The sequence below is a fragment of the Stegostoma tigrinum genome, chromosome 14 (genome assembly GCF_030684315.1).
Source record: "Stegostoma tigrinum isolate sSteTig4 chromosome 14, sSteTig4.hap1, whole genome shotgun sequence".
Taxonomy (NCBI): Eukaryota; Metazoa; Chordata; class Chondrichthyes; order Orectolobiformes; family Stegostomatidae; genus Stegostoma; species Stegostoma tigrinum.
This window is the reverse complement of record NC_081367.1, coordinates 60143462-60215550: the sequence shown is the minus strand read 5'-3', so window position 1 is coordinate 60215550 and position 72089 is coordinate 60143462. Positions and strand designations below refer to the sequence as shown.

The following is a 72089-nucleotide window of genomic DNA, read 5'->3' as shown; positions in this document are numbered from 1 at the left end:
TTTGCTTATTTGCATTTTTGCTCCGAAATGTTATCTCATTTTACTGAAACCGGAGAATAACACAAAGAAAAACATGATGCGCAAAGGCTCTTCACTGTAATTTTAAGCTTCCTGTATTTATATCTGCAAACCTTTCAGTCTGGAGTTGTTGCTCCAAAGTTAACATTTCCTGCTGATTAAACAATTCGCGGGTCTTTCAAATTTGTTCTTGTTCCCAATAAATGGTACAACAATGTAATTCGATGTTGTGTCAAACTTCTACTTATTTGTGAAGACATTTTCGTAGCCTAAGGTTAAAATTTTGACACTGATGTCTTATATTGGCAAATTAATTCCGAGCACACATTGCACTTTCATTAAGTTGACTTTTGTATCCTTCCGTATTGGTTTTCGTTTAGCTCTTTGACTGGAGGAATTTTCCTCCGTAAAATGGAAGTAACTGTGAATGCTGGAAACCAGAAGAGAAGGGAGAAACTGATGGACGATCTCACAGTATTCATGGGGACAAATTCGAATTTACCTTTCAGGTCCAATGACCCTTCTTCAGAACTGCTGGTAACTCAGAAAATGCCTTACGTTTGTAGTGCATTATGCGGAGGAGGCATACAGGCTGAATAGCAAGCGGAGGGAGTGCCAAATGTGAGAAAAAAGAAACAGTTGTACAGACAAGGGAGCTGATAAAGACCAGCTTGCGAGAATTCATGGGAAATTAGTGGCTAATAATGGATGTGTTCCAGAGCAAACCACGTGATAACATGGCCTGGTATTTGGAATTTGGAGGGCAGGACATAGGACGAGTTTCCCAATGCCTTAAAGTAGTTGAACTCGATATTGTGTCCTTTGGGTCATATTGCAGAGAAGCACAAAAAGAGACGTTGTTGTTCCACCTTACGTTGAGCTGCACTGAAGCACTGCAGCAAGCATAAGACAGAGATCTTGGCTGTGGACCAAGGTGGTGAGTTGAAGAAGCCGACAACTATAGAGAACATAGGTGTTCTGTGAAGCCGACATCCAGTCTCGGCTTCGTTTCCTCAGTGTAGAAGAGACCACATTTTGAGCAGTGAATGCAGGAGGCTGCATTAAGTGAATTGCAGGTAACGTTCTGCTTCACCTGAAAGTTGTGCTTGGACCCTTATGTGCTAAATAGGAAGTAAATGGGCAGGTATGACACCTTTTGCGGTTGCACAGGAAGGTGGCATGGGAGTGTGAGGAGTTGTTGGTGCCAATGTAGGATGAAACCAATGCACCCTCCCCCCCTCACCTGTGAGCATGTTCCTTGTAGATTATTGACAGAGAAAGCGAGGTTATTATTTGTGAAGACAATTTTGTCACCTAAGTTTAACATTACTGGTGCCGACATTTTATGTTCGGGTAAATTTGAATTCCGCACACGTGCTGCACTTTCATGAAGTTGGTCTTTGTAATATTTTGTATTGGATTTTGTTTAGCTCCTTGACGAGGGGAAATTTCAATTGAAAAAGGCTAGTGATTTCACCCCACTGGGAATGGTTCTTAACGACGTTTGAATTTTCTTCTTACTTTGCTCATTTACAATTTGTAGATACACATTTTGAGAAGATTTGTAGCTCAGGGTGAGGTTCTGGATGTGAGTTTGCTCGCTGAGCTGGAATGTTCGTTTTCAGACGTTTCGTCACCATTCTAGGTAACATCATCAGTGAGCCTCCGACGAAGCGCTGGTGTTATGTCCCGCTTTCTACTTATCTAGTTAGGTTTCCTTGGGTTGGTTATGTCATTTCCTGCGTTGGTGCTGTCAGTTTCTGTTCTTTTTCTCAGGGGATGGTAGATTGGCTTCAAATCAATGTGTTTGTTGATGGAGTTCCGGTTGGAATGCCATGCTTCTCGGAATTCTCGTGCGTGTCTCTGTTTGGCTTGTCCTAGGATGGATGTGTTGCTTTCTGCCAGTTTGTCCATTCTGCCAGATTGGACATTCAGGGAGAAACTGAGAAACGAATTTGTAAGGGTATTTCAGTTATCTCTAAGAATAATAGGGTGGCCATTGCAGACGATTTCCATACTTTCCAAACACTACATTGGACAAACTGGCAGAAAGCTAGCCACCAGAATACATGAACATCAACAAGTCACAAAATGACATGACCCACTATCACTCGTATCCTTACATACAGATGAGGAAGGACACCACTTTGATTGGGACAACACATCCATCCTAGGACAAGCCAAACAGAGACACGCACGAGAATTCCTAGAAGCATGGCATTCCAACCAGAACTCCATCAACAAACACATTGATTTGGAGCCAGTCTACCATCCCCTGCGAAAAAGAACAGGAAATGACATCACCAACGCAGGAAATGACATCACCAACCCAAGGAAACCTAACCAGATAAATAGAAAGCGGGACACAACACCAGCGCTTCGTCGGAGGCTCACTGATGATGTTACCTAGAATGGTGACGAAACGTCTGAAAACGAACCTTCCATCTCAGCGAGCAAACTCACATCCAGATGCACATTCTCTGCATACAATGGCATCCATATGTTTCTTTTCTTTGTTCATTCATGGGACGAGGGCATTGGTGGCTTTGCACAATTTAATGGCCATCACAGACGGCCGTTCAGTGTCAACTACTTTGCTCTGGGTCTGGAGTCACAAGTAGGCCAGTCCTGGTCCATTTGGTAGTTTCCTTCCCGAAACTATATTAGTGAAACAGATGGATTTTTTTTTCTGACAATCAACACTGGATTCACGGTCATCATTAGGTTCTCAATTCCAGATTTTTTTTATTGATTTCAAATTCCACCACCGACCATGGAGGGATTTGAACCTGGGTCCACAGAACATTATCTGGGTCTTTGGATTAGTAGCCCATAGATAATACCACTTGGCTATTGACTAGGTGGTGCGTTATGTTTTGTGCAAGGGACCAAGGGAGACAGTGAGAAAATGTGAAAAGCTATCAATCTGAGACTCCTGTACTTCGGAAAAAGAGCATGTCCAACGGTCATGGCAGTTAGGAATAAAGCAGAACGTGAATTAAATTACACTGCACTTATTTCAATACAAGAGGAGTAACAAGTTCTGCAGATGAGTTCCGGAAGTGGCTGGGAACATGGGACTGGGATATCAAAAGATGGTAATAGAGGTGTGACTCACGGATAGACAGGACATGACGGGCAGATTAATGCTCCAGAGTACAGATGCTATCGGAGGGGTAGAACGTGGATGGGGGACAAGAGAAGAGGGTGTGTGGCATTTTTCATTTGGAAGAACATTGCAGCTGTATTTAGGGAGGATATTCCTGTGAATATGTCCAGGGAAATCATTTGAGAACAACTGAGAACTAACAAAGAGTTAATCAGGTCATTGGGATTGGACATTCAGGGAGAAACTGAGAAACGAATTTGTAAGGATATTTCAGTTATCTCTAAGAATAATAGGGTGGCCATTGCAGACGATTTCCATACTTTCCAAACATAACCTGGGACTGCCATAGTTTGAAGGGCTTGGGTGGAGAGGAATTTGTTGTGTGTGTACAAGAAAATGTTATAATTCTGTACGTGGATGTACCGATGAGGGAAGTTGCAAAACTCGATCTTCTGTTGGAGAATAAGGCAGGGCAGGTGACTAAGGTAACAGTTGCTGAGCACTCTGGGCCCAGTGACCATATTTCTATCAGCTTCATTGAAGAATTGAATCCAAACCGATTCGACAAGCACATTAAGGACAAAATAGTAACTAGGGAGACAATTAGGGCAATTAAATAGGCCATAGCTACCCCTCCAGATCTACAGCCTTGTGATTGGCTCTTAAGTGCCCTCTGTGCAATTGTGGATGGGCCATAATTGGCAACCTAGCCAGTAATGTTCACATCCCGTGAATGAATACAAAGAAATTTCATGAACGAAGCTGACTTGTGAAGCCACGTGAGACGTGGAAGGTAATAACGAGAATTTTGCATCAGCATTTAGTGTGGAGAAGGATGTGAAAGATAGGGAAGCTGGGGAAGTAAACGGTGGCAGTTTGAAAAATGTTCATATTTCACAGGAGGAGGTGTTGGACATCTAAAAACACATAAAGGTGGATTAATACCCGAGACTAGAACTCTAGTGGGAAGCCAGAGAAGTGACTGCAGGGCCCCTTGCTGAGATACTTGTGTCATCAATAACCACAATGAGGTGCTGGAAGACTGAAGTTTGGTACCATGATGCCACTATTTAAGAAAGAACATCAGGGCAAGCCAGAGAACTATAGTCTGGTGAACTTGACATCAGTGGTGGGCACGATTTTGGAGGGAATCGTGAGGGACAGAATTTACATGTCTTTGGAATTGGTGAGCCTGATCAGGGATAGTCAACATTGGCTTTGTGCGTGGGAAATTGTGTCACTCACTTGACTGAGTTTTTTGAAGAAGGAACAAAAAGAATTTATGAGGTAAGAGCGGTGAATGCACCTTTCATGGATTTCAGTGTGGTGTTCAACAATGTTCCTCACTGGAGACTAGCTAGCGGGGTTTTATCACATAGACTACAGGGAGAGGTAGCCACTTGGATAAGGAAAGTGTTCGAAGGAAGTTGACAGAAGGCGGGGGTAGAGTGTTGCTTTTCAGACTGGAGGCCAGTGCTCACTGAGTGCCACGAGGATGACTGATGTGTCCAGTGCCCAAAATGGAGATGTGGTGGAGAGTGAATAAAGTTACCTCAGGCCAAAACGGGGAGTAGAGCTGGATGAGCACATTAGGCCAGACAGCATCAGGGGAGCAGGAAAGCTGATGTTTCGGGTTTGGATCCTTCTTCAGAAAAAGGGCACAGATCCAAAATGTCAAATTTCCTGCTCCGCTGATGCTGCCTGGCCTGCTGCATTTATCCAGCTCCACACTTTGTTTTCTCAGACTTCAGCGTCCGCAGTTCCTTCTATCTCAGAGTACAACAGAATCTTGTTCACATGGCTGATGGACTGAGCAGTGGCAGATTAAATTTAACTTTGATAAATGTAAGGCACTACATTTTGGAAAGGGAAATCAGGGCAGGACTTATACACTTAATAGTAATGTCCTGGGGACTGTTGCTTTAAAAAACGACCTTGGAGACCAGGTACATAGTTCATTTGAAACTAGGTTCCGAGGTAGATGGGACAGTTTAAAAAGCTGTTGGTGTACAATCCTTTGTTCGACCGAGTACGGGAGTTGGGAGGTCATGTGCGATTGTACAGGATATTGGTGTCACCACTTTTAGAATACTGCGTTCAATTCTAGTCTCCTTGTGATAGGAAAGATGTTGTGAAACTAGAAAGCATTCAAAACAGATTTACAAGGATGTTGCCAGGGTTGGAGGGTTTGAGCTTTCAGGAGAGGCTGAATATGCTCGGGTTATTTTCCCTGGACCATTAGTGGCCAAAGGGATACACCATAGATGATCAAAAAAAATGAGGTGGATGGAGCAGGTGAATATACAAGGTCACGTCCCATGGATGAGGAAGCCCAAAACTAGATATCATGAGTTTAAGGGGAGAGTGGAAAGATTTAAAGTAACCTAAAGGACAACCTTTCACTCAGATGGTGCTGAATGTATGGAATGAGTTGCCAGTGGAGATGGTGGACGATGGTGCAATTACAGCATTTCAAAGGCATCTGGATGTGTATGATTAGGAAGGGTTTAGAGGGATATGGGCCAAATGCTGGAAAATGGGACTAGATTTATTCAGAATATCTGTTAATCATTGCTGAATTGGTGCTAATGTTGCTATGACGCTAATACTGCAATTTCTTGCTGATTAAACAATTTATATACAATTTCGATGGATTTGTGTTTTTGCTGTCATGATTAAAAAATATAATCTATTTTGTTTAATCTTTCTTGTTATTTGTGAAGACTATTTTCTAGTCTACATTTAAGCACATTGGCACAGATGTGTTATTTTCGTGTGGATATGAATTCCATCAACATATTGTACTTTTACTATGTTCGCTTTTCTACCCATTAGTACCACTTAGCTCTTTAGCTGGGGTAATTTTCTTCTCAATCTGCTTATTTACGATTTGTAGATTCATATTATTTGCATAGAATGGAGTCCATTATTCAATAATAACAAATCAAAGAACTGCAAGGGCTGGAGAGCTGAAGCAAAAACAGAACGTGGTGCATAAACTTAGCAGGTCTGGAAGCACGCAGGGGAAGAGGCCAGAGTTAATATTTTAAGTCCAATGACGCTTCATGAGAATTGACATTAGCCAGGCAAACTTGATATTTGTGCCAAAGCCAAATTCGAGAGAAGTGACTAGATACGTGAAGACAGAGCAAATAGATAGATATTAACCTAGATAGTTAAAAAAAAACATAACGTACAGGAACCAGAGAAGACTGAATTAGAGATAAGAAGAGCTAAGCATGAGGAATTTGGTGAGCTATGCTGAATACAGTGCATATTATGTCATAATTTGTTGAGAAGTAGGAGTGAATGGTCAAATATGCCAAAGCAACCCATGCCATAGCAGGCTTGAAGGTAGGAGACAGAGAGTGTTGGCAGAAGTCTGTCTTTTCGACTGGAGGCATGTGACCAACTGTTCGTCACGTGGATCAGCGCCAGGTCAACAGCTTTTTGTCATTGATACAACTGTTTGTAGTGAATATAGGAGGCTCGGTTAACAAGATTGGAGATGACACAAAGTAGTTTGTGTAGTGGAGAGGGAAGTTGATTACGTCAAACACAAGTGGATCTTGATCAGATGGAACAATTGGTCGAGGAGTGGTAGACAAGAGTTCAATTCAGATAAATACAAAGTGCTTGATTTTGTTAAGTGTAACCACGGCAGGACTTATACAGTTGATGGCGTGGCCCTAAGAAGTGTTGCTAAGGAACCAGACCAATGGTGTGGGTGCATTGCTCCTTGAAAGTAGAGTTGCAGATATACACAGTAGTGAAGAAAATATTTTGTCATACTTGCCAGTACATGGATTAGAGGGATTGGATGTCATCTTGCATCTGTATAGGACATTTTTGAGGCCGCTTTTAGAATACTGTGTATATCTGGTACACCTTTTTCAAGGCATGCAGACACGATTTACAGGGATATTTCCAGAGCTACAGGGTTTTAGCAATAGAGAGAGGCTGAATTGGCTGCAGCTTTTCCCCCTGGATCGTCAGAGGTTGAGGAGTAACCTGAGAGTTAATTATCAAGTCATGAGGTGCGTAGATAGGGTGAATAATTGAGGACTTCCTTTGGGGTGAGGGAGTCCAAAACTAGAGAGTATAGGTTTAAGATAACAGGGAAGCAATTTAAAAGGGAACTGAGCGTGCAATTTTTTTTACATGCAGAGGCTTGTGCATGTACAGAATGAGCTACCAGAGGAGGCCATGGAGGCTGTTACAAATAGAACATTTAAATATCATCTAGATGGGCATATAAATAGGAAGGGTTTGTAGGGAAATGGGCCAAACGATGCCAAATGGGACTAGATTTATTCAGGATATCTGATCAGCATGGACAAATCTGACCAAAGTTTCTGTTTCCAGCTGTACAGTTCAATGACTCGAATGCTAAAAATCCTTGCTGATTAGAAAATTTACAGTCACTTTTGAAGCGTTTGTGGTTTTGATGTCATAAGTAAAGGAAAAGTTCGACTTGGTTTAAGATGTCTTGTTATCTGAGAAGACTATTTTGTCGTCTCTATTTCAATGCATTGGCACAGACGAATTATGTTGGTGCATGCCGTACTTTTATTAAGTTAACCTTTCTAACTGTTCGTATTGACATTCCCTTAGCTCTTTGGCTGGGGTAGTTTTCTTCTCAGTCTGTTCATTTACAATTTGTAGATAAATATTTTCTACATAGAATGAAGTCCATTAATCTAAAATAAAACAAAGAACTGCGGTCGCTGCAGAACTGAAGAAAAAAAAAACTGGAAGTGGTGAATAGCCAAGGTCTTTTCCCTAGGGTTTTGAAGCCCAAATCTCAAGGTCAAATGTTTAAGGTAGCTGGGGAGAGATTGGAAAATGATATGAGGTGTAATTGTTTTCTCACTGATGTTGGTGGCTGTGTGGACAGAACTGCCAGTAGAAGTAGGAGAGGCAGATACAAATTTAACATTTAAAAGGCAGTTGGATGGGTGAATGAAAATAAGGATTTCAGAGGGATGCATGGTAAATGCTGTACAATAAGAATGATCAGATTGGGATGTCTGGTCAGTGCGGACGAGTTGGACGGAAAGGTCTTTTTACATGGCGTATAACTCCATGACTCCAAGGATCATGGATGTGGTGTGGAGTGGAAGGAATTAATCAGGTTCTAATGTTACTAAACCCGATGACAAGTGTCAGAAGCTGCAGGGTTCCATAGAGGAAGTGATATTTTTAAGTTCTTGTTCAGTAGGTAAGAAAAACAATCAACAGGTAACCTGAATTAAGCGACTACCCAGTGAAGAGAGAAATGAACTGTAAAATAGAAGAAGAGAGATTGCACAGGCTAAATTTGATTTCCTCAATACACTGGCCACTCATAGGGGATATGATGGAGACGGAAAAATTTTGAGGAGTACAGATCGGGTAGATGGGAAGATGCGTTCTCGTCGATGGAGAAATCAATGCCCAACGACAGATTGAGAGTAAGAGACAGAAGGCTTAGAGGATAATAAAATCTGAGGCTGGATGAACACAGCAGGCCCAGCAGCATCTCAGGAGCACAAAAGCTGACGTTTCGGGCCTAGACCCTTCATCAGAGGGTCTAGGCTTAGAGGAGATGTGAGGAAAAGCTTCTGTACTCAGGTGACCTGGAACTCATTACCTGTAAGCGTGGTGGTGGTAGAAATTGTCAGAATATTGAAAACAAATCCACATGTGCCCTTGCAGTACTGTGGCTATGGATCCTGTGTTGGTTAATGTGTGAGAATAATTGGTGTTTGTTTTTGACCAGAACGGATACAATGTGTTGAATAGTCAAAGTCTATGCGTAAGAGTTCTCTGTTTCTATTCATTTCTTCTCATCTCAGGCAATGAATTTATGGAAGTCTTCAACACACAGCGTCATAGATGTTGATCGTCATGAATATTCGTGTATATGAGATAGATTTTTATTTAATCAAGAAATCAAGAGTTTCAGGGGAAAAGGAAGGAAATTGGATGATGATCAAATGAACCATGATCAGACTCGATGGGTTGAATTCTCCACTTTTGCTATAGTTTGTGCAATGATCATTACCAGGTGTAAGACTGACTACAGTCCTTTTGTCTGAATGGAAACTGTTAACTGACTTGGGGATTTAAAGATATTTTCCGTTAATTTCGATGCCACCACTGCCAATACCAAGGACATACCTGCCGATGCCATTCCGCCCGACACCTCTCTGCTCACCGCCAACACCGAGACCACTCCACCCACCCCGATATCACTCCGTCCACCGCCGATGCCCAAGCCCATCTGCCCACAACCAATGCCACTCTGCCCACCGCCTCAATAGCCAGTAGCTCCAGAGGATACACTAGCACCCAGCACTGCTGTATCTTCATCATCGCCCCAAGACCTCCCGCTCTCTGAGGATGAATGGTCAGCCCTCAATAAAGGACTCACCGTTATTCCCTTCCACCCAAACATCAATGAATGCCGCTCATGCGTGGACATCAAACAGTTTTTTTCTGCTGTCTCTGCCTCTGCACTTACTTCTTCAATTGTGAGCCTATTCCTCCCTCTACTGATCCCTTCTCTCACCCCCAACACTTCTCATCCTTCTGGACAACACTCCAAGACATCCTACACTCCCTGGACCACTTCATCTCCAACTTCCTTGCAGAGGTCAATCGCCTCAACTTTTCCAACCCTCTCACCCACTCCAACTCCTCCCCAACAGAATGTGCAGCCCTGCACTCCTTCTGCTCAAATCCCAACCTCGCCATAAAACTCACGGACATGGGAGACACAGTTGTATGATGCTGCATTGAACTCTACCTCACGTGAACTCCCATCCTCAACCTCCAACTTCATTGTTCCCCAACCCCGTACCACACGTTTCTACCTCCTTCCCAAAGTCCACAAACGCATCTGCCCTGGTCGCCCAATTCTCTCTGCCTGCTCCTACGCCAATGAACTTATCTCCATTTATCTGGATTCCGTTTTCTCTTGACTGGTTCAGGAACTTCCGAAAAACACCCACACCCTCCACCTACGCCAAAACTTCCTGGTACTCAACACCTCATCTTCACCGTGGGCGTCCAATCCCTATAAACTAGCATTACCCATGCTGTTATGTGGAGGAGTTTCTTTAAAACCGATCAGGGCAAGAATAGTTTCCTCCAAACGACAGGAAATGCAGTGAACAAGTATTATTCCAAACACAGTCTGCCAAAACATGCGCGGACATCTGGACGGTTTCTCAAAGAAGGTTAGTGAGTACAGGATAACAAAAACAAGTCTTTTCAGCGCAAAAAGAAAGAGAAATCTTAGCTCCAAATTGTTGGTTCGAACGACAGGAGTTTCCCCATTTTAGAAGAATACAGCAACTGGACTCAGTGAAATGTATATTCCCACCAAAGCAAGTGCCACTAAGATGGAGCCTCGAAACTCTTCATAAGAATAAATTCACCCTCTGTGGGAACACAACGTTGTTTCTTTTTTGCTGATTGGACCAATATTGCGAAGGACACTTCACGCAATCGGTGGAATCTGAAAGAATGAATGAATCTATTTGTAATACGACAGCGATTTTGCTCAGAAAAGTGTGGGCACTATGTCTGGACATACCTGTTGCTAATCTCACCATCAGCACACACTGCGCTCTCAAAACAACATATTGCTGACCATTCCCATGACCTTTATTGTTCCGGAGGACAAACTTCTGAGCAAAAGGCACGTGGAATCTAAAACAAAGTGAAAGATATTTGCATCGTCCAAATATTGGATTCATAGTGTGGCACACATGGAGGCTTTCGTATTTTGTCATCAGCAGAAGCATGTTGTAATGTCTGGAACCTGACTCTGCCACAGTGTCTGGTAAGTTTTCCCCTTCAAATATTCAGCCAATTGTATTTTGAATATTGGCTCTTTGATGCCTTCCTTCCACCCATTCAAGCAATGCATTGCAGATGATGACAGTTCTCTGGGTATTATATGTTGCATTTGAAGCATTAGTCCTCTGAGTGACCAACCCTCTGCCACTGGAATCTGAATGTCCCTAATTTTCCATTTTCCACACCTATTCCAGTGTGTCGGTGGTCAATTATTAGGACATTGGACCTCGAGCATCCATGCACCTCTCGCAATTCAATAATAGTGGAACGCATCATATGTGCTCTCAAGTATTTTCAGATATCTTCAGTCCAGCAGGGCTAATTGGTGAACCAAAACCCCCAGCCTCTCCCCAGACAATAGGTCCCGACGATTCTAGATGTCAGCTCAGCCAGCCGTCCCTCATGGCTTGGTGAACAGGCTGAGCTTAGTGGACACCACAAAAACTCCAAATTTTCCAGTGCAGGTAGGGCAATTCTTTAAAATTAGCCACATATGTCCGGCCCGTCAAACGAGACAACTTCATTCCACTGCTCTCAACAGGTGCTGTTAGACCAGCGGACATTTTCCAGCAATTTCAGTTTGTGTTTCTAACTTACAGCATCCAGAGTTCTTTTCGTTTCGATGACAATTTCACTCTTTGTCCAAACAAATACCATCGCTAGTTCATACTCCGCAGTCAGCAAAATCATGATATCAGTAGTGCTGTCAAACACTACTCGTTCAACAGTACCACACAACTGAGAAGTTCAGGATGCGAATTATCATAAAGTTTATTGTCCGGTGTACTTAACAACAGGGATACAGGGTTACAGTGAAAAGAGTATCATGTCGCCATTCCAGGCGCCATCTCTTTTTCAGAGGTACCGATGTACAAAATCTTTCAACCAGATAAAAAATATCAGGAAATATAATTAAACGTTCAACATAAACATCCTTCCTAGCACAGAGTAGAAAAATAACTAAATATTGATTTAACGTTACTTCCTCCCTAAGCGCGTCGCCGTGCTGGTGTCATTCTTCCTGCAGGGCTTCAATATCCTCCCTGCTGGGCCCAAACTCCCTGACGCCGCCCCAGATGCTGAGACTCCTTGGGCTGTCTGCTTTCGCCACAGCTGAAGATTACATGAGGCCTAGGGCTGCCTGCGTTTTTCACTGCTGCAGATGCCCGGGGGACTTCTTGGGGTGCTTCGATAGGTTTTCTGACTGCATTATGTTCGCTTTCTGCCTCTTCCCCTCGCTGACTCCTTCCCTTCCGAATTGGGCTCGCGATCGCTCTACCTCCCGCAATTTCTCAAAGTGCCAAAAAGACTGGAACTGGACAACCTCAATGTGATGGTCGTCTTTGCAGAAGAACGGTTATCAACGTTTTCTCTGCAGTAGTTACGAACAAATCGTTTCTTGCCAATGACTCACATGGACCATTCGAAAATGAAATAATGCTGCAAAGACAAATGTTATTTTAATAGATACATAAGATACATTGCTGAAAGAGATGAAGTTATGCGTAATGAAATATGGATCTTTTTGTTATTGCTTTTAAATCACTAACATTGGGCAAAGTATTAATAATATTATACTGCCTGTTAACATTATTATGAGTGCTGAGGCAGGTTAGTACTTTCAAGTGAATCAATGGAACAAATAACTGAATAATGCTGCTTTAATGAACACTACATTTGACTTACTGAATATTCTTATTACATTTGTAGGAAAGCGGCGAGAAATATGACATGAGAACAAAGGGACAACCTTCATATCCAACACATCATTCTCTGCCACTTCCGCCAACAATAATCCGACACCACAGCCAAACATATGTTTCCGTCTTCACCCCTACTGACCCTTCATAGGGATCTTTCTCTTCTTGCTCCCTCTTCCGCTTCACTGCCCACTGCCGCACCACCCCGGCACCTTTCCCTACAACCACAGGAATTGTTACACCGGCCCCTACGCGTCCCCCTCACCTCCATTCAAGGCACTAAAAAACCTTCCACAGTAGACAGGGGTTCGCCTGCACATCTTTACACGTGGTCTACTGTTTCCATCACCCGATGTGCAACATCGAGGAACTGACCGTACTAAATTACCCCGTGGAGAGCAGGCATGTGCAGACCCGGTGGGTTCACCATGGGCAATGCACCGTGGACTCAATGGACTGAACGGTTTGCTTCCGAACAAAAGGGAGCCTATGATTCTCACTTCAATACAGAGCTTTACTGAACATATTGCAAAAGTATCAGCGCAGGCAAACGGAGCATTTCTAATTAATATCCACGTCGCATACATTCAATGTACCTTCGATGCATTGTATATGCCAATTCGAGATTTCTTTGGAAGTTGTTGCCGAGTACATTACCATTTTAACACTGCAGGGACAACAGAAACCTTCGTCCACAGTTCAATGTTGTTACTAGCATCCATTCTTCTCTTCAAAACTAGCACAGAAAATGCGAGAGGAGCTCAGCAGGTCTCGCAGTCTCTGTGGACAGAGAAACAGAGCCAACGTTTCAAGTGTTATTGGATTCTGCTTGAGAGCTCATTATGTACCGCCCTCGTTTGTGATGAAAAATTCAGTCAATTTTGTCGAATAATTTAAATAGTTAAGAAGTAATTATCTCATTCAAATATCAGAACATAATCGTGTTAAAGACAAAGACCAAACCGTTTAAATATTGCAACTGATGATTATCCACTGAATTCGAACTGGATGTGCAGTTACGTGAAATCAGGATTTTTTTATCACTTGCTGATCCTTCCGAACATAGGCAGGTTATGTGGATTGCTAAATTCCGTTATAGTGTCTCGGAATATGCAGGTTAGGTGCGCTAGCCATGGTAAATGAAGCGTTAAAAGACATACAGTGCGGTGCAATTTTTCGGTCTCGGTGTGCTGCTCTTCAGACACGTCAAGTGGTCTCGTTCCGCACGGTCTGGATCCTACGATTCTGTGATTGTTTGGGGACGCCATGCTAAGGCGACAGACCATCGTGCCGGGCCGAAAGACAACCACAACAGACCTGGATGACGCTTCTCTGGGTCCGCTCTGAGACTGAGAGTCCGAAAGCATGTTAAAGCCAGGAGGCTGCCTGTGTTGAGTCCAGGATTTCTGGGCATTGCCAAGAAGGTAGAAGACAGAAAAAAAACACAAAGGTTGGAACTTAAAAGAAAATGGACGGAGCAGACGAGCCCCAGCTGAATCCTCCGCCGCCATCTTGGATTCTGCTGGTTTCGCCCGTTGGCTGAGGTAATTGTCTCTTCTGTCTGCTCATTTATGACATGTCGATGCATATTCTTCGCATAGTTGGGAGCCCATTGTTCTCATATCAAACAAATAACTTCGGATGACTGACATCTGAACACAAACAGAAATTCTGAACAATGTCAGCAAGTTCGGCAACATTCTTTGAAGAACATACTGAATTAACGTTTCGAGTCTGGTGACTCTTGATCAGAAATATTAGTGGGTAGGAAAAACTGGAATTTATGTCAAAGCCAAAGTGGGAGAGAAGTGAGTGCGCAAGCGCACATCCAACAGAGACCGACGAAAATTTGAATGAGGGTGGACATCAATGAGGCAATAGATCGTACGCCAGGAGAGAAGAGCTGAATACGAGGCAAGAGGTAAATTAGAAATTGTTTGGGTTGTGCTGAATCCAACCCAGAATGCGCAATAAGTCAGAAGAAGCTCAGCAGATCTGACAACACCTGTGAAAAAAAGTCAGACTTAACTTTTCCTGTCTGGTGAGTCCTCCTTACCTCTGAGCTTTCCCAACAACTTCTGTTTTTGTTCCTGATTTACAGCATCTGAAGTTCTTTCAGTTTTTACCAGGATTTTGCCGTGTTTGGGAGGTTTGAGCTTTGAAGAAACGGTGCTCAGGCTGAGACTCACTTTTTGCTGGAGGGTAGGAAGTTGAGAGGCGACCTGATAGAAGTTTATACAATAATGAGAAGCATAGATAAAGGCAAGGGCTGTTGTCTTTTACCAAAGATGGGATACTCAAGGCTGGGCCAGATTTTTAGCCGAGAATATAAATATTTAAAACCGAGATTGGGGTAAGCATTTTACACAGGCATGGTTCACAACTGTAATGAAGTTCCATAGGAAGTGGTGAATGTAGTTGCACTTGCAATGTTTAAAAAACATTTGAATAAGTATGGGAATAGTAAAGGTTTTGAGGGGTCTGGGGCATGAGAGGGCAGTTGAAACTAGTTTAGTTTGGATTTATGTTTGGCATGCACTGGCTGTACCAAAGAGCATGTTTCGTGCTGTATGACTCGATGACTCGATGAGATAGACGGGTGTTTACTTATGACAGAATCAAGGGTTTTGTGGAAACATGCAGGAATCGAGTTGAGAATTATCAGATCAGTCATGATCTAATTGGTTGGCAGATTCGATGTGATAAATGGCCTCCTTTTGTTATGGACCTATTAATGACCATTAGCCAGATTAATCCTTCTTACAATCTTGTTTTCTATTTTGGAAAAGCTTGACTAATTCTGAGTTTTTAAGTTCATTTGTTGTTATTTCACGTGAATTATATCTGCAACAGTAACATCCTTTTACTTATAATTGCCGATAAGAATGAATGTGCCAGGCAGGCAAGTTGATTGTGCAGTGTCTCCGAGATTTGATCCATTTAATCAGGTGTCAGGTGATTAATTCGCTGTGAAGCGCCGTGGGATGCCCTCAGGTTGTTACGGATGCTACATAACTCCACGTTTTTCTTTATTCCATTTAAACCAGTGTTAGCTTCCTTGCAAGAAAGCGATGAGCTTGTTTCAGATATTCCTGTTGCTATCTGTCTTGCCTACATGGGAATCACTTGGAATGGTCTGCAGACCTCGAGCAAAAGAGGTCTTGCCGAATTTGTCTGAAGGTGGTGATATTATTCTGGGCGGCATATTTTCGGCACATTTAGATGTGAAACATGATGTTCCATCATTTGCTATTAAGCCAAATGACATCCAATGCGAAAGGTAGGCCAGTGCAGTAAACGATTATAAGATCCTGATTTCACGTAACCGTACATCCGGTTTAATATTCTGGACTCGGCGTAATCATCAACTGAAACATTAAAACAATTTTGTGTTTGTTCTGAACAACATTGTGAATAATGTTCGTTCTTAGTTCTCTAAATAATGCGACAAAGACCAATTCCAATTTAATATTGCATGCGACGAAAGGACAAAATCAGTTCTCAAGAGTCATGTTTGAGTCGAAAGGTTTATTCAGTTTCTCTCTCTACAGATGCTGCCAGAGATATTGGGTTCTACTGGCAATATCTATATTTGTGGTTGTTTAAGGGGAACTGGTTACGTGTAATGACACGGAGTTGTTGACGAACTAGTTCTAAAACATTGTAAAAACTGGACAAAATCTTCTGAAGGAGTCCAAAAATGCGACATGATGCGTGCGATCATACATATTTCATGGATATGCATTTAAAATACACTGTGTTTGCCAGTGGTAATTTTATTGGATCACTTAAACAGTGTTCTGCGTTTAGCTGCGCATAATGTCAGCATAATATTTGGCAAAAATGTATTAAGTTGCCGAAAAACCGTGTGCAGGTACTCCTGACATTAATTTCCGGTGTACACCGTGTGGCAATTTGAAGCCTTGTGTTCTTTATAATGCGCCAATACTCTTTTCGAGATAAATGACGAGATGGCGATATTACTGAAGTACATTGGGACTAAACACAAAAACAATGATCCCACAAATTTATAAACTATTTTCGCAAGACAGTTGTGCCCCATTTCTCGATATATTACACTTTGAATCTCCTTCTCTTTCAGTTTTATTTGTCAGCTAATAATGGTCTTGATAAGTGTGAGTATGCAACAAAACACCCAACAGGTGAGGATTCGTTGTGGAATCTAGCCGCTTGGAGTGAAGCAGAGAAGTAACAATAAGCAACACCCGAGGTAACAGTGATCGTACACTTTATGCTAATACATAATGATAATGAAGGCTGACATATATACGAAGGAAGTCAGGAGATAGGTTTAGGGAAATTTGATTTTACGGTGTGAATCATGATGTTTCATCAGTTGCCATGAGTCCAACAGACTCGTATTGTGTAAGATAGGGCTGTGCAATAAACGCTAAGGAATCCCGATTTCACATCACCATACGTCGGGAACAATCTTGTGAGCTTAGAACTTGTGCAAGTTAACTGGGCAATCATTGACGATGTGGAACAGACTATGTAGGACGCCAGGGGAAAAAGGTAAAACGATCCTGAAAGTGCAGAAAAATACATTCTGTTAAAACGAAGGAATGAATAGAATACTGATCACACTGCTGGGCTATAAATTTATATAAGGGCACGTGCGTTCTAGGAAAGAGGCTAAAGTTAACGACACAGAAGGAATGATTAGAATGCATGATCAGAGAGATTAAGACGAGATGAGGAAGAAAACTCTGAAGGACAAATAGGAAGATAAAGAAGAGCTAAGAAATCAAATTATCCAAGAAGCATTCTAAAACCTCGAAAATATTTTGCAGGTACCTCAATAAATGAGAAGGCTTTGCTGGGAAAAGAATTTCCCCTAAAGATAGAGAGACATACTAGCTTGAATTGTTCTCGAGCAGGGAGCTAGACCAAGCAGGCATACATTTACAGAATGAGACGAGCAATGCGACATATGCAGTTGAAATTTACAAGGATCTAAAAGATACATTGAATTCCAGTTTGATTGCAGCCACATACTTTAAAGGCATGAGGGGGCGACATAGCAAAGAGCTTTCCGCGAAACATTTCACCTCAAACAGAAACAAACATATACATTGGTAGAGGGCCAGTGAGTGGTTCATGTAAGCCATTTAACGGGGAAAGGAAATGACAAAACCAGTCAGCCGAACACGAGGGACAGGAAATGAAACAGAAACTTGACGTAAGTGGAAACTGAAACATGTAGAAATCAGAAATATACTATCAAAACGCTGGACCTGATTTCCGAAAGATAAAAGTTGCTCTCCAGTTGTTTTGATTTGTTGCGAAGGAAATAGAAGAAAAGTGCATGCACCTTTTGTGGACTTTGAAAACCTGTCGATCAGGTGCGTCAAAATAGACGAAGGAATATGATCAGACAATATGGATCTCAGGCAAGCGCCATAATGGATTGCATATTATTTTCAAGTCAGAAAACAAAGATTCAGAAAGAAGACATGTTATTCAGAGTGGGAAAAATATTTCCATTCGTATCCGCCCGGGGATCAACACAGTTTGCATGAACGAGATCGTTATTGTTTGGAAGCAGGCCATTCGGCACATACAGCCGACACTATGAAAAGTTCGGAAAGTCAGGATATTGAAAGAAGGTCTCGTTTTACGCTGAACAGAGAGGCCACCAAGTTATCAATATTTCTATTATATGCAACTCCCAGTGAGGAGCGCAGTGAAGGCATGCAAAGCTGAACATTTTACAACTGTTCCATTAACTTTTTGACTTTGATGCGGTCTTCGAATTTCCTCTCCGTGCATTCAATAATATTGGAAGGAATTGGCGAGGGTCAGTAGCGAGACATAGATGTCTCGGATGTCAGTTCCGGTTGAGGTCATTGGAAGACATTTGAGGCTAAGGGCCCGTCGCGCGGTTTATGGTCTTCTGGCAGCTAATATTTTTAACTGCTTACATAATAGAAGTTTCTAACAATGTTTTAAGCTTGTTTTAAGTTTTCGTAGTTGTTGACGTCTGTTTTCAAATGTTTTCTGGCGTTTTACGTCTTTCCAGGTATTTTGTGCGCCGCTTGATATTTTCAGACACTCTCAAGGGTATATTCGTCCATTGATTTAATTTAAGCTCCCCCGATCCCTCATTCGGTGACAAGGGCAAAGCAAGGTCGTGTAACGATGAGCAACACTTGATTTAGGACAGGGTGATGGGAAGTGGTTCGGGCATTGAGTAAATTGGGATTTGATAGATAATGGGATGCTGGATGTTCGTAATGCTGATGTCCTGGTTCTCAGTGCATGCTAGAATATAGAAAAGCATCAGTGTATCAGACGTGTACCGCGCTTAATGAGTGCAGAATGCTTGGGAAACAAGAGGTGTAGGTCTGCAGGTGCTGTTGCCAACAGCTTACTGTAGGATCCAGCATGAGTTTGGGGTGCGAGGATGCTTGGACGCTCCGGCTGGTATCCAGGCTGTTAAGCATTTGAAAAACGCCTCAGAAGTCACTTCACTTGATGAAGGAAGTTGCATTTTCAAATAAACTTGTCCAAATTACAACCTGGAGTAGTGTGACTTCGGACTTTGCTCACCCCAGTCCAATACCGGCACATCCACAATACTTGAAAAACTGACATCCATCAAAACATGCAGCAGGACATGTTGCGGACAATCCACCCAGTTTTGCTGACTGTTGTGATCTGTCCGGATCATGATCTTAGGCGCCCAAGGAGGTCTTTTTGCCAAACCGTCAAATCCAGGGCTAGTTGGTTGGCCGAAATTTGCATTGCCATGGCTGATCTAAATTGGGTTGGGCGTCTCAACGGGGCTGGAAGATCTGTGTGAATGAGATCTGCATAATTGGATGGTGAAATAAACATGCATATTATTTCCTTTCGCATCTACCCACAGCTTTGACATGACGAAGTATCGTCTGATGCAGACCATGATATTTGCTATTGAAGAAATAAACCGGAGTAAAACTCTACTTCCGAATATCACTCTGGGTTATGAGATCTACGACGACTGTTCGACGTCAGCGATAGCATTGAAAGCAGCGCTGGCTTTGGTTAATGGAAAGCAAGAACGAATTGAATATCCTGAATGTAAAGGTTCTTCCAACGTTGCAGCTATTATTGGTTGTGATATATCCACGTCCTCCATTGCAGCCGCAACGACAATTGGACAGTTCAGAATCCCAATGGTAATGTGACAAATAGATGACTTTTTTTTATTCAACACCGCTATAAAAATAGGATACAATTTAAGGGTGACAAATGTCATTTTGGTCCATCAGGTTGGCACCGACAGTTCGAAGTGCATCCCACCATATTCTGGAAATACCGCACTACAGTAACATTCCACATAGCTCTCACAGAACACAGAACATAGAACAATACAGCGCAGAACAGGCCCTTCGGCCCTCGATGTTGCGCCGACCTGCGAACTAATCTAAGCCCCTCCCCGTACACTATTCCATCATCATCCAAATGCTGTTCACAATGGTGCAATTTTACATAGCCATTCCACCTTTTGGGCATATCTCTGGCCAGTGGGACAAATCATCACTTTAATATTGCACTTATATGTAAAAAAAAATCATTCGTCCTGAACATCCTGGAATAAAACATTTTTCAATGATTCCATAAATGCTGAATGTTTTCACACAGTTATTATTTTCTCTGCAGGTTAGCTACTTCTCCACTTGCTCCTGTCTGAGCGACAAGCAGGAGTATCCCACTTTCTTTAGAACGATACCAAGCGACAAATATCAGTCCAAACTTCTTGCTGAACTTGTGAAAACGTTTGGCTGGAATTGGATTGGGACTATTAGAAGCAACACAGATTATGGGAATTTTGGAATGAGAACATTTATCGAAGAGGCCCAAAAACATGGGATTTGCATCGCGTACTCTGAATCGTTTTACAGAACCGATCCCACTGAGAAAATCAGGAAAATTGTTCACGTAATGAAAGAGGCAACGACAAACGTTGTGATTGGATTTCTGCATGGCGGAGACATGCGAGTGTTAATTAAAGAGATTTTGCGCCAAAATATAACGGGAATACAATGGATTGGAAGTGAAGGTTGGGTGACAGAAGATATTTTCTCACCTGAAGAAAGAGGAAGGTTTCTTATTGGGGCCATCGGTCCATCAACCCGTAGAACGGAAATAGACGGCCTCAGAGATTATCTTGTGAAAATCCACCCTTCCAGGTTTCCTGACAGCATATTTGTGAAGAAGTTTTGGGAAACTGTATTCTCGTGCACTTTAACAAACGGCAACAGGACCATGACTGGAAGTTCTGCAAGTAATGTGCAGCCATGCACAGGTAATGAACATTTGGATGGTTTAGAAAATGCCTACCTTCCAGCGATAATGGACGGAAGTTCCTACCACGTTTATAAAGCGGTATATGCCGTCGCCCATGCACTTGACGATATGCTGTCCTGTGAAGAAGGCAATGGCCCGTTTATGAATAATACTTGTGCTCATATTTTAAGCTTTGAGCCCTGGCAGGTAGGAAGATATTTTACTTTGTTTCAGACAAATCCCGATGACGCGATAAAACGTCGGCATGAATGATATGTTTGTTGCACTTCTCTCCCTTGTAACAACCAATCTCCTGAAGAATAATTCAATATTTTCCCCAGAGAATGAGTAAAAAAGTATACTAAATTGATGAGTATGTATCAAAATAAAAATTGAATACACAAAATATTGGTAATTTACTCACAGTAGTCAGTCAGATATTAGGCCCCAAACAACATTTCTTTTGAAAGACCGCCAAGGCCTGAAGCTCTTCAGCCACATTGTATGATCAGTGAAGTGCTTAGAAACTTGCGGCTCTGTTGTGAAATATGAAATACAAAAGCAAAATGGTATCCACTAATCTGCCACAAATAACAATGTGACAAATGCTCGTAGTTTCGATGTTAGTTTTTTTTGTGAGGTAGAAAGTGGCGAGTTTTCTGTTTTCAGCATCCCACAGGTGCCGCATTCTCAGTGGCATGTTTCATTTGAAAAATGTCACTTTGAGAGCTCAGCACACATTGAGAACTGCACCGTGGTGTCAGGTAGTCAAATATTTGTCATGGAAAAATTCTCCATATTTTCTCAATCAGCGCCATTCCGTCAAAAATCCCATTTTAAACGGAAATCAAGAGGAGAATTTGCAATAATGCAAGATGGATCCCCAAACTCTACTTATTACTTTCCAGATGCTGATTTGTGATATAGGCATTTCTAACATGTGAATGTTCATAAGTTTCAATTAATTTTAATGCATGTCTCCCAATGACAGCCTAATATTTACCCGCCTTGCATTGTTCTCCTGTAGTTGCTACATTACCTACAGTCGGTAAATTTCACTGCTAAGAATGGAGAAATCGTGCATTTTGACGCAAGTGGAGATCCAGTCGCAACGTATGAATTAGTAAATTTACAAATGAATTTGGAAGGATCAATTGAAATTGTAAATATTGGATATTATGAAAGTTCAGCACCAGAGGGTCAAGAACTTGTCCTGAACATCGGAGATATTATTTGGAGCTCCAGAGGAAAGCAGGTATGATGCTGACGATGCGTTGAGAAACTATGGTCAACAATGACATTTCAACCCAAAAAAGGAAAGCTAACACATGTGGTTTTATGAATCGTTAGATTCTGGACGTCCCTCTTAAGACCATTATTTATTGTCCTTGCTTTCAGCGCTTGTTTTATACACAACTAACGAATTTTCTCGGTCACTTCCTTCCATTTTAGCCTCTCTTCACCTGTCAAAGCATTACATTTTGTTGCTCCTTCGCACTGCCACTGTCTGTGCTGTTCAACAGCTGGAAATTGCTGTTTGCATTGTCGTTGTAATTGCATTTTTATTCAAAGCAGCCGGCATGAAATTGATTCATTAGTTTTTGAAGTCATAGATTTTTAATTCTGCAGTGAGTTTGAGTATTTTTGTTTGCATTGTTTGTGTATGTTCGGAAAATTAGGCATAAAGTCGAAAGGCTTGTCGGCTCAAAATGTCAGCTTTGTTTTATCTTTGTTGATGCTGCCTGACCCGCTGACTTTATCCAGCAATTCCTGTATTTGTCTGTTATAGCTAATTGGCAGGTTTTTCTTTCGAGCGCTGAGCTGTTGTAGGATTTTAAGATGACGAAAGGTCTTGATTGAATAGATTGATTGAAAGTACAAGTTGATGCAATCATAAATGTGGTTATCTCATCATTCAAAACTTGCGGAGTACCCCCAAAAATGTTTTTGAGACCTGTGTTACAGGTGGATTTAATTGGAACATGCAGAAACTCCCAAGAGAGTAATTATTTGACATTTAATCGACTCATTATGCATCTCGGGTGTTGGAATAAGTTTTCATGGATTATCATAAGAAGCAAGGAGCAGTCTGTTTCTCTGCTGTCGATTCTAGATCATTTAGATGAATAGCATCACATGACTGCAAGCTTGTGATGTTATTTCTGATGGCAACACTCCTCTGCAGCTAGAACATCGTTGCTCTTGGTGGGATTATTCCAGCTGCAGACAGAATTCATTCAGTGAACCGTGCAAAGCGTTCTGAGCCAACAGATGAAAATTACTATGATTAGATTGAAGAAAAGAAATCCATACGTTCAATGAATATATACGAAATTTTCACCGAAGCGTCTCAACTTGATGTTATCGAGACTCCCCACCCCCGACCACTACCACCATCAACATGCAACAACACGCTCTATTCATATTAGCAATATATTTTACTGCATGCAAACCGGGCTTATGCGACAAATTCCTCACCCACGATCTCCCAAACAATCTTTAAAATAAATATTCTTTTTTGTCGATAACTGTGTCGACATAGATGTGCACACTCGAAGCGAAACACTGATGATATCAAATATCTCATTTCTCATTTCTTTGTTCAATTTCACACAGTCGTAGAAAGAAAATCTAGATAGTCAAATGCCTAATTTATTAAGCGATTTTGATGTTCAATGCATTCCTTGTAAGTGGTACATGCCTCTGAACTAATGCTGATTTTACCTGGCACAGCAACATTGTCAATATTTTGTGTCGAATTGTCAACTTTATAAAAAGTCAATAAGGAAGTACATATTTTATTCCACATTACTTAATTGGTTTACAAACAATGTATTTGTTAATTAAAAAGGCAGTTGTGATTTTGCATAGTTAATTTTGCAATAATCACTATGTGGCTTTGATGAGAAAAGAATTTTTTTCCGAATTACTGCTGAGGTAAAATTGGTGAACCTTCTTTTACAAATACCTCGATCATCTGGTGCTGGTCCATTTCTTGTGCGGATGGCAGAAAGTTGAAGACCATTCGGTTCAATTTGAATTAAATTATAGCAATAAATCCTCAAATCAAAGCTATGTGTGACTAGAAGGGCAACTTGAAGCTCTCTGTGTTCTCTTCAGTTATCATTTTATGCTCGCATACTGTCCAGGTCTTCGTGCATGTGAGTGAGACTTCTGCATTGCCCAAGAAACAGTAAATTGAGAACCAAAGGCAACAGTTTCATTCAGTTGCGATATATTGATGAGCCAGTAGTATTTAACAGCATTCTGGATATTACGATCTTACTGACTCCTGAGTGATATTTATTTGGATTAGAACTGGAAATGCCATGTCTGGAGTTTCTGCTCTATCCAATGCACTCGGGCACTTTTTGATATCATTTGGGATGGATTGCTGTGTTGCTGAAGTCTCACGTCTGTAGTAGTGGGTATCGAAAGATCAGGTGGTGTTGGACTACTTGTTAGCTGTCTTGGGCTAAAGGCGTTTGAAAACATTTGAGAGCGTAATGGCTCCGTTCCATTATCATTGCAGACGAGTAGGTTATAGACCTTGTTTGAAATGCATTCTGCACCACAATCACAAACGATGAGATGTGGCAAATAGAGAATTATGGACACACATATTCCAGTGGAAGAAAATTGACCAAGCATACAACTAAAGTCTCAAATGCAACAGAAAATAGACAGAGAATTGACATGATTGAGAATGGACTGCCTGGAAGGAGCAACGCACGGGGCAGTCAAAATTCAAAAGGCGATTGGTGCAATATTAGAAACGAAAACGATCACAGTAGCAGAGCAGAATACCCAGCCATAGGGTATCACTCAAGCAATGACAAAATGCTAACAAATCTGTGTGTTTCGCTCTGAGTCAATAATATAAACAGCACATTCATCATTACCTTTGTTGCAGATTCCACGTGCCCTTTGTTCTGAACCTTGCGCTCCCGGGACAAGAAAGGTCAGCAGGAAAGGTCAGCCAACTTGTTGTTTCGACTGCGCAGAGTGCGCCGATGGTGAGATCAGCAACGTCACAGGTACACGCAAAAACGGAGTCGAATACCATGTCAGTTTGTTGCAAGAATGAGTCTTGTATTTTAAAAAAAACCTTCATCGTTTCAGATTCTACCGATTGCGTGAAGTGTCCTTTGGAATACTGGTCCAATCAGCAAAAAGATCGATGCATTCCCAAAAAGATTGAATTTCTTTCTTTCCAAGAGGTTCTCGGCTGCGTCTTAGTGGCCCTTGCTTTATTGGGAGTGTGCCTTGCACTGGGTGCAGCTGCTGTCTTTTTCCACTTTCGGGGAACTCCTATCGTTCGAGCGAACAATTCGGAGCTGAGTTTCCTACTTCTCTTTGCGCTAACGCTTTGCTTCCTGTGCTCACTCACCTTCATTGGGAAACCGACCGGATGGTCCTGTATGTTGCGGCGGACTGCGTTTGGAATTGTGTTTGTTCTGTGTATTTCCTGTATTTTGGGGAAAACTATTCTTGTCGTGATCGCTTTTAAAGCAACTCTTCCCAACAACAACATGATGAACTGGTTTGGCCCGATGCAGCAACGGTTAGGAGTGTTTAGCCTCACATTTCTTCAAGGTTTAATTTGCACGATCTGGCTCATTGTATCACCTCCCCATCCAATGAAAAACATGACGTATTATAGAAACATTATAATTTTGGAATGTGATATGGGTTCTTTAAAAGCCTTTTATTTTGTGTCCAGCTATATTGGTACACTCTCTACTGTTTGTTTCCTGCTAGCTTTCCTTGCTCGGAAACTTCCAGACAATTTTAATGATGCGAAGTATATAACTTTCAGTATGTTGATCTTCTGTGCTGTTTGGATCACTTTTATTCCGGCTTATGTCAGCTCTCCTGGAAAGTACACGGTGGCCGTCGAAGTGTTCGCTATTTGGGCGTCAAGCTTTGGTTTGCTTATTTGCATTTTTGCTCCGAAATGTTATCTCATTTTACTGAAACCGGAGAATAACACAAAGAAAAACATGATGGGCAAAGGCTCTTCACTGTAGTTTTAAGCTTCCTGCATTTATACCTGCAAACCTTTCAGTCTGGAGTTGTTGCTCCAAAGTTGACATTTCCTGCTGATTAAACAATTCGCGGGTCTTTCAAATTTGTTCTTGTTCTAATAAATGGTACAACAATGTAATTCGATGTTGTGCCAAGCGTCTACTTATTTGTGAAGTCGTGTTCGTCACCTAAGTTTAAAATATTGACACTGATGTCTTATGTTGGCATGCAAATTAATTGCGTGCACACACTGCACTTTAATTATGTGAACTTTTGTATCCTTCCGTATTCGTTTTCGATTAGCTGTTTGACTGGAGCAATTTTCCTCCTAAAAATGCATGTAATTGTGAATTCTGGAAACCAGAATCAAAGGGAGAAAATGAGGAAAGATCTCACAGTATTCGTGGGGAGAAATTCGAATTTATTTTTCAGGTTCAAGGTCCCTTCTTCAGAACTGCTGGTAACTCTGAAAATGCCTTACTTTTGTAGTGTATAAAGTGGAGGAGTTGATAAGAACTGAATAGCAGGCGGAGATAGAGCCAATTGAGAGGAAAACAAAAACAGTAGAACAGACACGGGATTGGATAACGACCAGTTTGGGAGAATGAACAGCTATTTCTGGGGACAATTAGTGGCTAATAATGGGTTGTGTGCAAAACCAAACCACGTGATAACATGGTCTGGTATTTGGAATTTGGAGGGCAGTACATAGGAGAAAGTTCCCAAAGTCTTAAAGTTGTTGAACTCGATTTTGAGTCCTTAAGGTCATATTGCTCGCAAGCACAATAAAAAAGAGAGGTTGTTCTTCCATCTTATGTTGAGCTGCACTGAAGCACTGCAGCGAACATGAAACAGAAATGTTGGCTGGGGACGAAGGCAGTGAGTTTAAGAAGCCGGCAACTCTGGAGAACATAGGTGTTCTGTGAAGCCGTCATCCAGTATCGGCTTCGTTTCCTCAGTGTAGGGGAGACCACATTTTGAGGAGTGGATGCAGGAGACTACATTGAGTGAATTGCAGATAATGTGCTGCTTCACCTGCAAGTTGTGTTTGGACCCTTATGTGCTAACAAAAAATTAAATGGGCAGGCATGAAACCTGTTGCGGTTACACTGGAAGGTGGCATAGGGGTGTGAGGATGTGTTGGTGCTGATGTCGAATGACACCAGCGCACCCCCTACATGCCCCCCAATCCCCCGCCCCACTCGGCACTGTCCTTGCAGATTATTGACAGAGAAAGCGAGGTTACTATTTGCGAAGGCAATTTTGTAGCCAAAGTTCAAAATTACAGGCGCCCACATTTTATATTGGTGTGAATTTGAATTCTGTGCAAGTGCTGCACTTTCATTAATTTGGTCGTTGTAACGTTTTGGATTTATTTTTGTATATCACTTTAACGAGGGAAAATTTCAGAGTCAACTACATTGCTCTGAGTCTGGAGTCACAAGTAGGTCAGTCCAGGTAAGGATGGCGGTTTCCTTCCCTCAACAAAATCAGTGAACCCGATGGGTTTTTCTGACAATCAACACTGGATTCATGGTCATCATTGGATTCTTAATTACAGAATTTTTTTGGTGAATTCAAATTCCACGACTTAGTGGCGCGATTCAAACTGGGTGCCCGAATGTTATCTGGGTCTCTGGATTAACACTTGGCTATTGAATCAGGGGTGGGTTGTAGTTCATGCATGGGACCAACGGAGACAGTGAAATAATGTGAAAATATATCAATCTGAGTCTGGTGGAGTTTGGAAAAAGAGCAAGTCCAACAGTCATGGCAGTCAGGAAGAAAGCAGAAAGCGAGTTAAATTACACTGCACTTACTTCAATGCAAGAGGAGTAACAGGTCAGGCAGATGGACTCCGGAAGTGACTGGGAACATGGGACTGGAATATCAAACGCGACTACAGAGACGTGGCTCACGGATGGACGGGACAGGTTGTGCAGATTAATGCTCCAGAGTGCAGATACTATAGGAGAGGTAGAAAGTGGGTGGGGGACAGGAGAGGAGGGGTTGTGACGTTTTAGGTTTGGAATAAGAGTAAAGCTGCATTTAGGAAGTATATTGCTGGGAATAAGTCCAGGGAAATTGTTTGAGAGGAACTGAAAAATAACAAAGTGTTAATCAACTTATTGGGATTGTGCACTCAGGGAAAAATTGGGAAACAAATTTGTAAGGATATTTCAGTTATCTGTGAGAATAATAGGTTGGCCATAGTAGGCGATTTCCAGACTTTCCAAACATAACCTGGGACTGCCGTAGTATTAAGCGTTTGGATGGAGACGAATTTGTTAAGTGTGTACAAGAAAATGTTATACAACTGCACGTGAAAGTACCTGTGAGGGAAGTTGCAAAACCTGATCTTCTCTTACGGAATAAGGCAAGGCAGGTGGCTGAAGTACCAGTTGGGGCGCACTATGGGCCTAGTGACCATAATTCTATTAGTTTCAAAATAATGATGAAGAAAAGAAGTCTGAATTTAAACTTAAAATTCTAAATCGGAGGAATGTCAATTTTGACGGTATTCGTCAAGACTTTCAAAAGTTGATTAGTGGTGTATGTTTAGAGGTAAAGGGATGGCTGGAAAATGTGAAGCCTTCAATAATGAAATTGTCAGGTTCGTTTTCGGAGACCCTCACGTACCTGCTGCAATAACAAGACGCTGACCTGTTTAGAAAAACACAACCCCTTTTATTACCAAGCAAGTACAAGCTGTGGAGAATCTCTGTACCTAACCGGGCACAGAGTGCAGAGTCTCGCAAGCAATTCTTCCCGAGCAGCGGACAGTCCCCGCTTTTTATACTTTACAAAAGACATGATACAGAAAACGATTTCACCATTTACAATGGCATGATACATAAAACAATTACTACAACAGACAAAAACAGGATACCAAACAATTATTACATCAACAACATAAAAGACCAGGATATAGTATCGATTGCTAGTGAAGTAGCTTCTAAAGGCAGGAGGCGATTTCGAGTTGTTATCGGGACAGATTGTGATTTCAAGTTGCCAGTGTGTCTGGCTAGAACAAAGTCAGTGCCCTGGCCCCTTTGTCAGCGACAGAAGTTACATGCTTTAGAGGTCTCACACCTTTATAAATGTTCCCCACCTAACCCTATTTGAAACAGTTTAATTCTAATTTTATTCAGTCAGGAAGCTTAAGACAGTGTCTGCATACCGATGTGTGAGAAGATAAGGAGTTACAAAAGTTTTATACTGAATTCCTATCTGGGCAGGAAGCTTCAGGGCAGTGCCTGCATACCTATGTGTAGGTAGATAAAAGACTTTAATTGATAGAGTATAGGAATCAATGGGATGTTATCGCATTAACATCTCAAAATGACGAGAGCTCAGGGTGAAGACCATGTTGCAGGTGGAGGGAAAGCTGTATGACTAAGAAATTGATGCTTCGTTCAAGAATAAGAATGAAACATACGTCAAGTATAAACATCATGGATCAACTGAATCGATAGAAGAGCATAAAAGCAGTAGAAGTTTACTATGGATTGAATTGAAGAGGGCACTAAGGGTATGAGATATCGTTGTCAAATAGGAATAATTGAATCCAGACAGATTCTACAAGTACATTAAGGACGAAATAGTAACTAGAGAGACAGTAGGGCACTTAAATAGGCCATTGTTACCCCTCCAACCCACAGTCTTGTGATTGAATCTTAACTGCCCTCTGTGCAGTTGTGGATGGGCATTAAATGGGATCCCAGCCAGTAATGTTCACATTTCCATGAATGAATACAAAGAAAGTTCCTGAACGAAGCCGATTTGTGAAGCCACACGAGAAGTGTACTAACGAGTATTTTGCATCAGTGTTTAGTGTGGAGAAGGATGTGAAAGATAAGGAAGGTGGGGAAGTAAACATCGACAGCTTGAAAAATGTCCAGAATTTGGAGGAGGACGTGTTGCATATCTTAAAACGCATAAAGGTGGATTATTACCCGAGACTAGAACTCTTGTGGGAAGCCAGGGAAGTGACTGCAGGGCCCCTTGCTGAGATATTTGTGTCATCAATAACCACAGCAAGGTGCTGGAAGACTGAAGGTTGGCTAAAATGATACCTCTCTTAAAGAAAGGTCATCAGGGTAAGCCAGAGAACTATAGCCCAGTGAAGTTGACATCAGTGGTGGTCACGATTTTGGATAGAATCCTGAGGGACAGGATTTGCATGTCTTTGGAAATGGTAAGCCTGATCAGGGATAGACAACACTGGCTTCATATGTAGGAAATCGTGTCACTCGACTGAGTTTTTTTTGAAGAAAGGCCAAGAAGAACTTATGAGGCAAGAGCAGGAAACGTGGCGTATATGGACTTCAGTGTGGTGTTTGACATTATTCCTCTCTGGAGACTGGTTAGCAAGGCTTGGTCACATAGACTAAAGGGAGAGCTAGCCACTCAGGTAAAGAAAGTGCTCTAAGGTTGTTGATAGAAGGTGGGCATGCAGTGTTGCTTTTCAGACTGGAGGCCAGCGCCCACTGATGTGTCACAAGGATGACTAATGTGTCCACTGCTTTTCGTCATTTATATAAATACTTTGGATGCAAAATCAGGAGGTGCATTGAATAAATTTGCAGATGGGGAAAAGATGTGGTGAAGCGTGAGGAAGGTTACTTCAGAGCACAACGGGGTGTAGAGCTGGATGAACACAGCAGGCCAAACAGCATCAGGGGAGCAGGAAAGCTGATGTTTCGGGTTTGGATCCTTCTTCAGAAAAGGGCCCAGACACGAAACGTCAGCTTTCCTGCTCCGCTGATGCTGCCTGGCCTGCTGCATTCATCCAGTTCTACACTTTGTTTTCTCAGACTCCAGCATCGGCAGTTCCTTCTATCTCAGAGTACAATGGAATCTTGTTCACATGGCTGATGGACTGAGCAGTGGCACATTAGGTTTAACTTTGATATATATAAGGCACTACATTTTGGAAAGGTAAATCAGGGCAGGATTATGCACTAAATAGTAATTTCCTGGGGACTGTCGCTTTAAAAAGAGACCTTGGAACCCAGGTTCATAGTCCTTTGAAACTAAGTTCTGAGGTAGACAGGACAGTTAAAAAAAGCTGTTGGTGTACAATCCTTTGGTGGACCGAGTACAGGAGTTGGGAGGTCATGTGCGATTGTACAGGATTTTGGTTACACCACTTTTAGAATACTGTGTTCAATTCTCGTCTCCTGGCGATAGGAAAGATGTTGTGAAACTAGAAACCACTCAAAAAAGATTTACAAGAATGTTGCCAGAGTTGGAGGGTTTGAGCTCTCAGGATGAGATGTTAATGTGATAACATCCTATTGATTTCTATGCTTCTATAAAATAAAGTCTTTTATCTGCATTTGATTCCTATCCAGACACTTTAATTTATAGAAGTAAACTCTTATCTGCCTACACATAGGTATGCAGGCACTGCCCTGAAGCTTCCTGCCCAGATAGGAATTCAGTGTAAAGCTTTTGTAACTCCTTATCTTCTCACACGTCGGTATGCAGACACTGTCTTAAGCTTCCTGGCTAAATTAAAATTAGAATCAAACTGTTTCAAATAGGGTTAGGTGGGGAAAATTTGTAAAGGTGTGAAACCTCTGAAACATGTAACTTCTGTCGCTGACAAAGGGGCCAGGGCACTGACTTTGTTCTAGCCAGACACACTGGCAACTTGAAATCACAATCCGTCCCGGACCACAACTCAAAATCGCCTCCTGCCATTAGCAGCTACTTCACTAGCAATCGATACTATATCCTGGTCTTTTACGTTGTTGATGTAATAATTGTTTGGTATCCTGTTTTTGTCTGTTGTAGTAATTGTTTTATGTATCATGCCATTGTAAATGGTGAAATCGTTTTCTGTATCATGTATTTTGTAAAGTATAAAACGCGGGGACTGTCCGCTGCTCGGGGAGAATTGCTTGCGAGACTCTGCACTCTGTGCCCGATTAGGTACAGTGATTCTCCACAGCTTGTACTTGCTTGGTAATAAAAGGGGTTGTGTTTTTCTAAACAGGTCAGCGCCTTGTTAGTGCAGCAAGTCCATGCGGGTCTCCTAAAACGAACCTGACAAGGAGAGGCTGAATATGCGCGGGCTATTTTCCCAGGACCATTAGTGGCCAAAGGGATACCTTACAGAGGATCAAAAAAGTATGAGGTGGACGGTTGGGCTGAATATACAAGGTCGCGTCCCATGGATGAGGAAGCCCAAAACTAGATGGCATGGGTTTAAGGTGAGAGCAGAAAGATTTGAAATAACCTAAAGGGCAACATTTCACTCGGGGGTGCTGAATGTATGGAATGAGATGCCAGTGGAGATGTGGAAGATGGTGCAATTACAGCATTTCACAGGCATGTGGATGTGTGAATAGGAAGGGTTTAGAGGGATATGGGCCAAATGTTGGAAAATGGGACTAGATTTATTCAGAATATCTGTTCATCACAGCTGAATTGGTCCTAAGTGTCTGTCTCCATTCTATACAGCTGCCTGTCGCTATGACGATAATACTGATATTTCTTGCTGATTTAACAATTTATATACAATTTTGATGGATTTGTGTTTTTGCTGTCATGAGTAAAAAACATAATCTGTTTTGTTTAATGTTTCTTGTTATTTGTGAAGACTGTTTTGTCGCCTACATTTAAATACATTGGCACAGATGTGTTATTTTGGTGTGGATATGACTTCCATCAACATATTGTACTTTAACTATGTTAGCCTTTCTACCCGTTAGTGTTGGTTTTCATTTAACTCTTTAGCTGGGGTAATTTTCTTCTCAATCTGTTTATTTACTATTTGTAGATTTATATTATTTGCATGGAATGGAGTCCATTATTCTACAATAATAAAGCAACGAACTGCAAGTACTGGAGAACTGAAGCAAAAACAGAACGTGCTGCATAAACTTAGCAGGTCTGGAAGCACGTAGGGGAAGAGGCCAGAGTTAATATTTTAAGTCCAATGACGCTTCATGAGAATTAATATTATCCAGGAAAACTTTATATTTGTGCCATAGCCAAATTAGAGAGAAGTGACTAGATACGTGAAGACAGCGCAAATACACAGATAGATATGAACATAGATAGTAAAAAAAAAACATAACGTACAGGAACCAGAGAGAAAAATGACTGAATAAGAGGTAAGAAGAGCAAAGCATGAGGAATTTGGTGAGCTATGCTGAATACAGTGCATATTATGTCTTAATTTGTTGAGAAGTGGGAGTGAATGGTCAAATGTGCCAAAGCAACCCATGCCGTAGCAGGCTTGAAGGTAGGAGACAGAGAGTGTTGGCAGAAGTCTGCTTTTCCGACTGGAGGCATGTGACCAACTGTTTGTCACAGGGATCAGCGCCAGGTCAACCGCTTTTTGTCATTAATACAACTGTTTTATAGTGAATATAGGAGGCTCGGTTAACAAGATTGGAGATGACACAAAGTAGTTTGTGTAGTGGAGAGAGAAGCTGATTACGTCAAAGCACAGGTGGATCTTTATCAGATGGGTCAGTGAGCCAAGGAGTAGTAGACAGAGTTCAATTCAGATAAATACAAAGTGCTTTTTTTTGTTAAGTGAAACCACAGCAGGACTTACACAGTTAATGGTGTGGCCCTAAGAAGTGTTGCTAAGGTAGGGGAGCATTGCTCCTTCAAAGTAGAGTTGCAGGTATACAAAGTAGTGAAAAATATACCAAAGTTGCCACTACATTGATTAGAGGGGGTGGATGTTCGATTTACAGAGATATTTCCAGGGCTACAGGGTTTTAGCAATACAGAGAGGCTGAATTGGCTGCAGCTATTTTCCCTGGATTGTCAGAAGGTGAGGAGTAACCTGGGAGGTGCTTATAAAATCATGCTGGGCATGTATAGACTGAATGGTCGATGTCTTTTTTTAATCTGGTGAGGGATTCTGAAACTAGAGGATAAAGTTTTAAGGTAACAGGGAAACGATTGAAATGGGAACTGAGTGTGCAACTTTTGCACGCAGAGGCAAGAGCATGTCTCGAATGAGCTGCCAGAAGAGGCCTTGGAGGTTGTTACAATTTAGAACATTTCAAATTCATCTATGGGCATATAAATAGGAAGGGTTTAAAGGCCAAAAGATGCCAAATGGGACTAAATTTATTCAGGATATCTGGTCAGCATGGACAAATGTGACAAAAGGGTTTGTTTCCATGTTGTACAGTTCTATGACACGAATGCTAAAGTTCCTTGCAGATTATAAAATTTACAGTCCCTTTTGTAACATTTGTTGTTTTGTTGTCGCACGGAAAGGGAAAATTCGACTTGGTTTCACAGGCCTTGTTATCTGCGAAGACTATTTTGTCGTCTACATTTCAACACATTGGCACAGAAGTGTTATGTTGATGCAGATATGAATTCCACGAGTATGCTGTACTTTTACTAAGTTAGCCTTTCTATCTGTTCGTATTTACATTCCTTTAGCTCTTTGACTGGAGTCATTGTCTTCTCATTCTGCTCATTTACAATTTGTAGATGCATATTTTCGACATAGAATGAAGCCCATTAATCTAAAATAAAACAAAGAACTGCAGATGCTGGAGAAGTGAAACAAAAACAGAAAGTGGTGAATAGCCAAGGTCTTTTTCCTCCGTTCGTGGAGCCCAAACCCAGAGGTGAAACGTTTAGTGTCGGAGGGGAGAGATTGAAAAATGATGTGAGGTGTAATTGATTTCTCACCGATGTTGGTGGCTGTGTGGATGGAGCTGCCAGAAGAAGTAGGAGAGGCAGATACGAATTCAACATTTAAGAGGCAGTTGGATGAGCCCAAGAAAACAAGGTTTTCAGACGGATGCATGGTAAAAGCTATACAAAAGGGAAAGATCATATTGGGATGTCTGGTCAGCGCGGATGAGTTGTGCGGAAAGGTCTTTTTCCATAGTGTATGACTCCATGAATCCAGGGTGTGGTGTGGACTGGGTACAAAACATGGAAGGAATTAATTAGATTCAAACGTTACCGAACCCGATGACAAGTGCCAGAAGCTGCAGGGTTCCATAGCAGAAAATGATATTTTGGAATTCTTGTGCAGAAGGTGGAACAAAAAAAGCAGGTAAATGAAAGTCAAATAGGATGATGTCCTTCGTTTCAAAGGGAGTGGATTATATCCAGTTTGCACTCATAAAGCTTAGAAAATTTAAGATGACCTTCTTGAAACATGTAAAATTCCCAGGGAACATGATGGAAAATCCAGAAAAGCTATTGTACCTTGTGGGAAATATAGAGTCGAGGCTTAATTTCAGGCGAAGTGGTCAACCAGTGAAGAGAGAAATGAACTGTAAAATCGCAGAAGAGAGATTGCACAGGCTAAATTTGTTTTTCTCGACACACAGTCAACTCGTCGGGGACATGATGGAGATATATAAATTTTTGAGAAGCGTAGATAGAGTAGATAGGAATATATGTTCTCTTCGATGGATGAATCAATGCCCAAGGACAGATATATAAAGTAAGAGACAGAAGACTCAGAGAGGATGTGAAGAAAGACTTCTGTACTCATGTGACCTGGAACTCGCTGCCTGTAAGGGTGGTGGTGGTAGTGGTGGTAGAAATCATCAGAATATTGAAAAATATCCACATGTGCCCTTGCAATACTAAGGCTATGGGTCCAGTGTTTGTTAATATGTTAGAATAATTCGGTGTTTATGTTTGTCCAGAATGGATGCAATGAGTTGAATTGTCGAAGTCCCTGTGGTAGATTTCTCTGTTTCTATTCATTGCTTATCATCTTGGGCAAGTAATTTATGGAATTCTCCACCACACAGCGTGAGTGGTTGATCTTCAAATATATTCGAGTATATGAGATCGATTTTTAATTAACCAAGGAACAAAGTCTTTCAAGGAAACAGGAAGGAAATTGGAGTTGAATATGTTCAGATGGGCCATGATCAGGCTCGATGGACTATATGCTCCACTTATGCTATAGGCTGTGCCCAATGATCATTAGTAGGTGTAAGTTTTACTACCTTTTGTCTGAACGGAAAATGTTAACAGACTTGGGGTTTTAAGGTTCATTTGCTTTAATTTAACTGACGCTGCCAACAATGTCGAGAACTTCCCTGCCAACGCCAGTCCGCCCACAACACTCTGCCCTCTGCCGACGCCTCCCAGCCCACCCCGATGTCGCTCCATCCACCGCCAATGCTGATGCTGCTCTGCCCACAACTGATGGCACTCCACCCACCACTTTCAGAGCCAGGAGCTCCAGAGTATATACTAGCACACAGCCCTGCCGTATCTTCACCATCCCCCCAGACATCCCACTCCCTGAGGATGAATGGCCAGTCCTCAGTAAAGGACTGACCTTTATTCCCCTCCACGCGAACATTAACGAATACCGTGCCAGGTTCGTTTTTGGAGACCCTCACGGACTTGCTGCAATAACAAGACACTGACCTGTTTAGAAAAACACAAATCCTTTTATTACCAAGCAAGTGCATGCTCTGGAGAATCACTGTACTTAACTTAGCACAGAGTGCAGAGTCTCGCAAGCAATTCTCCCCGAGCAGCGAGCTGTCCCCGCTTTTTACACTTTACAAAAGACATGATACATAAAACGATTTCACAATTTACAATGACATGATACATAAAACAATTACTACAACAGACAAAAACAGGATACCAAACAATTATTACATCAACGACATAAAAGACCAGGATATAGTATCGAAGGGGCTGCGAATGGCAGGAGGCGATTTCGAGTTGTTGTCGGGACAGATTGTGATTTCAAGTTGCCAGTGTGTCTGGCTAGAACAAAATCAGTACCCTGGCCCCTTGGTCAGCGACAGAAGTTACATGCTTTAGAGGTTTCACACCTTTACAAATTTTCCCCACCTAACCCTATTTGAAACAGTTTGATTCTAATTTTAATTTAGTCAGGAAGCTTAAGACAGTGTCTGTATACCGATGTGTGAGAAGATAAGGAGTTACAAAAGCTTTACACTGAATTCCTACCTGGGCAGGAAGCTTCAGGGCAGTGTCTGCATACCTATGTGTAGGTAGAGAGGAGTTTACTTCTATAAATTAAAGTGTCTGGATAGGAATCAAATGCAGATAAATTATAGAAGTATAGAAATCAATGGGATGTTATCACATTAACATCTCAACCGCTCACGACTGCACTTCGAACAGTTTTTCTGCTGCCTCTTCCTCCGCACTTTCTTCAGTAGTCATGAGCCTAACCCTCCCTCTACTGACCCCTACTCCGGCCTCCAACACATCCCATCCTTCTGGACACCACTCCAAGGTCTCGTACCCTCCCTGGCCCTCTTCATCGCTAACTGCCTTGGAGACATCAGTCGCAACCTTTTCACCCAACCTCTCCCCCCACAGAACGTGCAGCCGTGCGCTCCAATCTCCACCTTGCCATAAAACCTGCGGACAAAGGATACACGTTTGTGGTATGCTGCACTGACTGTTACATCGCAAAGGTCAGGCGTCAGCTCTCTGACACCTCCTCCTACTGCGGCCAAAGAAACATCATTTCCAAGACCATCCACAACTTCATCACCTCAGGTGAACTCCCACCCTCAAACTCCAACTTCATTGTTCACATCCCCGCACCACACGTTTCTATCTCCTTTCCAAAATCCACAAACCCAACTGCCCTGGTCGCCCTGTTGTCTCTGCCTGCTCCTGTCCCAATGAACTTACCTCCATTGTTCTGGACTCAATCTTCTCTCCCGGTTCAGGAACTTCCGACCAACACCCACAACCTCCACATCCTCCAAAACTTTGGATTCCCTGGTCCTCAACACCTCATCTTCACCATGGACGTCCAATCCCTATATACTTCCATTCCCGATGCTGTTATGGGGAGGAGTTTCTTTAAAAGCGAGCAGGACAAGAATAGTTTCCCCCAAGCGACAGGAAATGCAGAAAACAAGTATAATTCCAAACACAGTCCGCCACCACATGTGGAAACATTTGGTCCGTTTCTCAATGAAGGTTAGTGAGTACAGGCGAAAACAAGAAAACGTTTCAGTGCAAAAAGAAAACAAGAAAGCCTAGCTCCGAATTGTTTGCTCGAACATCGGGCGTTTCCCGATATCGGAAGAATACAGCAGCTGTACTCAGTGAAACGAATACTCCAACCAAAGCAAATGCCACGACGATGGAGCCTCGAAACTCTTGAAAAGAATAAATTCAATCTGAGTGGGAACACAACGTTGTTTTTGCTGATTGGACCAATATTGTGAAAGACACCACGCAATTGGTGGTATCTGAAAGAATGAATAAATACTTTTGTAATACGCCAGTGATTTTGCTCACAAAAGTGTGGGCACTATGTCTGCACATACCTGTTGCTAATCTCACCATCAGCCCACACTGCGCTCCAAAACAACATATTGCTGACCATTCCCATGACCTTTATTGTTCTGGAGGACAAGATTCTGAGCAAAGAGCTCGTGAAATCTAAAACAAAGTGAAGAATGTTTGCGTTATTCAAATATTGGATTCATGGTGTGGCACACATAGAGGCGTTCGTATTTTGTCATCGGCAGAAGCATGATGTAAGGTCGGGAACCTAACTCTGCCACAGTACCCGTGATAATGGGAACTGCAGATGCTGGAGAATCCAAGATCATAAAATGTGAGGCTGGATGAAGGGTCTAGGCCCGAAACGTCAGCTTTTGTGCTCCTGAGATGCTGCTGGGCCTGCTGTGTTCATCCAGTCTCACATTTTATTACCTGCCACAGTACCCGGTAAGTTTCCCCCTTCAAATATTAACCCAATTGTGTTTTAAATGTTGACTGTTCGATGCCTTCCGTCCAGCGTCTCAAGCAATGCATTGCAGATCATGACAGTTCTCTGGGTATTACATGTTGCATTTGGAGCATTAGTTGTCTGAGTGACCAATCTTCTGCCACTGGAATCTGTATATCCCTAAATTTCTATTTTCCACATCTATTCGCGTCTGTGGGTGGCCAATTATTAGATCAAAAGACCTCGAGGATCTGTGCACCTGTCGGACTTCAATGGGCTCTCAATGGTTTTCAAATATCTTCAGCCCAGCTGAACTAATTATTGCACCAACACCACCAGCCTCCCCTCAGACAATAGATCCCAATGATTCTAGATGTCAGCTCAGCCAACCGTCCATCATGACTTGGTGAACAGTCTGAGCTTAGTGCACGTCACATAAACTCCAAATTTCCCGGTGCAAGTCGGACATTTCTTGAAAATTAGCTAAATATGTCCTGCCCGTCAAACGGGACAATTTCATTCCACTACACTTCTCTCCGCAGGCGCTCTCAGACCTGTGGGGCTTTTCCAGCAATTTCAGTTGGTATTTCTAACTTACATCTAGCATCTAGAGTCCTTTCGGTTTCCATGGCAATTTCACTATTTGTCCAACCAATTACCATCGCCAGTTCATACTCCATAGTCAACATAATCGTAATATCAGTAGTGCTGTCAAACACTACTCGTTCAACAGTACCACACAACTGAGAACTTCAGAAAAAGAATTGGCATGAAATTTATTGTCATGTGTACTCAACAACGGTGATACAGGGGTACAGTGATAAGCGTACAATGTTGCCTTTCCAGGCGCCATCTTCGATTCAAATGTACCGAGGTACAAAATCTTACATACCAAGTAGAAAAAATCACGTAACATAATTAAACGTTCAACATAAATATCCTTCCTCGCATAAAGTAGAAAAACAACGAAATAAAGATTTAACGTCGCAGTCCTCCTGAAGCGCTTAGCCGCGCTGATCTCATTCTTCCGACGTGGGTTCGATAACCTCCCTGCTGGGCCGACCTCCCTAACGCCGCCAGAGATGCTGAGACTCTTTGGGCTGCCTGCTTTCGCCACAGTTGCAGATTCCACAGCTGCAGATTCCGAGAGGCCTCTGTCTGCCTGCTATTTTCACTGCTGCAGATACACGGGGGCTTCTTGGGGTGCCTCGATCGGTTTGCTGACTGCATTATTCACTTTCTGCCTCTTCCCCTTGCTGATTCATTTCCTTCGGAATTGGTCTCGCGGTCACTCTATCTACCGCACTTTCACAACGTGCTAAGAAGACTGGAATTGGGCCACCTCAAGGTGATGGTAGTGTTTGCAGAAGAAGGGTAATCAATGTTTTCTCATCAGTAATTAGGAATAAATCCTTTGTTTGCCAATGACTCACACGGACCATCCGAAAATAAAAGAATACTGCAAAGACAAGTGCTGTTTTAGTTACCAGATACATTGCTGAAAAAGATGAAGGTATGCGTAATGAAATATGGATTTTTATATTATTGCGTTTAAATCACTAACATTGTGCAAAATATCAATAATATTATACTGCCTGTTGACATCATTAAGAGTGCAGAGGTAGGTTAGTACTTTCAAGTGAATCTATGGACCAAATACCTGAATAATGTTGTTTTAATGAATAGCACATTTGACTTGCTGAATATTCTTATTACATTTGTAGGAAAGCGGCGAGAAAGATGAGATGAGAGCGAAGGGACAACCTTCATATCCAACAAAGCATTCTCTGCCACTTCCGCCAACTACAATCCGACCCCACAAGCAAAGATATGTTTCCCTCTTCACCCCTATCTGCCCTTCATAGGGATCCTTCTCTTTACGCTCCCTCTTCCGCAGTTCACTCCCCACTAACCTCACCAGCCCGGCACCTGTCCCTGCAACCACAGGAACTATTCACCTGCCCTTACACACTCCCTCACCCCCATTCAAGGCACCAAACAAGCCTTCCACAGTAGATAGGGGTTCACCAGCTCATCTTTACACGTTGTCTACTGTTTCCATCACCGGATGTGCAACGTCGAGGAACTGACCGTACTAAATAACCCCGTGGAGTTGCAGGCATTGCAGACCCGGTGGGTTCACCATGGCAAATGCAACGTTAATGTGGTAAGGGACTGCGTGGACTCAATGGACAGAATGGTGTACTTCCGTACGATAGTGAGCTTATAATTCTAATTTCATTACAGAACTTTACTTAATGGATTGCAAAAATATCGGCGCAGGCAAACGGGGCATTTCTAATTAATATCCACGTCGCATACATTCAATGTACCTTCGATGCATTGTATATGCGACTAGAGATTTCTTTAGAAGTTGCTGCCGAGCACATTACCATTTTAGCACTGCAGGGCTGATAGAAACCTTCGTCCGCCATTCATGGTCGTAACTAGTAGCCATTCTTCCCTTCAAAACGAGCGCAGAAAATGCGAGAGGAGCTCAACAGGTCTCGCAGTCTCGGTGGACAGAGAAACAGCGTTTCGAGTCTTATTGGATTCTGCTTGAGAACTCATTATGTACCTCCCTCGTTTGCGATGACAAATTCAAAGTCGATTTTGTCGAGTAATTTTAATAGTTAAGAAGTAATTATCTGATTCAAATATCAGAACATAATCGTGTTAAAGACAAAGACCAAACCGTTTAAATATTGCAACTGATGATTATCCACTAAATTCGAACTGGATGTGTGGTTACGTGAAATCAGGATTTCTTTATCACTTGCTGATCCTTCCAAGCATATGCAGGTTATGTGGAATGCTAAATTCCCTTGTGGTGTTTAGGAATACGCATGTTAATTGCGCTAACCATGGTAAATGAGGGTTAAAAGAGATACAGTGGGATGTATGGTTTGGGTCTCGGTGTGCTGTTCTGCAGAGACGTCAAGTGGTCTTGTTCCGCACCGTAGGGATCCTACGATTCTGTGATTGTTTGGGGACACCATGCCAAGCCGAGAGTCCATCGTGCCGAGCCAAAAGACAACCACAACAGACCTAGAGGACGCTTCCCTGGGGCCTCTCTGAGACCGAGAGTTCGAAAGCATGTTGAAGTCTGGAGGCTGCCTGTACTGAGTCCGGGATTTCTGGGCATTGCCGAAAAGGAAAAAGACAGAAAAAAAACACAAAAGTTGAATTTTTTTAAAACAATGGATGGAGCGGACGAGCCCTAGCTGAAACATCCTACTCCGCCACTATCTTAGATTCTGCTCATTTCGCCCATTGGCTGAGGTAATTTTCTCTTCAGTTTGCTCATTTATGATTTGTAGTTGCACCTTCTTCACTCAGGTTGAAGCCCATTATTCCAGTATCAAACAAATAGCTTTGGGTGATTGACATCTGAACACAAACAGGAAGTTCTGAAGAAAGCCAACAGGTCTAGCAGCTTCTTTGGGGAAAATACTGAATGAACGTTTCGAGCCTGGTGACTCTTCACCAGCAATATTAGTCGGTTGGAAAAACTGGTATTTAGGTCAAAGCCAAAGTGTGGGAGAAGTGAGTGCCAACAGAGACAGAGAAAAATTTGAATGAGAGTGGTGAACAAGAGACAATGGATAGTACGCCAGGAGAGAAGAACTGAAGAAGAAGCAAGAGGTAAATTAGAAAATGGTTGAGTAATTCCGAATTCAACCCATAATGCGAATTGAGTCAAGAGAAGCTCAGCAGGTCTGACAGCATCTGTGAATGGAAATGCTGAGCTGGCAGCACGGTGGCTCAGTGGTCATTGTGCCAGCGAACTGGGTTCAATTCCTGCCTCAGGCGACTGTCTGTGCGAAACTTGCAGCTTCTCCCTGTGTCTGCGTGCGTTTGCTCTGCTTTCCTCCCACAGTGCGAAGAAGTGCAGGCTAGCTGAGTTGCTCATGCAAAATTGCCTGTACTGTTCAGGGGCTTGTGGGTTATAGGGTGACGGGTCTGGGTGGAATGCTTCAAAGGACGGTGTGGACTTGTTGGGCCCAAGGGCCTGTTTCCACACTTTTGGAAATCGATTCTGATCTTTAACTTTCCCTGTGCCGTCATCCCACCTGATTTCTGGGCTTTTCCACCTGTTTTTGTTCCTGATTTACAGCAACTGCAGTTCTTTCAGTCTTTACCAGGATTTTGACGTGTTTGGGAGGTTTGAGATATTAAGGGTGCACAGGCTAAGACTCACTTTTCCCTGGAGGGTAGAAAATTGAGAGGCGACCTTATATAAGTTTACAAAATAATGAGGGGTATAGATAGAGGCAACGATTGTTGGCTTTTCATAGTATGAGGGACACAAGACTGTGCCAATTTTTTTTAGCTGAGAGGAGAAATATTTAAAACAGAGATGAGGCAAACGTTTTACACACTTAGTTCACGAGTGTAATGAAGTTCCTGACGAAGTGGTGGATGTAGGTACACTTACAATGTTTAAAAAAATAGATAAGTATAAGAATAGGAAAGGTTTGGAGTGGTGTGGGGCATGAAGGGGGAGTTGAACCTAATTTATTTTGGTTTTATGCTTGGAATGCACTGGCTGCCCCAAAGAGCATGTTTCCGTGGTATATGATTCTCTGACTCTGTATGAGATAGACGGGCGTTTACGTATGAAGGTAATCAAGGGTTTTGAGGAAAGATGCAGGAAACCCTAGTGAAGGATTGTCAGGTCAGCCATGATCTAATTGATTGACAGACTCGGTAGGATAAATGGCTTCCTTTTGGTATGGACCTCGTGATGACCATTAATCCTTCTTCCAATCTTGTTTTCTATTTTGGAAAAGCTTGACTAATTCTGGGTTTTCAGGTTCATTTGTTGTCATTTCACGTGAATTACATCTACAGCAGTAAAGACCTTTTACATCTGATTGCCGGTGTGAATGTATGTGCCAGGCAGGCAAATTGATTGTGCAGTGTCTCCGAGATTTGATCCATTTAATCAGGTGACACGTGAGTCATTCGCTGTGAAGCGCTGTGGGATGTCCTCGGGTCGTTACAGATGCTGTATAATTCCTCGTTTTTCTTTATTCTATTAACTCAGTGTTACCATCCTTGCAAGAAAGCGATGGGTTCGTTTCAAACATTCCTGTCTCTGTCTGTTTTGCCTACATGGTAATCACTTGGAATGGTCTGCAGACCTCGAGCAAAAGAGGTCTTGCCGAATTTGTCTGAAGGTGGTGATATTATTCTAGGCGGCATATTCACAGCACATTTAGATGTGAAACATGATGTTCCATCATTTGCTATTAAACCAAAAGACATGCATTGCGAAAGATAAGTCAGTGCAGTAAACGATTATAAGATCCTGATTTCACGTAACTGTACATCTGGATTAATTTTCTGGACTCAGTGCGCAATCATCAACTGAAACATTTGAACAGTTTTGTCCTTGTTCTTAACAACATCGTGAATAATGCTTGTTCTTAGCTCTCTAAATAATGCGACAAAGTCCAATTCCAATTTAGTATTGCATGCAACGAAAGGACAAAATCAGTTCTCAAAAGTCATGTTCGAGTCGAAAGGTTTATTCTGTTTATCTCTCCACAGATGCTGCGAGACATGTTGGGTTCTACTGGCAAGCTGTATATCTGTGGTTGTTTAAGGGGAATTGGTCACTTGTAATGACAAGGAATTGTTGAAGAACTAGTTTTTAAAAATTGTCCTTCGATTGTAAAAAGTGGACAAAAACTTCTAAAGGAGTCCAAAAATGATCTATGATGCATCAAAGCATGCATATTATATGGATATGAATTCAAAACACGCTTTGTTTTCCAGTGGTAATATTGTTGGTCACTTAAACTGTGTTCTATGTTAAACTGCGCATGATGTCAGCATAATATTTGGCAAAGATGAGTTAAATTGCCAAAACGTCGTGTGCGGGTACCCTGAATTTAATTTCCCGCGCGCACTGTGTGGCAATTTGAAGCCTTGTGTTCTTACCGATGCGCCAATACTCTTTTCGAGATAAGTGACGAGGTGGCTAAATTACTGAAGTACATTGGGACTAAACACAAATACAACGATCCCACAAATTTATAAACTATTTTGACGAGACAGTTGTGCCTCATTTCTCGATATATTACTCTTTAAATCTCCTTCTCTTTCAGTTTTATTTGGCAGCTAAGTATGGACTTGATAAGTGCGAGTATACGAAACAAAACACCCAACAGGTGAGATAACGGAGTGTGGAGCTGGATGAGCACAGCAGGCCAAGCAACATCTTAGAGCACAAATGGTGACGTTTTGGGCCCAGACCCTTCATCAGAAAATTTCTTTTCTGATGAAAGGTCTAGGCCCCAAACGTCAGGTTTTGTGCTCCCAAAGTGCTGCTTGTCCTGCTGTGCTCATCTTGCGCCGTACTTTGTTATCTCGGATTCTTCAGCATCTGCAGTTCCCATTATCTCTGAAACCAACACCTGAGGATTTGTTGTGTAATTTAGTCGTTTGGAGAGAAGCAGAGAAGCAACAACAAAGCAAACCCGATGTAACAGTATTCGTAGACTTTATGATAATGCAGAATGAGAATGAAGACTGGCATATTTATGAAGGAAATCAGGAAAAGGATTTAAGGAAATTTGATGCCGCGGTGTAAATCGTGATGTTTCATCGGTTGCCATAAGTCCAACACACTCGTATTGTGTAAGATAGGACAGAGCAATAAACGCTAAGAAATCCCGATTTCACATCACCATCCGTCGGGAACAATCTTGCGAGATTAGAACGTGTGCAAATTAACTGAGCAAATGTTGACGATGGAGGATAGACAACGTAGGGCACCATGGGAAAAAGGTAGAACGATGCTCAAAGTGCTGGGAAATGCATTCTATTAAAAAGAAGGAATGAACTGAATACTGGTCAGAATGCTGGTCTATAAATTTATATAAGGGGACATGTGCGTTCCAGGAAAGGGGCAAACGTTAACGACACAGAAGAGAAATGGGTGATCGGAGAGAATAGGTCGAGATGAGTGAGTAAACTCGGAAGGACAAACAGGAAGATGAAGCAGAGTTAAGAGATTAAATTATCCATACAGTATTATAAATTCTCTAAAATATTTTGCAGATACATCAATAGATGAGAATGCTTTGCGGGGAAAAGAATTTCCCCGAAAGATAGAGAGACATATTTAATTGATGAGTTCTCTAGCATGGAGTTAGAACAAGCAGGCATACATTCACAGAATGAGGCGGGCAATGCGACATGTGCAACTGAAGTTAATAAGAACCTACAAAATTCACTCAACCAATTCCAGTTTGATTGCAGCCACATATTTTAAAAGTATATGGGGGCGACAAAGCAGAGAGCTTTACGCGAGATATTTCAACTCAAACAAAAACAAACATATACACTGGTAGAGGGCCAGTGATTGGTTCTTCTAAGCCATTTCACGGGAAACGAAATGACAAACCAGCCATCCGAACAAACAGGACAGGAAAACAAATGGAAACCTGACGAAAGTGGAAACTAAAACATTTAGACATTAGAAATATATTATCAAAACGCTAGAACTGAATTGCGAAAGATAAAATTCGCTGTCCAATTATTTTGATTTGTTCCGAAGGAAATAGAAGGGAAGTGAATGCATCTTTTGTGGACTTTGAAATCCTGTTGATAAAGTGCGTCAAAACAGGGAAAGGAATAAAATCAGTCAACATGGATCAGATGAAAGTGACATAATGGATTGCAAATTATTTCCAATTCAGAAAACTGAGATTGAGAAAGAAGACATATTATTCAAAATGGGAGGAGATTTTCCATCCGTATCCGCCCGGGAATCCATGCTGATTGCAGGAACGAGATTCGTACTGTGTGGAAGCGGAGGATTCGGCATATACAGCCGACACTATGAAAAGTTCGGAATATCAAAAATAGCTCGGAAATTCAGGATACCGAAAGAATGTCTCATTTTGTGAGGAACAGCATCACGAGAAGCCACCAACTTATTAATATTTGTAATAGATCCAACTTCCAGTTAGGAGCAAAATAAAGGCATGCAAGGCTGAACATTTCTACAACTATTCCTTTACCTTTTTGACTTTGGTGCGGTCTTGGAATTTCCTCTTTGCTCACTCAGTAAAATTGGAAGGAATTGGCAAGGGTCAGTAGCGAGACATAGATGTCGCGGATCTCCGTTCCGGTTGAGGTCATTGGACAACATATGAGGATAAGGGCACGGCCGCGAGATTTGTGGTCTTCTGGCAGCTAATATTTGTAACTGCTTGTAAAATACATGTTTCTTGCAATATTTCTAGCTTGTTTTAAGTTCTCATTTTTGCTGATATCTGTTTGCAAATGCTTTCTGGAGTTTTACGCCTTTCCAGATATTTTGTGCGCCTCTTGATATTTTCAGACACTCTCAAGGGTTCGTTCGTTCAGTGATTTAAGTGAACTCCTCAGGTCCCTCATTCAGTGAAAAAGGGCAAAGCAAGTTAGTGTAAAGATGAGCAGCGCTTGTTTTCGGATAGGGTGGTGGGAAGTAGGTCGGTTATTGAGTAGACTGGGATTTGACAGATAATGGGATGTTGGATGTTGGTAACGCTGGTGTCCTGGTTCTTAGTGAATACTGGAATAGAAAAGAGCACCAGTGTATCAGACGTGTACCGCACTTAATGAATGCAGAATGTTTGGGCACCTAGTGGTGTAGGTCTGCAAGTGCTGTTGCCAACAGCTTGCTGTGGAATCCGGCATGAGGTTGGGGTGCCGGGATGCTTTGACACTCTCGCTAATATCCAGGCCGTTAAACATTTGTAAAACCAGTCAGAAGTCACTTCACTTGATGAAGGAGCTCAGATATGAAAGCTTGCAATTTCAAACAAACTTGTATGAATTACAACCTGGTGTAGTGTTACTTCTGACTTTGCTCACTCCAGTAGAATACCGCCACCTCCACATTACTTGTAAAACCGACATACGTCAATGTATGCAGCAGGACATGTTGCGGACAATCCACCCAGTTTTACTGAATGATGTGATCTGTCCGGATCATGATTTTAGGGGCCCAAGCAGGTCTTATTACAATCCAGGGTAAGTCAGTTGCCCGAAATTTGCTTTGCCGTGGTTGGTCTGAATTGAGGCGAGCGCCTCAACGGGGCTGGAAGATCTGTGTGAATGAGATCCGCATAATTGGACGGTGAAATAAACATGCATGTCATTTCCTTTCGCATTTATCCACAGCTTTGACATTACGAGGTTTTGCCTGATGCAGACCATGATATTTGTTATTGAAGAAATAAACCGGAGTAAAACTCTACTTCCGAATATCACTCTGGGATATGAGATCTACGACGACTGCTCGATGTCCGCGATAGCATTGAAAGCAGCGCTGGTTTGGTGAATGGAAAGCAAGAACGAATCGAGTATCCCGAATGTAAAGGTTCCTCTAATGTTGCAGCTATTATTGGCTGTGAGAAATCCACGTCCTCCATTGCAGCCGCAACGACAATTGGAACGTTCAGAATCCCAATGGTAATGTGTCAAATAATTGACTCTATTTATTCAACGCCGTTATAAAAATAAGGTACAATTTAATGGTGATAAAGGTCATTTGGTTCATCGAGTTCGTACCGACACTTCGAGGTCTATCCCACCCTGTCTGAACACCCCGCATGACAGTGACATTCCACGTAGCTTTCATTCCCCTGTTCACAGTGGTGCAATTTAACATAGGTATTCCACCTTATCGGCATAACTCTGGCCAGTGGATCAAATCAGCAGCAACCGGCAGAATCCCACACAGACAAGGCGAAAACTTGTAACCTAAACTCATTCACCAAAAACTGGAATGCAACTGTGATCCCTGACACTGCGACTACTGACCACTGAGACGCCGTGCCGCCGGAATTTCCACGACGTTAGAGTAACTATTTATTAAGATTTTGCTGAAATAAAATTTTTCTGTCTGCTTTTGTGGGATTTGATCCAACATCCCTTAAATCCTTATGTTGTGGATAACTTATCGAGTGACATTACCTTTGTCACCAGTGTGCCACAACTTCCCATCAAGCTTTGGGTAATTCGGTCGGTTACCTTCCAATCGCAAGTTTTAAGATTTAATATTGCACTGCTATCCAAAATATTCAAAAGAAAATTTGTCCTGAAGATCCTGGAATAAAACATTTTTAAATGATTCCTGCTGAATGTTTTCACACAGTTACTATTTTCTCTGCAGGTTAGCTACTTGTCCACTTGCTCCTGTCTGAGCGACAAGCAGGAGTATCCCACTTTCTTTAGAACGATACCAAGCGACAAATATCAGTCCAAACTTCTTGCTGAACTTGTGAAAACGTTTGGCTGGAGTTGGATTGGGACTATTCGAAGCAGCACAGATTATAGGAACGTTGGAATGAGAACATTTATCGAAGAGGCCCAAAAACATGGGATTTGCATCCCGTACTCTGAATTGTTTTACAGAACCGATCCCACTGAGAAAATCAGGAAAATTGTTCACGTAATGAAAGAGGCAACGACAAACGTTGTGGTTGGATTTCTGCATGGCGGAGACATGCGAGTGTTAATTAAAGAGATTTTGCGCCAAAATATAACGGGAATACAATGGATTGGAAGTGAAGGTTGGGTGACAGAAGATAGTTTCTCACCTGAAGAAAGAGGAAGGTTTCTTATTGGGGCCATCGGTCCGACAACCCGTAGAACAGATGTAGACGGCCTCAGAGATTATCTTGTGAAAATCCACCCTTCCAGGTTTCCTGACAGCATATTTGTGAAGAAGTTTTGGGAAACTGTATTCTCGTGCACTTTAACAAACGGCAACAGGACAATGACTGGAAGTTCTGCCAGTAAGGTTCGGCCATGCACAGGTAATGAACATTTGGATGGTTTAGAAAATGCCTATCTTCCAGCGATAATGGACGGAAGCTCCTACCAGGTGTATAAAGCGGTATATGCCGTCGCCCATGCACTTGACGATATGCTGTCCTGTGAAGAAGGCAATGGCCCGTTTATGAATAATACTTGTGCTCATATTTTAAGCTTTGAGCCCTGGCAGGTAGGAAGATATTTCACTTTGTTTCAGATTAATCCCATTGACGCCATATAACGACGATGTGTGACCTATTCTAATTCCACCAATATCCCTTGTAACAACCAGTCTCATTAAGAAGAATCCAATATTTTCCTCAGAGAATGATAAAAAAAATGCTAATTTGACAAATATGAATCAAAATAAAAATTGAATCCACAAAATATTGGAAATTTACTGGCAGTAGTCAGTTAGATGCTCTGCACAAAAGAACATTTATTTAATAAGACCGACAAGGCCTGAAGCTCTTCAGCAACATTGTATTATCAGTGAAATGGTGACAAACTTTCGACAGTGTTGTGATACATAAAACAGAAAAGCCAAATGGTATCCACAAACTTGCCACAAATAACAATGTGATAAATGATCGAAGTTTCGATGTTAGTTTTTTTTGTGAGGCAGATAGTGGCGAAAAGTTTCTCTTTTCAGCACCCTGCAGGTTTCGCATTCTCAGTGGTATGTTTCGTTTGTAACATGTCACTTCGATAGTTCAGCATTCGTTGAGAACTGCACTGTAGTGTCAGGTTGTCAAATATTTAACGTGGAAAAAGTCTCCTTATTTTCTAAGCCTAGGCCATCCCCTCCAACATCCCATTTTAACCTGAAACCAAGATGCGAATTTGCAAACGCTATTTCTTACTTTCCAGGTGGTGATTTGTGATATTGTGCATTTCTGACATGTGAGTGTTGAAATGTTTCAATTACTTTTACTGCATGTGTCCCATTGACTGCCTGATATTGACCCGCCTTGCATCGTTCTCCTGTAGTTGCTGCATTACCTACAGTCTGTAAATTTCACTGCTAAGAATGGGGAAATTATGCATTTTGACGCAAATGGCGATCCAGTCGCAGCGTATGAATTAGTAAATTTACAAATGAATTTGGAAGGATCAATTGAAATTGTAAATATTGGATATTATGAAAGTTCAGCACTGGAGGGTCAACAACTTGTCCTGAACATCGGAGATCTTATTTGGAGCTCCAGAGGAAAGCAGGTAAGATGCTGACGACGTTTTGAGAAACTATGGTTAGAAATTGACATTTAGACCCGAAAAAAAGAAAGTTAACACGTGATTTTATGACTCGTTAGAATGGGGACGTCACTCTTACGGTCATTATTTATTGTCCTTTGTTACAGCGCTTGTTTATCCACAACTAACGAATTTTCTTGGTCACTTCCATCCATTTTAGCCTCTCTACACTTGTCAAAGCATTACATTTTTTTGCTCCTTCGCACTTGCCACAAATAACAATGTGACAAATGCTCTTCGTTCTGATGTTAATTTTTTTTGGTGAGGGAGATAGTGGCGAGGTTTCACTTGCAGCATCCTGCAGGTGCGTTTGAAACAAGTCGCTTCGATAGTTCAGCATTCTTTGAGAACTGCACCGTGGTGTCAGGTCGTCAAATATTTGTCGTGAAAATATTGTCCGTACTTTCTCGATCGGAGCCATTCCGTCCAGAATCCTATTTTAAACTGAGCCCAAGATGAGAATTTGCTAAAATGCAAGATGGATCCCCAATCGCTATTTGTTACCTTCCAGGTGTTGATTTGTGATATTGTGCATTTCTAACATGTGTGTTCAAATGTTTCAATTAATTTTAATGCATGTCTCCCAATGACAGCCTAATATTTACCCGCCTTGCATTGTTCTCCTCTAGTTGTTACATTACCTACAGTCTGTAAATTTCACTGCTAAGAATGGGGAAATCGTGCATTTTGACGCAAATGGCGATCCAGTCGCAACGTATGAATTAGTAAATTTACAAATGAATTTGGAAGGATCAATTGAAATTGTAAATATTGGATATTATGAAAGTTCAGCACCGGAGGGACAAGAACTAGTCCTGAACATCGGAGATATTGTGTGGAGCTCCAGTGGAAAGCAGGTAAGATCCTGGCGAGGCTTTGAGAAACTATGGTAAAAAATGACATTTAGACCCAAAAAAGGAAAGCTAACACATGTGGTTTTATGAATTGTTACATTGTGGACGTCACTCTTTCGGCCGTTATTTATTGTCCTTGCTTTCAGCGCTTGTTTTATACACAACTAACGAATTTTCTCGGTCACTTCCTTCCATTTTAGCCTCTCTTCACCTGTCAAAGCATTACATTTTGTTGCTCCTTCGCACTGCGGGTGTCTGTGCTGTTCAACAGCTGGGATTGCATTGTCATTGTATTGTATTTTTATTCAAAGCAGCCGGCATGAAATTGATTCATTAGTTTTTGAAGGCATCGATTTTTAATTCTGCAGTGAGTTTGAATATTTTTGTTTGTATCTTTTTTATATGACGGGGAAGTTAGGCATCAAGACGAAAGTCTTGTGGACTCAAAATGTCAGCTTTGTTTTATCTTTGCTGATGCAGCTTGACCCGCTGAGTTTGCCCAGCAATTCCTGTATTTGTCTGTTATAGCCAATCGGCAAGTTTTTCTTGAAACGAATGATATACGTGGATTTAATGGGAACATGCCGAAACTCCCAAGAGAGGAATTATTTGACATTTAATCAACTCATTATGCATCTCGGGTGTTGAAATAAGTTTTCATGGATTATCATAAGAAGCAAGGAGCAGTTCGTTTCTCTGCTGACGATTCTAGATCATAGATAAATAGCGTCACATGACTGCAAGCTTGGGATGTTATTTCTGATGGCAACACTCCTCTGGAGATAGAACATCGTTGCTTTTGGTGGGATTATTCAAGCTGCAGACAGAATTCATTCAGTGAACCGTTCACAGGGTTCTGAGCTAACAGATAATAATTATTATGATTAGTTTGAAGAAAAGAAATCCGGACCTTGAATGAGTCTCAACTTGATGTTATGGAGACTACCCACACCCCACAACAACCACCATCAACATGTAACCACCCGTGTTATTCATGTTTGCAACATATTTCACTGTATGCAAACTGTGCTTATGCGACCAATTGGTCACCCACGATCTCCAAAGCAATCTTAAAAATCAGTATTCTTTTATCGTCGACCACTGTGTCGATGTTGACGCGCACGCTCGAAACAAATGACTGTTGACATCAATCATCTCGCTAACACGTCTCTCATTTCTTTGTTCAATTTCGTACCGTCGTATTAAGAAAATCCGGATTGTCTGATGTCTATTAAGAGATTTTGATATTCGATGTTTTCGCTTGTAAGTGCTACACATCTCTGAACTAATACTGATTTTATCAGGCACAGCAGCATTGTCAGTATTTTGAGTAGTGTTATCCATTTCACAAAAAGTACATAATTTATTTCACATTACTTAATTGTTTTACAAACAAAGGATTTGTTAATTAAAAAGACAGTGGTGATGTAGCATAGTTAATTGGGCAATAATTACTGTGAGATTTTGATGAGAAAAGAATGTGTTCATCATTGCTGCTGAGGAAACAGTGGTGACCCTTCTTCCGCAAACACCTCAATCATATGGTGCTGGTGCATTTCTAGTGCCGTTGGCAGAAAGTTGAAGACCAGTTAATTCATTGTGAATTAAATTGTATCAATAAATGCTCAAATCAAAGCTATGCGTGACTTGAAGGGGAGGTTGTAGCACACTGTGCTATCCTTTAAGAAATGACCAGCGCATGGCACGTGTGCATCACTCACCAGTAATCATTTTATGCCCAGATTCTGTCCAGGTTTTCGTGCACGTGAGTGAGATTTCTGCATTGGCCACGAAACAGTAAATGGAGAAACAAACACTTCAGTTTTAATAGATTGCGATATATTGATGAACCAGTAGTATTTAACAACATAACAAAATGTGAGGCTGGATGAACACAGCAGGCCAAGCAGCATCTCAGGAGCACAAAAGCTGACGTTTCGGGCCTAGACCCTTCATCAGAGAGGGGGATGGGGGGAGGGAACTGGAATAAATAGGGAGAGAGGGGGAGGCGGACCGAAGATGGAGAGTAAAGAAGATAGGTGGAGAGAGTGTAGGTGGGGAGGTAGGGAGGGGATAGGTCAGTCCAGGGAAGACGGACAGGTCAAGGAGGTGGGATGAGGTTAGTAGGTAGCGGGGGGTGCGGCTTGGGGTGGGAGGAAGGGATGGGTGAGAGGAAGAACCGGTTAGGAAGGCAGAGACTGGTTGGACTGTTTCTTCCTCTCACCCATCCCTTCCTCCCACCCCAAGCCGCACCCCCCGCTACCTACTAACCTCATCCCACCTCCTTGACCTGTCCGTCTTCCCTGGACTGACCTATCCCCTCCCTACCTCCCCACCTACACTCTCTCCACCTATCTTCTTTACTCTCCATCTTCGGTCCGCCTCCCCCTCTCTCCCTATTTATTCCAGTTCCCTCCCCCCATCCCCCTCTCTGATGAAGGGTCTAGGCCCGAAACGTCAGCTTTTGTGCTCCTGAGATGCTGCTTGGCCTGCTGTGTTCATCCAGCCTCACATTTTGTTATCTTGGAATCTCCACCATCTGCAGTCCCCATTATCTCTGATAGTATTTAACAACATTCTGGACATTACCATCTTGCTTACGCCTGAGTGATATTTATCCGGACTGGAACTGGAATTGTCATGTCTGGAGTTTCTGCTCTATCCAATGCATGCGGGCATTTTTTGATATCATTTGGGGTGGATTGCTGTGTTGCTGATGTCTCACGTCTTAAATAATGGGGATAAAAAACATCGGGTAGTGTTGGGTTACTTGTTAGCTGTCTTGGGCTAAAGGCATGTGAAAACATTTGAGAGCGTAATGGCTGTGTTCCATTATCATTGTAGACTGGTAGGTGACTGAATCCACGACCTTGTTTGAAATGCATAGTTCACCACAATCACAAACGATGAGATGTGGCAAATAGAGAATTATGGACACACACATATTCCAGTGGCAGAAAATTGACCAAGCATACAACTGAGGTTTCAGATGCAACACTAAATAGACAGAGAATTTACATGATCGACAATGCACTGCCTGAAGGGCACAATGCACTGGGCAGTCAAAATTGAAAAGGTGACTCGTGCAATATTGGAAAGGAAAACGTGACAGATCACAGTGGCAGAGCATACTACGTAACCATAGGGTATCACTCTAGCAATGACAAAATGCTAACAAATCTGTGTGTTTCGCTCTGAGTCAATAATATGAACAGTACACTCATCATTTCCGTTGTTGCAGATTCCACGTGCCCTTTGTTCTGAACCTTGCGCTCCCGGGACAAGAAAGGTCAGCAGGAAAGGTCAGCCAACTTGTTGTTTCGACTGCACAGAGTGCGCCGATGGTGAGATCAGCAACATCACAGGTACACACAAAAAATGAATCGAATACCATGTCAGTTTGTGGAAAGAATGAATCTTGTATTTTAAAAAAAAACGATTGCGTGAAGTGTCCTTTGGAATACTGGTCCAATCAGCAAAAAGATCGATGCATTCCCAAAAAGATTGAATTTCTTTCTTTCCAAGAGGTTCTCGGCTGCGTCTTAGTGGCCCTTGCTTTAGTGGGAGTGTGCCTTGCACTGGGTGCAGCTGCTGTCTTTTTCCATTTTCGGGAAACTCCGATCGTTCGAGCGAACAATTCGGAACTGAGTTTCCTACTTCTCTTTGCGCTAACGCTTTGCTTCCTGTGCTCACTCACCTTCATTGGGAAACCGACCGGATGGTCCTGTATGTTGCGGCGGACTGCGTTTTGAATTGTGTTTGTTCTGTGTATTTCCTGTATTTTGGGGAAAACCATTCTTGTTGTGATCGCTTTTAAAGCAACTCTTCCCAACAACAACATGATAAACTGGTTTGGCCCGATGCAGCAACGGTTAGGAGTTTTTGGCCTCACATTTGTTCAATGGTTAATTTGCACGATCTGGCTCATTGTATCATCTCCCCATCCAATGAAAGACATGACGTATTATAGAAACATTATAATTTTGGAACGTGATATGGGGTCTTGAAAAGCCTATTATTTTGTGTCCAGCTGTATTGGTACACTGTCTACTGTTTGTTTCCTGCTAGCTTTTCTTGCTCGGAAACTTCCAGACAATTTCAATGACGCGAAGTATATAACTTTCAGTATGCTGATCTTCTGTGCTGTTGGATCACTTTTATTCCGGCTTATGTCAGCTCTCCTGGAAAGTACACGGTGGCTGTCGAAGTGTTCGCTATTTGGGCGTCAAGCTTTGGTTTTCTTATTAGAATTTTTGCTCCGAAATGTTATATCATTTTACTGAAACCGGACAAAGAAAAACGTGATAGGCAAAGGCTCTTCACTGTAGTTTTAAGAGCCCTGTACTAATACCCGCAAAATGTGCAGTATGAATTTGCTGTTGCAAAGTTAACATTTCCTGCTGATTAAACAATTTGCAATACTTTGAATTTTACTTTTGTTCTAATAAATGGTACAATAGTTTAATTCGATGTTGTGTCAAACTTCAACTTATTTGTGAAGACATTTTCGTAGCCTAAGCTTAAAATATTGACACTGATGTCTTATGTTGGCAAGCAAATTAATTTTATGCACACACTGCCCTTTAATTAGATATAACGGGGATCGCAGATGCTGGAGAATCCAAGATAACAAAGTGTGAAGCTGGATGAACACAGCAGGCCAAGCAGCATCTCAGGAGTACAAAAGCTGACGTTTCGGGCCTAGACCCTTCATCAGAGAGCTCCCCTCTGATGAAGGGTCTCGGCCCGAAACGTCAGCTTTTGTGCTCCTGAGATGCTGCTTGGCCCGCTGTTTTCATCCAGCTTCACACTCTGCACTTTAATTAAGTTGATTTTTGCATCCTTCCGTGTTGGTTTTCATTAGGCTCTTTGACTGGAGCAAATTTACTCCTAAAAAATGGAAGTAATTGTGAATGCTGGAAACCAGAATCTAAGGGAGAACTGCTGGTAACTCATAAAATTGTCTTACTTTTGTACGGCATTAAGTGGAGGAGGGGTTAAGGACAGAATAGCGAGTTTTGAGAAGAATAGCAAGCGGAGATAGAGCCAAATCAGAGAGAAAAACAAGTTGACCAGACACGTGAGTGGAAAACGTCCAGCGTGGGAGAATGGACAGCTATTCATGGGGACAATTAGTGGATAATAATGTGTTGTGTGCAGAAGCAAGGATGGCAGTTTCCTTCCCGAAACGGCCTCACTGAAGCCGATGGGTTTTTCTGACAATCAACACTGGATTTACGGTCATCACTAGATTTTTAATGCCAGATTTTTTTTTCGATTTCAAACCCCACCACCTACTGTGGCGCGACTCAAACATCGGTCCCATAACGTTTTCTGGGTCTCTGAATTAACACTTGGCTATTGACTCGGGGGGTGAGTTGTAGTCTCTGCGTGGGACCAAGGGAGACAGTGAGATTATGTGAAAAGATATCAATCTGAGTCTGGTGGAGCTTGGAAAGGAGCAAATCCAACAGTCATGGCAGTTAGGAATAAAGTGGAAAGCGAGTTAAATTACACTGCACTTATTTCAATGCAGGAGGAGTAACAGGTCAGGCAGATGAACTCCGGACGTGGCTGGGAACATGGGACTGGGATATCATACGCGATTATAGAGACATGACTCACGGATGGACAGGACAGGGTGGCAGAATAATGCTCCAGTGTACAGATACTATCGGAGGGGTAATAAAGGGGTTGGGGGACAAGAGCGAAGTGGTTGTGACCTTCTTGGTTTGGAATAACATTAGAGCTGCATTTAGGGAGGATATTGCTGGGAATAAGTCCAGGGAAATTATTTGACAGGAACTGAGAAATATCAAAGTTTTATCAACTTACTGGGATTGTGCATTCAGGGAAAAATTGAGAAACAAGTTTGTAAGGATATTTCAGTTATCTGTAAGAATAATTGGGTGGCCATGGTAGGCTATTTCCAAACTTTCCAAACATAGCCTGGGACTGTCATAGCATTAAGCGCTTGGATGGAGACAAATTTCTTGTGTGTACAAGAAAATGTTATACAACTGTACGTGAATGTACCTACGAGGAAAGTTGTAAAACTTGATCTTCTCTTGCGGAATAAGGCAGGGCAGCTGGCTGAGGTACCAGTTGGGGAGCACTCTGGGCCTAGTGACCATAATTCTATTAGTTTTAAAATAGCGGTGCAAAAAAAATAGTCTGGATCTAAAACTTAAAATTCTAAATTGGAGGAATGCCAATTTTGACAGTATTCGTCAAGCCTTAGAAAAGTTGATTAGTGGTGGATGTTTACAGGTAAAGAGACGGCTGGAAAATGTGGAGCCTTCAATAATGAAATGACGAGAGTTCAGAGAATATATGTTCCTGTCAGGGTGAATAACAAGCTTGTAGGTGGAGGGAATGCTGAATGACGAAGAAGTTGAGGCTTTCGTCAAGAATAAGAATGAAACTTAGGTCAGGTATAAACATCGGGGATCAACTGAATCGATAGAAGATTATGAAGGCAGGAGAATTTTGCTTCAGAGAGAATTGAAGATGTTACAAAGGGTATGAGATTTAGTTGTCAAAAAGGAATAATGAATCCAAACAGATTCTACAAGTACTTTAAGGTCAAAATCGTAACTAGGGAGACCATAGGGCACTTAAGTAGGCCATTGCTACCTCTCCAGACCCACAGCCTAGTGACTAAATCTTAACTGCCCTCTGTGCAATTGTGGATGGGCAATAAATGACAGCCTAGACAGTAATGCTCACATCCCATGAATGAATACAAAGAAATTTCATGAACGAAGCTGATTTGTGAAGCCACATGAGAAGTGGAAGATACTGACGAGAATTTTGCATCAGTGTTTAGTGTGGAGAAGGATGTGAAAGATAGGGAAGGTGGGGAAGTAAACAGCGGCAGTTTGAAAAATGGCCATATTTCAGAGGAAGGCGGTGTTGCATATCTTAAAACACATTAAGGTGGAATGATACCCGAGACTAGAACTCTTGTGGGAATCAAGGGAAGTGACTGCAGGGCCCCTTGCTGAGATATTTGTGTCATCAATAACCACAATGAGGTGCTGGAAGACTGAAGGTTGGCTATCATGATGCCACTATTTAAGAAAGGTCATCAGGGCAAGCCAGAGAGCTATGGTCCGGTGAAGTTGACGTCAGTGGTGGGCACGATTTTGGAGGGAATCCTGAGGGAAAGGATTTACGTGCCTTTGGAATTGGTGAGCCTGATCAGGGATAGTCTACATGCCTTTGTAGGCGGGAAATCATGTCACTCACTTAATTGAGTTTTTAGAAGATGAAACAAGGATAATTTCTGAGCCAAGAACCGTGAACATGACTTATATGGACTTAATGTGGTGTTTGACAATATTATTCACTGCAGACTAGTTAGCAAGGTTTGATTGCAAAGACCTGAGGGAGAGGTGGCCATTTGGATAAAGAAAGTGTTTGAATGTAGTTGACAGAAAGTGGGGGTGGAATTTTGCTTTTCAGACTGGAGGATAGTGCCCGCTGATGTGCCACAAGGATCACTACCAGGGCCACTGCTTTTCGTCATTTATGTGAATAATTTGGATGCGAACACAGAAGGTGTGTTCAATAAAATTGCAGATGACACCAAAATGGAGATGTGGTGGAGAGTGAGGAAGGTTACTTCAGAGCACAACGGGGTATAGAGCTGGATGAACACAGCAGGACAGACAGCATCAGGAGAGCAGGAAAGCTGATGTTTTGGGTTTGGATCCTTCTTCAGAAAAAGACCCAGACACTAAACATCAGCTTTCCGGCTCCACTGATGCTGCCTGGCCTGCTGCATTCATCCAGCTCGACACTTTGTTTTCTCAGACTCCAGCATCAGTAGTTCCTTCTATCTCAAAGTACAACGGAATCTTGTTCACATGGCTGATGGGCTGAGCAATGGCTGATTAGTTTTAACTTTGATAAATGTAAGGCACGACATTTTGGAAAGACAAATCAGGGCTGGAGATATACAATTAATAGTGATGTCGCTTAAAAAAGAGACCTTGGAGTCCAGATTCATAGTTCTTTGAAACTAGATTCCGAGGTAGACAGGGCAGTTTCAAAAAAGCTGTTGGTGTACAATCCTATGTTGTACCGAGTACAGGAGTTGTGAGATCATGTGCGATTGTAAAGGATTTTGGTTACACCACTGTTAGAATGCTGTATTCAATTCTTGTCTCCCTGCGATAGGAAAGCTGTTGTGAAACTGGAAAGCACTCAAAACATATTTACAAGGATGTTGCCAGGGTTGGAGGGTTTGAGATCTCAGGAGAGGCTGAATATGCTCGTGATATTTTCCCTGGAGCATTAGTGGCCAAGAGTTACTTTATAGAGGATCAAAAATGTACGAGGTCGATGAATGGGGGGAATGGGCAACGCCACTTCCCATGGATGGGGAAGCCCAAAACTAGATGGCATGGGTTTAAAGTGAGAGCAGAAAGATTTAAAATAACCTTAAGGGCAACATTTCATTCAGGGGATGCTGAATGTATGGAATGAGCTGCCATTGGAGATGGTAGAAGATGGTAGAATTACAGCATTTCAAAGGCATCTGGATGTATATGAATAGGAAGGGTTTAGAGGGATGTTGGAAAATGAGACTAGATTTATTCTGAATACCTTTTCATCATTGATGAATTGGTCTTAAGTGCATGTCTCCATACTATACAGCTGTCTGTCGCTATGACCCTAATACTGATATTTCTTGCTGATGTAACAATTTATGTACACTTTCAATAGATTTGTGTTTTTGCTGTCATGGGTAAAAAATGGAATCTACTTTGTTTGATGTTTCTTGTTATTTGTGAAGACTATTTTGTAGTCTACATTTAAACACATTGGGACAGATGTGTTATTTTGGTGTGGACGTGAATTCCATAACATACTGTACTTTTACTATGTTAGCCTTTCTATCCGTTAGTATTGTCTTTCATTTAGCTCTTTGGCTGGGGTAATTTTCTTCTCAGTCTGTTTATTTATGATTTGTAGATTAATATTATTTGCATCGAATGGAGTCCATTGTTCTACCAGAATAGAGCAAAGAACTGCATGTGCTGGTGAACTGAAGCAAAAACAGAACGTGCTCCATAATCTTAGCAGGCCTGGAAGCACGTATGGGAAGAGGATAAGTTAATATTTTAAGTCCAATGACGCTTCATGAGAATTGGTATTAGCCAGGCTAACTTGATATTTGTGCCAAGGCCAAATTAGAGAGAAGTCACTAGATAGATGAAGACAGTGCAAATGCACAGATAGATATCAACCTAGATAGTAACAAAAAAAGAACATCACGTACAGGAACCAGAGAAGAAAAATGGCTGAATAAGAGACTAGAAGAGCTAAGCATGAAAAATTTGGTGGACTATGCTGAATATAGCACATGTAATGATTTAATTTGTTGAGAAGTGAAAGTGAATGGTCAAATGTGCCAAACAAAAACCCCATGCCACAGCAGGCTTGAAGGTAGGAGACAGAGAGTGTTGGCAGAAGGCTGCTTTTCCGACTGGAGGTATGTGGCCAACTATTTTCCACAGGGATCAACGCCAGGTCAACCTCTTTTTGTCATTGATGCAACTATTTTGTAGGAAATATAGGAGGCACGGTTAACAAGATTGGAGATGACACAAAGTAGTTGGTGTAGTGGAGAGAGAAGCTGATGTCAAATTACCAGTGGATCTTGATCAGATGGGTCAATGGGCCGAGGAGTAGTAGACAGATTTCAATTCAGATGAATACAAAGTGCTTGATTTTGTTAAGTGAAACCCCAGTAGGACTTATCCAGTTAACAATGGGGCCCTAAGAAGTGTTGCTAAGAAACAAGACCGATAGTGTGGGTGCATTGTTCCTTGAAAGTACAGTTGTCGACAGACAAGGTAGTGAAGAAAATAGTTGGTCATAATTGCCACTACATCGATTAGAGGGGTTGGATGTCATGTTGTATCTGTACAGGCCAGTTATTAGGTCACTTTTTGAATACTGTTTATATCTGGTACCCTTTTTTTCAAGAAGAATGTTGTGAAAGTTGAGGTTGTGTCGACAAGATTTATAGGGATATTTCCAGGGTGCAGTGTTTTAGTAATAGAGAGAGGCTGAATTGGCTGCATCTTTTTCCCCTGGATCGTCAGAGGGTGAGGAGTAACCTGGGAGGTGTTTATAAAATCATGAGGGGCATGCATAGACTGAATAGTCGAGGTCTCTATTTTAAGGTAATGGAGTCCAAAGTGAGAAGATAAAGGCTTATGTTAACATGGAAATGATTTAAATGGTTACTCTGGGTGCAACCTTTACATGCAGAAGCAGGAGCATGTCTCGAATGAGCTACCAGGAGAGGCCATGGAGGCTGTTACTATTTGGAACATTTCAAATTCATCTATGGGCATATAAATAGGAAGGGTTTAAAGGGAAATGGGCCAAAAGAGGACAAATGGATCTAGATTTATTCAGGATATCTGGTGAGTGTGGACAAATGTGACCAAAGGGTCTGTTTCCATGTTGTACAGTTCTATTCCTTGCAGGTTATAAAATTTACTGCCACTTTTGAAGCATTTGTGGTTATGTTGTCGCAAGGAAAGGGAAAATTCGACTTGGTTTCAGAGGTCTTGTTATCTGTGAAGACTATTTTGTCGTCTACATTTCAACACACTGGTGCAGAGATGTTATGTTGATGAAGTTCTGAATTCCACGAGCTTGCTGCGCTTTTACTAAGTTAGCCTTTCTATCTGTTCGTATTTACGTTCCTTTAGCTCTTTGGCTGGAGTCATTTTATTCTCATTCTGCTCATTTACAATTTGTAGATGCATATTTTCGACATAGAATGAAGTCCACTAATCTAAAATAAAACAAAGAATTGCAGATGCTGGAGAAGTGAAACAAAAACAGGAAATGGTGAATAGTCAATGTCTTTTTCCTAGGTTTTGTGCAGCCCAAACCTCGAGGTGAAACGTTTAGTGTAGGAGGGGAGAGATTGAAAAATCTGGATGTGAGTTTGTTCGCTGAGCTGGAAGGTTCGTTTTCAGACGTTTCGTCACCATTCTAGGTAACATCATCAGTGAACCTCCAACGAAGCGCCGGTGTTATGTCCCGCTTTCTATTTATCTGGTTAGGTTTCCTTGGGTTGGTGATGTCATTTCCTGCGTTGGTGATGTCATTTCCTGTTCTTTTTATCAGGGGATGGTACATTGGCTCCAAATCAATGTGTTGGTTGATGGAGTTCCGGTTGGAATGCCATGCTTCTAGGAATTCTCGTGCTTGTCTCTGTTAGGCTTGTCCTAGGATGGATGTGTTGTCCCAATCAAAGTGGTGTCCTTCCACATCTGTATGTAAGGATACGAGTGATAGTGGGTCATGTCGTTTTGTGGCTAGTTGATGTTCATGTATCCTGGTGGCTAGCTTCCTGCCAGTTTGTCCAATGTAGTGTTTGTCACAGTTCTTGCAAGGTATTTTGTAGATGACGCTCGTTTTATTTGTTGTCTGTATTGGGTCTTTTAAGTTCATCAGTTGCTGTTTTAGTGTGTTGGTGGGTTTGTGGGTTACCCTGATGCCAAGAGGTCCGAGTAGTCTGGCAGTCATTTCGGAAATGTCTTTGATGTAGGGGAGAGTGGTTATGGTTTCTGAGCCCGTTTTATCTGTTTGTTTGCGTTTATTGCTGAGGAATCGGCGGACTGTGTTCATAGGGTCCCCATTCTTTTTGAATACGCTGTATACGTGATTTTCCTCTGCTCTGCGTAGTTCCTCTGAGCTGCAGTGTGTGGTGGCTCGTTGGAATAAAGTTCTAATGCAGCTTCGTTTGTGGGTCTACATCAAAGACATTTCCGAAATGACTGGCAGACTACTCGAACCTGTTGAATGTTGAATGTTCGATGCCTTCCGTCCACACTCTCAGGCAATGCATTGCAGATCATGACAGTTCTCTGGGTATTATATGTTGCATGTTGGAGCATTAGTTCTCTCAGTGACCAATCTTCTGCCACTGGAAATTGTATGTCCTATACTTTCTATTTTCCACATCTATTCGTCTCTGTGGGCGGTCAATTATTAGGTCAAACTGTCAGGGTCGTTTTCGGAGACCCTCACGGACTTGCTGCAATAATAAGACACTGACCTGTTTAGAAAAACACAAACCATTTTATTACCAAGCAAGTACAAGCTGTGGAGAATCACTGTACTGAACCCGGCACGGATTAAGTAATTCTCCCCGAGCAGCGGACCGTCCCCCGCTTTTTATACTTTACTAAGTACATAATACATAAAACAATTTCACATCTCACAATGACATGATACATGAAACAATTATTACAACAGACAAAGACAGGATACAAAACAATTACTACATCAAGAACATAAAATACCAGGATGTAGTATCGATTGTTCGTGAAGTGGCTGCTAATATCAGGAGGCGATTTCAAGTTGTTATCGGGACAGATTGTGATTTCAAGTTACCGACGTGTCTGGCTGGAACAAAGTCAGCGCCCTGGCCCCTTTGTCAGCAACAGAAGTTACTTACTTCAGAAGTCTCACACCTTTACAAATGTTCCTCACTTAACCTTATCTGAGACAGTTTAATTCTAATTTTATTCAGTCCGGAAGCTGAAGGCAGTGTCTGCATACCGATGTGTGGGAAGATAAGGAGTTACAAAGTCTTACATTGAATTCCGAGTTGGGTAGGAAGCTTTAGGGCAGTGCCTGCATACCTATGTGTAGGCAGATAAAATACATTAATTTATAGAAGTGTAGAAATCAATGGGATGTTATCCCAGTAACATCTCAACAGGACCTCGAGGATCTGAGCACCTGTCAGACTTCAATGTGCTCTCAAGTGTTTTCAAATATCTTCAGCCCAGCAGAGCTAATTAATGCACCAACAGTACCAGCCTCTCCTCAGACAGTAGATCCCAATGATTCTAGATGTCAGCTCAACCAGCCGCCCATCATGACCTGGTGAACAGTCTGAGCTTAGTGCACATCACATAAACTCCAAATTTCCCGGTACAGGGAGGTCATTTCTTGAAAACTAGATAAATATGTCCGGCCCGTCAAACGTGGCAAGTTCATTCCACTATACTTCTCTCCGCAGGCGCTCTCAGGCCTGTGGGGCTTTTCCAGCAATTTCAGTTTGTGTTTCTAACTTACAGCATCCAGAGTTCTTTCGGTTTCGATGACAATTTCACTCTTTGTCCAAACAAATACCATCGCTAGTTCATACTCCGCAGTCAGCAAAATCATGATATCAGTAGTGCTGTCAAACACTACTCGTTCAACAGTACCACACAACCGAGAACTTCAGAAAAACAAGTAGCATGAAATTTATTGTCACGTGTACTCAACAACAGTGATACAGGGGTACAGTGAAAAGTGTACAATGTACCGAGGTACAAAATCTTACGGAACAAGTAGAAAAAAAACAGGAAATATAGTTAAACGAGTGAGAAAAATAACGAAATAAAGATTTAACGTTGCTTTCGGCCTGAAGCTCTTAGCCATGCTGATGTCATTCTTCCTACAGGGGTTCGATATCCTCCCTGCCGGGCCCGACCTCCCTGACGCAGCCCTGATGCGGCCACAGATGCTGAGACTCCTCGGGCTGCCTGCATTCGCCACAGTTACAGATTCCGAGAGGTCTCGGTCTGCCTGCTATTTTCATTGCTGCAGATACACGGGGGCCGCTTGGTGTGCCTCGATAGGTTTGCTGACTGTATTGTGTTCGCTTTCTGCCTCTTCCCCTCGCTGACTCCTTCCCTTCCGAATGGGGCTCGCGAAACTCTCTCTACCGCACTTTCATAACGTGCTAAAAAGACTGGAATTGCGCCACCACAAGGTGACGGTAGTGTTTGCAAAAGAAGGGCTATCAACGTTTTCTCAGCAGTGATTAGGAATAAACCCTTTGTTTGCCAATGACTTAAACGGACCATCCGAAAATATAATAATACTGCAAAGACAAGTGCTGTTTTAGTTACCAGATACATTGCTGAAAGAGATGAAGTTATGCGTAATGAAATATGGATCTTTTTATTATTGCTTTTAAATCACTAACATTGTGCAAATTATTAATAATATTATACTCCCTATTAACATGCGTGCAGAGGCAGGTTAGTACTTTCAAATGAATCAATGGCACAAATAACTGAATAATGTTGTTTTCATGAATACTACATTTGACTTGCTGAATATTCTTAATACATTTGTAGGAAAGCGGCGAGAAAGATGAGATGAGAGGGAAGGGACAACCTTCATATCCAACATATCGTTCTCTGCCACTTCCGCCAACTACAGTCCGACCCCACAAGCAAAGATATGTTTCCCTCTTCACCCCTATCTGCCCTTCATAGGGATCCTTCTCGTCGCGCTCCGTCTTCCGCACTTCACTCCCCACGAACCTCACCACTCCGGCACCTGTCCCTGCAACCACAGGAACTGTTCACCTGCCCTTACACAACCCCCTCACCCCCATTCAAGGCACCAAACAAGCCTTCCACAGTAGATAGGGGTTCACCTGCACATTTTTACACGTGGTCTCTACTGTTTACATCACCCGATGTGCAACATATACGAACTGACCAGACTAAATTACCCCGTGGAATGCAGGCATGTACAGAACCGGTGTGTTCACCATGGCAAATGCAACGTTATTGTGGTAGGGGACGTGCGTGGACTCGATGGACCGAATGGTGTGCTTCCGTACGTAAGGGAGCCTATGATTCTAACCTAAATACAGAACTTTACCTCATGGATTGCAAAAATATCGGCGCATGCAAACGGAGCATTTCTAATTAATATCCATGTCGCATACATTCAATGTACCTTCGATGCATTGTATATGCGATTGGAGAGTTCTTTAGAAGTCGCTGCCGAGCACATTATCATTTTTACACTGCAGGGGCAATAGAAAGGTGTGGGGATAGATGAAGGGAAGAACAAAGCCCACTGACTCCGCCAACTACCTAGAATACACCTCCTCCCACCCACCCTCCTGCAAAAATTCCATCCCTTATTCCCAATTCCTTCGCCTCCACCGCATCTGCTCCCAGGATGAGGCATTCCATGCCCGGAAATCCCAGATGTCTGCGTCCTTCAAGGACCGCCACTTTCCTCCCGCAATGGTCGAGAACGCCCTCGACCGTGTCTCCCGCATTTCCCGCAACACATCCCTCACACCCCGCCCCCGCAATAACCACCCTAAGAGAATCCCCCTAGACCTCACATACCACCCGACCAAAATCCGGATACAATGCATCATCCTCCGACACTACTGCCATCTACAGCGCGACACCAGCACCCAAGACATTTTTCCATCCCCACCCTTACCTGCCTTCAGGAGAGACCACTCTCTCCGCGACTCCCTTGTCCGCTCCACACTGCCCTCCAACTCCACCACACCTGGCACCTTCCCCTGCAACCGCAGGAAGTGCTACACTTGCCCCCACACCTCCTCCCTCACACCCATCCCAGGCCCCAAGATGACTTTCCATAACAAGCAGGTGTTCACCTGCACATCTGCCAATGTGGTATACTGTATCCACTGTATCCGACGTGGCTTCCTCTACATTGGGGAAAACAAGTGGAGGCTTGGAGACCGCTTTGCAGAACACCTCCGCTCGCTTCGCAATAAACAACTGCACCTCCCAGTCGCAAACCATTTTAACTCCCCCTCACATTCCTGAGACGACATGTCCATCCTGGGCCTCCCGCAGTGCCATAATGATGTACCCGAAGGTTGCAGGAGCAGCAACTCATATTCCGCTTGGGAACCGTGCAGGCCAATGGTATCAATGTGGACTTCACAAGCTTCAAAATCTCCCCTTCCCCCACTGCATCCCAAAACCAGCCCAGCTCGCCCCTGCCCCCAGTGCACCCCAAAACGAGCCTAGCTCGTCCCCACCTGTTTACACTGTTCTTCCCCTCACTTATCCCCTCCTCCCACCTCAAGCCGCAGCTCCATTTCCTACTTACCAACCTCATCCCGCCTCCTCGAACTGTCCGTCCTCTCCGAAGTGACCTATCCCCTCCCTACCTCCCCACCTATACTCTCCTCTCCACCTATCTACTCCTCTATCCATCTTCGGTCCGCCTCCCTCTCTCTGTTTATTTCAGAATCTCTCCATTCCCCTCTCTGATGAAGGGTCTAAGCCCGAAACGTCAGCTTTTGTGCTCCTGAGATGCTGCTTGGCCTGCTGTGTTCATTCAGCCTCACACTTTGTTATATCGTAAATTAGAAAATGGTTGAGTTGCTCTGAATCCAACCCAGAATGCGCAATAAGTCAGAAGAAGCTCAGCAGATCTAACAGCATCTGGGAAGATAAAGGCGCAGTAGGCGGCACGGTGGCACAGCAGTTAGTACTGCTGCCCCACAGTGCCATGGTCCCGGGTTCGTTTCCAGCCTCGGGTGACGACCTGGGCGGAATTTGTGGCGTCTGGCCGCATCTGCGTGGGTTTGCTCCGGTTTTCTCCCACAGTCCAACGATGTGCAGGCTCGGTGGATCGGCCGTGCAAAATTGCCCGTAGTGTTCAGGCATGTGAGGGTTATAGGGGGATGGGTCTTGGTGGGGTGATTCAAGGGGCAGTGTGGACTTGTTGGGCCAAAGGGCCTGTTTCCACACTGTAGGCAGTCTGATCTTAATCGTTCGCTGCCCGGTGAGCTCTCCTTATTTCTGGACTTTTCCATCTGTTTTTGATCCTGGTTTACAACATGTGCAGTTCTTTCCGTTTGTACCAGGATTTTGCCGTGTTTGCGAGGTTTGAGATATAAAGAAAGGGTGCACAGGCGGAGACTCACTTTTCACTGCAGGGTAGGAAGTTGAGAAGCGACCTTATATAAGTTTATAAAATGTTGCGAGGCATAGATAGAGTATATACAGAGAGATATAGGTACAGTTGTCTTTTCCCATGGATGGGGGACTCAAGGATGGGCCAGATTTTTAGTTGAGAGGAGAAATGTGTAAAACCGAGATAGGGGCAAACATTTTACACGGACATAGTTCATGAGTGTAATGATTTTCTTGACGAAGTGGTGGATGTAGGCACACTTACAATTTCAAAAAAAAACATTTGGATAAGTATAGGAATAGGAAAGGTTTTGAGGGGTCTGGGGCATGACAGGTCAGTTGAAACTAGTTTAATCTTGGTTTGTGCTTGGAATGCACTGGCTGGACCAAAGAACATGTTTCCGTGCTATATGGCTTTGTGACTCCGGATGAGATAGACGAGCTAACAAAGTGTGGAGCTGGATGAACACAGCAGGCCAAGCAGCATCTCAGGAGCACAAAAGCTGACGTTTCGGGTCTAGACCCTTCATCAGAGAGGGGGATGGGGACACTGAACTGGAATAAATAGCGAGAGAGGGGGAGGCGGACCAAAGATGGAGAGAAAACAAGATAGGTAGAGAGGAGAGTATAGGTGGGGAGGTAGGGAGAGGATAGGTCAGCCCAGGGAAGATGGACAGGTCAAGGAGGCGGGATGAGGTGTGAGAGATGTGGCTTGAGGTGGGAGGAAGGGATGGGTGAGAGGAAGAACAGGTTAGGGAAGCAGAGACAGGCTGGACTGGTTTCGGGATGCAGTGGATGGAGGGGACGAGCTGGGCTGGTTTTGTGATGCAGTGGGAGGAGGGGAAGAACTGGACTGGTTTTGGGATGCAGTGTGGGAAGGGGAGATTTTGAAGCTTGTGAAGTCCACATTGATATCATTGGGCTGCAGTGTTCCCAAGTGGAATATGAGTTGCTGTTCCTGCAACCTTCGGGTGGCATCATCGTGGCACTGCAGGAGGCCCATGATGAACATGCCGTCTGAGGAATGGGAGGGGGAGTTGAAATGGTTCGCGACTCGGAGGTGCAGTTGTTTATTGCGAACCGAACGGAGGTGTTCTGCAAAGCCGTCCCCAAACCTCCGCTTGGTTTCCCCAATGTAGAGGAAGCCACATCGGGTGCAATGGATACAATATACCAGATTGGCAGATGTGCAGGTGAACATCTGCTTGATATGGAAGGTCATCTTGGGGCCTGGGATGTCGGTGAGGGAGGAGGTGTGGGGGCAAGTGTAGCACTTCCTGCGGTTGCAGGGGAAGGTGCCGGGTGTGGTGGGGTTGGAGGGGAGTGTGGAGCGGACAAGGGAGTCGCGGAGAGAGTGGTCTCTCCGGAAGGCAGACAAGGGTGGGGATGGAAAAATACCTCGGGTGGTGAGGTCGAATTGTAGATGGCGGAAGTGTCGGAGGATGATACGTTGTATCGGGAGGTAGGCGGCGCCAGATAGACGAGCGTTTACTTTTGAAGGGAATCAAGGGTTTTGAGGAAAGATGCAGGAAACCCTAGTTAAGAATTGTCAGGTCAGCCATGATCTAATTGATTGGCAGACTCGATGGGGTCGTTGGCCTCCTTTTGTTATGGACCTCGTGATGACCGTTAATCCTTCTTCCAATCTTGTTTTCTATTTTGGAAAAGCTTGACTAATTCTGGGTTTTTAAGTTCATATGTTGTCATTTCACGAAAATAACGACCTTTTACATCTGATTGCCGATAAGAATGAATGTGCCAGGCAGGCATCTTGATTGTGCAGTGTCCCCGAAATTTGATCCATTTAATCAGGTGTCAGGTGATCCATTCGTTGTGAAGCGCTGTGGGATGTCCTCGGGTCTTTACGGATGCTATATAACTCCACGTTTTTCTTTATTCAATTTAACTCAGTGTTAGCTTCCTTGCAAGAAAGCGATGGGTTTGTTTCGGATATTCCTGTTGCTATCTGTCTTGCCTGCATGTGAATCACTTGGAATGGTCTGCAGACCTCGAGCAAAAGATGACTTGCCGAATTTGTCTGAAGCTGGTGATATTATACTGGGCGGCATATTTACAGCACATTTAGATGTGAAACATGATGTTCCATCATTTACTATTAAACCTAAAGACATGCATTGCGAAAGGTAAGCCAGTGCAGTAAACGATTATAAGATCCTGATTTCATGTAACCGGACATCTGGATTAATTTTCTGGACTCAGTGCGCAATCATCAACTGAAACATTTGAAGAGTTTTGCCTTTGTTCTGAACAACATTGTGAATAATGCTCGTTTTTAGCTCTCTAAATAATGCGACAAAGTCCAATTCCAATTTCGTACTGCATGCGACGAATGGACAAAATCAGTTCTCATAAGTCATGTTAGAGTCGAAAGGTTTATTCTGTTTATCTCTCCACAGATGCTGCCAGGCATCCTGTGTTCTACTGGCAATATCTACATTTGTGTTTGTTTAAGGGGAACTGGTTACTTGTAAAGACACGGAATTGTTGACGAACTAAATTTAAAAAGTTGTTCTTCCATTGTAAAAACTGGACAAAAAACTTCTAAAGGAGTCCGAAATTGTTTGTAATGCGTCACAGCATACAGATTACATGGACATGAGTTCAAAACACACTTTGTTTGCCAGTGGTAATTCTATTGGATCACTAAAACAGTGTTCTGTGCTTATCTGTGCATAATGTCTGCATAATATTTGGCAAAGATGTATTAAATTGCGGAAACTTCGTGCGCGGGTGCCTTGAATTTAATTTCCCAAGTACGGATTGTGACATTTGTGTTCTTCATGATGCGTCAATGTTCTTTTCGAGGTAAGTGACGAGATGGCAAAATTATTGAAGTACATTGGGACGAAACGCAAACACAATGATCCAACAAATTTATAAACTATTTTGGCGAGACTGTTGAGCACCATTTCTCGATATACTACTCTTTAAATCTCCTTCTCTTTCGGTTTTATTTGTCAGCTAAATATGGACTTGATAAGTGCGAGTGTACAAGAAAAACCTAACAGGTAAGGATTTGTTGTGGAATCGAGTAGTATGGAGAGAAGCAGAGAAATAACAATAAGCAAGACCCAGGTAACAGTGATTGTACACTTTATGATCATGCAGAATGAGAATGAAGGCTGGCATATTTATGAAGGAAATCAGGAATCGGATTTAGGGAAATTTGATTTTGCGGTATGAATCATAATGTTTTCATCGGTTGCCATTAATCCAACAGGCTCGTATTGTGTAAGATAGGGCAGTGTAAAAAAAACTCGGAGAAATCCCGACTTCATCACCATACGTCGGGCACAATCTTGCGAGATTAGAAATTGTGCAAGTTAACTGGGCAACCATTGATGATGTGGAATAGAGCATGTAAGACACCATGGGAAAAGAGTAAAACGATGCTCAAAGTGCTGGAAAATAATTCTGTTAAAAAGAATGAATGAATAGAATGCTGATCAGACTGCTGGGCTATAAATTTATACACGGGCACATGTGCGTTCCAGGAAAGAGGCAAAAGTTAACGACACAGAAGAGAAATGCGTGATCAGAGAGAATAAGACGAGATGAGTAAGAAAACTGTGAAGGACAAACAGGAAGATGACGAGGAGCTAAGAGAGTAAATTATCCAAGCAGCATTATAAAACCTCTCAAATATTTTGCAGATGCATCAACAGATGAGAACGCTTTGCT

The 72089-nt window shown here is 42.5% G+C and overlaps 2 protein-coding genes and 1 pseudogene across 2 annotated transcripts; all 3 read left to right on the top strand.

Annotated features, from left to right (window-relative positions):
• Positions 1-100, top strand: part of LOC132210498 (extracellular calcium-sensing receptor-like) — a 9453-nt pseudogene extending 9353 nt beyond the window's left edge.
• Positions 101-15768: 15668 nt separating this feature from the next.
• LOC125457774 (extracellular calcium-sensing receptor-like) lies at positions 15769-26000 on the top strand. Its single transcript, XM_048542367.2, has 6 exons — positions 15769-15955; positions 19568-19859; positions 20344-21177; positions 21998-22225; positions 24884-25007; positions 25093-26000. Exons 1-6 carry the CDS (start codon positions 15807-15809, stop codon positions 25998-26000), a joined length of 2535 nt encoding a protein of 844 aa, XP_048398324.2. The 5' UTR covers positions 15769-15806.
• A 14775-nt stretch (positions 26001-40775) lies between these two features.
• Positions 40776-55984, top strand: LOC132210497 (extracellular calcium-sensing receptor-like). Its single transcript, XM_059650841.1, is given in 12 exon segments — positions 40776-40874; positions 41671-41826; positions 43524-43598; positions 44824-44886; positions 46420-46625; positions 48025-48181; positions 48885-49718; positions 50519-50746; positions 51412-51639; positions 54878-55005; positions 55070-55779; positions 55782-55984. Coding segments are annotated over 12 exon segments (3087 nt in total).
• Positions 55985-72089: the final 16105 nt, after the last annotated feature.

What these genes read in the sequence shown, in the direction of transcription:
- LOC125457774 (XM_048542367.2), top strand. Translation starts at nt 15,807, where the DNA reads ATGGTCTGCAGACCTCGAGCAAAAGAGGTCTTGCCGAATTTGTCTGAA. An exon ending in AATGACATCCAATGCGAAAG is followed by an intron (nt 15,956 to 19,567) that starts GTAGGCCAGTGC and finishes ATCTACCCACAG; the next exon opens with CTTTGACATGACGAAGTATC. An exon ending in TAAGCTTTGAGCCCTGGCAG is followed by an intron (nt 21,178 to 21,997) that starts GTAGGAAGATAT and finishes GTTCTCCTGTAG; the next exon opens with TTGCTACATTACCTACAGTC.